Raw genomic sequence first — 72,089 nt, forward strand, 5'->3', positions numbered from 1 at the left:
TTTTAGGAAGAGGTAGTGTCATTAAGAAGTTGTCAGGATCAGTCCTTACCTCTTTGCTTCTGGAATCCTTCGGTGTGAAGAGGTAAGGCCTGTCCTTCCAGATAGCCACTGAGCAACCCGGTTAGTAGAATACAGGTAAGCACTGCGGCTGCCCCGAGAGTCAGGTCCCAGGGGAAAAAAAACCTTGACGGGGGAAAAAAAGCCCAAGTTGCAGAGTAGTGAGTACAAGTAGCATGATTCCAGGAAGAGCCTTCAATGATGTGGAAGGAGGCCAAGCAACTGATCGAGTACGAGGAATCTGCAGCATGAGTATGAGGAAGAATAAATGGAGTCCAGTGGCAGAGAAGGAAAATGGTCCCACAAGGCTTTGAAGAGCAGAGCGAGAGGACCAGCTACCAGGATCTGGGAGGAAGTAACAGGAAGCAAGCGGGAGAATCCACGGGAGCAGGGAAGCAAAAGAAAAGCAGCATGGAGTCTCGGAAACACAAGAAGCAAAGAGGCGGCCGAGCCGCAAATAGGAACCGAGCGAAACCAGAATGGAAACGCGGGGTGCTGAGTATCCAGGTCAGAAGGAAACACAAGGAAGGCAAAAGCACAGAAGAAATAGAGCGCAACACAGTGAACAGCAATTCCGGCAATTGTAACACACAGCTCTTACCGTGTGTTGCTATTTTATTTTCGGATAATGGGCAGTCAAGGTAGGCACGCGTGATGCCATCTTGGATCGGGGCAACAATCTGAAACACGTGATAAGGAAACCTTATCACACAGGCCGCATGACATCATGCCCCCTTCTGTACCTAGTTCCTCCCAGTTTCCATGGGTTCTGCTGATGAAACTGGTGAACCAACCGAGAGGCGTGCACATTTCTTGAAGGTTCCCAAGACCGTTCAGAACTAGGGTAATCTTTCTAGTCAATCAGATACTGCAATGTTCCGTGGTAGTACCTGGAGTTGCAGATCGTGTTCACTTCATATTCCACGGTTTTGTCTTCATACGGAGGTATTATGTCCTTCTGGTGTATCCCCTGGAACTTCTTAAGAAACGAAATGTGGAATACAGGGTGTATCCGACTCCAAGTAGGGGGCAACCTTAGCTTATAGGCCACGGGATTGAGGCATCTCAGAATCTTGAAGGGACTGAAATATCTTGGAGAGAACTTCCCAGGTTTAAGTCTTCTGGGGAGATGTTTGGGAGACAGCCATACCAGGTCCCCTACTTGGCAACTGACTATGTCTCTTCTTTTGCGGTCGGCAGACTTCTTCATGCAGCTCTGGGCATCATGTAGTGCTTGAAGGGTTACTCATTGAACCGTATGGAGGTGGTCCAAATGCTGTTCCACGGAGGGGACGTAGGGGACCCCTGGAGCGATTCTAGGAAACCAAGTAGGATGGTATCCATAGAAGCAAAAGAAAGGCGACCTGCCTAGAGCTGAGTGAACCACCTTGTCATAGGAGAATTCTGAAAGGGGCAACAACGAACACCAGTTATGATGGAGAGGTTGATGAAACACCTCAAATACTGCTACGGGGTTTGGTTCAGGCACTCAGTTTGGCCGTTGATCTTGGGATGATACCCTGATGACATAGCCCTGGCAATACCTAGTTTTTTACACATGGCAGCTCAAAATTTTGAGGTATACTGAACACAGCGGTTGGAAATGATCACCTCTGGGAGACAGTGTAAACAAAAAATTTCTTTTAGAAAAACAGCACTCATGTCTTCCGCCGTTGGAATAATTTGTAAACCAGAAAAATGTGCCAACTTGGTGTACATATCCAGAAAAATGTGCAAACTTGGTGTACATATCTACAGTAAGCAAGATCACGGTGCAACCCTGGGATTCCGGGAGTTCCACAATAAAGGCTCTCGATATCTTCTGCCAGGGACGATCAGGTCAAGAAGGAGAACAAAGCTGTCCTATAGGCAACTGGCGGGGAGTCTTGTTCTGGGCACAGGTCACACAGGTTTTGACGTATTCCTTAACGTCTTTGAACAGAGCAGGCCACCAAAAATAACGTTGTATAAGTTCTAAGGTGGCCTTGTGACATTGATGACCGGCTACCAATGAATTGTGAACTAATTCCAAGATTTTGAGACGACAGGCAGAAGATGGCACAAAAATAGCAGATTGGTGGTAGAATAAGCAGTCTCAGAGGTTACGCATTTTCCTGAGATTAGCCACTGGGGGCTCCCCAGTGGTCTCTCTTTTTAATTGCTGTAACAAGGTCTCAATTGAGCATACAAAGATGGTGGTGGTAGAGAACATCTTACCTCGAGGTACCATCTCTGTGTTGTTGTAGCCATTCCGGGATAGGAGATCTGATATTACATTTCTGGTTCCAGGGATGTAAGTCATCACCAGGGGGTAATGTGAGAAGAAATGCACCCAGCGCACCTGCCTGCTGTTCTGGCATTCATAGTTCTGTAATGTCATCAGGTTCCGATGATCAGTCCATACTTCGGTGGGTGACCGAGCACCAAGGAGGAGGTGTCTCCATTCAGAACAAGCTCATTTAATAGCGAGTAGCTCTTTCTCCAATACTGAGTAGTTGCGTTCTGCTCCTGAGAGGGTCTTGGAAAAAAGGCAAGCAGGTTTTCTTTGTGGTCCTCAAATTCCTGCTTGAGAACAGCTCCGACAGCCGAGTTGGAAGCATCGGATTCGAGTATGAAAGGGCGCTGGTAATCAGGCTGTTTCAACAAGGGCGCTGACGTAAACAATTGCTTAAGTTCTTTGAAGCCCTTTTGGGCTGCAGGAGACCAAATTAATGTGACATTCCTCTTGAGAAGAGAAGTCAAGGGGAGCACAATGCTTGAGAAGTTCTGAATACATTTCCTGTAGAAGTTTGCCATGCCAAGGAATCTCTGGAGCTGCTTGATTGAATGAGGGGGAAGCAACTGCAAGATTGCCGTTACTTTCCGTTTATCCATGGAAACGCCATCCCTGGAAAGGATATACACCAAGTAAGGTACATAAGGTACATCAAATTGGCATTTCTCAAGCTTCACCTTCAGTCGCTGGGCCTGTAATCTCTCCAGGACCTCACAGACATGGTTTTCGTGTTCTTCCAGGGTCTTGGAAAGCACAAGGATATCATCTAAATAAACCACGACTGAATGCATCAGCAAATCGGCCAGGATGTGGTCCATGTATCTTTGGAAGACCGCTGGAGCATAGGCCAGGCCAAATGGCATCACCTAATACTGGAAATGGCCAAAAGGTTTTCGAAAGGCGTTCGAAAGGCGGTTTTCCATTCATCCCGCTCCTAATCCAGATTAAATTATAGGTGCAGCGAAGGTCCAGTTTGGTGAATATCTTGGCATCACAGACAGCCTCCAGGATGTCTGGGATGTGTGGTAGGGGGTACTTATCTTTCTTTGTGATCTTATTCAAGCCACGGTAGTCAACACACGGTCTTAGTTCAGTTGACTCCCTTTTAGGAACAAAAAACAAAGACCCCCCCCCGGGGATCTGGAGGGTGTAATGAGTAATTTCTGTAAATGCTCATCGAGATACTGCTGCAAGGCTTCTTTTTCCACCGGTGAGAGAAGAAACAACAAGCTAAAGGGTACACTGATGACAGGGATGAGATCTATGGCACAATCGTCTTCCTTGTGTGGTGGCAAGACCTTTTGTTCCTCTTGACTGATTAACTCTTGGTACTGTTTGTACTTGGCAGGTAACACCGTGGAAATGGAGGACACAGACGTGGGCAAAGTACTTGACTCATATTTAGGGTTCCTTTGGACTGAGGACACACAGGACCGCATACAATGTTCCAACCCGACAAAGAGGGATTTAGATGCCCAATTAATGTACAGATTGTGTTTTGACAACCATGGTATGCCCAGGATCACAGGGTAATGGGCAGTCCGGATCAAATCAAAACGGAACACTTTCTTATGTTTTTGTATGGCCATGGGGAGGGGAACAGTGTGGTGCAGAATAGGTTCGCTGGACAAGGGGAAGCCATCCACTCCTTCGATAGGTATAGCAGAGTCTTTGTTCTCCTCTGGGATCTTCATTCAATTAGCCCAATCCTGGTCCATAAAAAGGCCTCCGGCCCCCAAGTCCACCATGGCCAATGTGGAAATGTCACCTTGCCCAGGTAAGGACAAGCTGATTCTCAGGATCAAAAGTTCCCTTTCAGGTGTCTGTTCGGTAGCAGGCCTCCCGGGACTTGGTAAGGACTCCCGGATGTAGGTCCCAACTACAAGCAGGAGCTGTCATTTCCCGACCTGTGAGGAGGAGCCAATGGGCATACTCTGACCAAATGTTCATCTACTAAGGCCGGTGGGTCTGATAAAAATGCTCCATCGTTTCAGCCTACTACGGTGGGCTGTTGTCTATGTTGTCTAACTAAACTGGCAGATTGAAAACTGCATTGGGGTGTGTTTTTATGTCTTCACTTCCTTCCTCTTTTTTATTGGGCTTCAGCACTCTGTGCTTCTCTGTCAATCTCTTTGGCATCTCCAGGCTCGTGTGCTAAGTTAATTTCCTTTTTCTGGTCTCTGTGCTTTAATTTTTAGTATTTGCGAACATGGTCAGTGTGAGACATTAACCATCTCGAATACCCTAATTATGGGGAGGATACAGGGACTATGCGTTGGTGGTTCCAACCCCCTGAGCTAACTAGTCTGCATTTAATCTGGCTGGGAGAAAACAACATTTATGTGAAAAATCTAGAAGGTAAACCATGAGGCATTTATATTAAGAATGGGGGCTGGGTAACACACTGTTACACCATGGTGCAAACGCTTGGATCTGAATTACGATGATTTGCCATCTGCCTAGAGAACCAGGCTCTAACAGGATAACATATATGTCTGTAATTATGGAAATAATAACGTCTCAACTAAGAAGGAACTTCGTCCCTGATGCAGCCCTGTTAATATCACATGAAGACACTAGCCTGATCACGACTTTGGCGGTAACGCCGGTGGTATTACCGCCAGCGGTATTAGCCCTACCGCTGAACTCCCCGGCGCTAATAGCGCCGGATCACGAGTTTGGGGGTAATGTAATTCCCCATTCCCCATTGAGCCCATTCGGGAATGCCCCATTCCCCATTGGGCTCAATGGGGAAAATTTGCGCTCTTACCGCCGGCAGATTTCCCGTTGGCGGTAATAGCGTGAATTTTTGGCGGATTTCCCCCCAGCCAAGAGCTGGGGCGAAATCCGCCGAAGTCCTGATTTGGCGGACCGTTAAATCCGGCGGTAATAGCGCGACCGCCGGATTTAAGGGTTACCGCCAAAGTCGTGATGAGGCCCTAGATCTTAAGTCTACACATTGTGGGTGAGAGAACACAGCTTTTGATTGTCCAATATGATGTGATTATACATTTTTTGGCTGTCACTCTGGGGCGCAGCACATGTGCATTCAGACTCCTTCACCGCGGGGCCATTTATGGGTCAGGTCAAGAGAGTGGGGGTTGATTGATGGTTGATTTTTGATTCCTTTCTTTGCTCTTTTTTTAAGTTTATTTTATTTTATATTATTGATCTTTTCTGACTTAAACTGAAGCCTGTTTGCTGAATTCTTCTATTTGGGGAGAGAGGTGGGGGTGAGATGATGTCCATTGGGAATGAATTACATTTTCCTTCCAGGAATTTCAGGAAGCGCACTTTGGCCCACCTGACTAATTATGGGTAGACTAACCCTAAATTTAGAGATGCCCAGAGTATTCATGGGCATATTCAGGACAGAGCAGTCTGTCAGATGTATAACAGTCAAGAAAAATGTAAAAGTAAATGTGAAGGAAATTATAGAGGATTGTAAACCTCTTTGTTTTCTCTCTCTCTCCTTGTTTCTCTTTGCGTTTCGTCATTGGTAAAAGTGGTCTTTTGAGACACACATTTGGCCTCTAGAAATTTGGCACCTTGTAAAGCGAAAGAAGCTACCATAGGAACATTGGATTACAGTTAAATCTACACCAACTTGAATTGTCTTCTGTACCAAAGAATTTTTTGTTTGTATTATATATGTCCTGATGAGGTGCACCAGATGGCAACTATATAGGCCATTCTGGATGCCCGAAACTCGAGTCGACAACACCTTAGAGCCCACTCTCCCCAGAGTTGGCTCTAACTTGGGTTTACATAGACAAAAAGTGATAATTGTTTTTGTGTTCAAGAGTAACCACTTTAGAACATTTATCTTGTCTTTTATTCTTAAAAATATTGTTAATTATGCCCTTTGAGCGATTTAAGGTATTAACCCAAATGGATGGGATGTTCTGATTGACAGAACAGAATTACCAGGATTGCGTTTTTTGCACAAGTACCAGTGCTGTCTGGTATGTATGGGGATGAAAGAGTATGCGAGGAATGATGTGTGAGATGAAAGTTTTCTGTTGGTGTGATATTATGTGTTCTTTGAGAAATTATTTTTAATATATGTATTATTAATGTATTTGATGTGTCTTTTTGTAAATGTTTTTCATGATTATGGTATGTTCAATTGAATAAAATTAATGAAATTTGACATACTGTCTCTTGTCCATAATATACACCCTTTAAATAGGGTTATTACGTTGGAAGGAATTATGTGGCGTCTTTTCACGCATGAATTATGTAAATCAACAATAGGAGGGTAAGCACTTATCTACGGATGATTGCATTTTTGTACGGCAAATGTTCATCAGGGGCACAATACATGCATACGTTCTTTTCTCTCCTCCTTTGTCTTTTTTCATTGGTTAGGGGTCCTCGCGCTGACCCTTTTTGCATGGGCTCTTCTTTGACCTTAGGTGTCGGGGGAGGCGTTACTGAAAGAACAGGAGGAGGCAAGCTCCTGGCCCGCCGTCTCTCCAACTTGCATTCCTGAAAACGATAATCAATCTGGAGAACAAGTTTCACAAGTTCCTCAAACGAAGCAGGGCATGGTATCCGAGCAAGCTTGTCCTTTAATTCATCGGAGAGACCTCTTCCGGCCAGGTCGTTTGCTGAGCAAGTTGTTTAAAGCGGGTAACATAAGTCAAGACATCCAATGTGCCCTGACGGAAGTCTAGTAAGGAATCCTGTTTGGTGTAATTAAGTTCTGGGCGATCAAGTACGGCCGAAAAGGCTTCAATAAAACCTTTAAAGTCGTACAGGAGTGGGTTACCGGAAACCACAAGAGGCGTAGCCCAGGATAAGGCACTTCCAATCAAAAGGGTGATCACAAAACCCACACCAGAACGGTCAGTAGGGAAGGCTGCCTGTCTAAAGGTAAAAGCCACAGTGCAGGCATCCATAAACACCCTGAATTTCTTGAGTTCCCCATTTTACTTCTCTATGGCCGTTCCATGACACTGGGATTGATCCACTGCAGGGTTGCCTTGTGTTAGGGCCTGACGTAAAACAGCATTATCCGTCTTTAGGTTCTAAACCTCCATGGAAAGGCCCTGGATGGCGGCCATGAGCTCCTGTACCTGCTCCATGGTCTTCTTCTCTTTTTTTTTCTTTGGGCTTTGCAAGTTGTCAGGATCAGTCCTTACCTCTTTGCTTCTGGATCCTTCGGTGTGAAGAGGTAAGGCCTATCCTTCCAGGTAGCCACTATGCAACCCGGTGAGTAGAATACAGGTAAGCACTGCGGCTGCCCCGAGAGCCAGGTCCCAGGGGAAAAAAAAACCTTGACGGGGGGAAAAAAAACATGTTGCACATGAATCCAAGTAGCAGTATTCCAGGAAGTGCCTTCAAGGATGTGGAAGAAGGCCGAGCAACTGAGCGAGTACAAGGAATGTGCAGCGTGAGTATGAGGAAGAATACATGGAGTCCAGTGGCAGAGAAGGAAAATGGTTGCACAAGGCTCTGAAGAGCAGGAAAGCAAAAAAAAGCAGCAGGGAGTCCGGGAAACACAAGAAGCAAAGAGGCGGCTGAGTCCCGGGAGGATAGCTGAGCGGCAGCGTGCGCGTCTTGGAAGCAAGGACGACACGAAGCAACAACATGTTCGATCCCCGGGTCTGCGCTTAGAAACCTCTGGGTGTTTAAGCGCGTTATAAATACGTAACTAAGACCAAAAAAAAACCACAATTACGCAACTAAGAAAAACAAACAATTCCTGTAACAGCGCCTCGATGCCTGCGGGCTGTGTGAGCGCTTTATAAATGTAAAAATAAAATAAATAGGAACCAAGCAAAACCAGAATGGAAACGTGAGGTGCTGAGAATCCAGGTCAGAAGGAAACACAAGGAAGGCAAAAGTATGAAATAAACAGAGCGCAACACAGCATACAGCAATTCAGGCAATTGCAAAGCGTGGCTCTTATCGTCTGTTGCTATTTTATTTCCGGATGATGGGCAGTCACGGCATACACGCGCAACAATGTCAGTGCGTGTCTGAGGCGTCCGGGCGCCATCTTGGATCGGGGCAACAATCTGAAACACCATTATAAGGAAACCTTATCACACAGGTGCCAGGCCAGCTGATCAGCTGCATGACAGAAGAGCGAATTGAAGGTTGGAGCAAATCAATCAAGAAGATTGGAGGGAGCAGCTTGCATCAAGGAAAAGGGGAATGGTAATCAGGAGGAGAAGAGTTGTGAAGAGGCTGGAGGAAAACTGGTAGAATCTAGGAAGAGTGGGAGTGGGTGAAAGTCTTTGACAACAGTGGCAGATAGAGAAGAGCTAAAGGGGGTGATAGATCTTTACCTGAATATGTGGGAGCCCTAGAGAGAAACATGAATGAGGTTCTGCAAGGCGAGGTTGATTCCGGGCAGAACATAGAGCTGTTGCGAGACAGTGCAGTCTCACCAGTGGTCAAGGAGGGTACCATAGGTGGGCTCAGAGAGAGGGTGTCCTCGGGACCAAGGCACTAGAGCACGGAGCTACCGAGTAGTTTGTGAAAGCCCAGAGCCTGACCCTGTGAAGCAGATCCGAAGCTGACGAGATACAACCAACACCTAAACCCCATAGAAGGTTCTCCAGGCTTTTTCCCAGTCCAGGATGTATTGGACCTGGAGTCCCTGAACACTGTCCTCAATCAACCAGGGTTGAGGATACCAGATTGTTGTAGAAGATTGGTTGCTACAGGTGCCACTGTTAATGCTTTTGAAGACTCATTGGTTGGTAATATTGCAAGCCTGCAGTGGTTTGACCACTATCAGGGAATCTACAGTTAACAAGATCCTAATTTTCGTGACTCCATGTTTTGTACTTTGAGCTTGATGACCTCAGCGGGGATCAAACATATAATTGCACACATTCTGTGCCAATCTTTAGGATGCTGCCACGGACATACTTAGCCTCCAAAACCATACATATCTTCACGAAAGGACTGAGAGATGATCTTAAGTGTTATCAACCAATCTCACTTATGATATCTCTGAAAATAATTGATGATATCATCTTAAATTGGCTTTATAAGTGGGTGGAACAATTTCACACCCTCTCTGACAGCCAATTGGGTTTCGGATTCTCTCTTGAGACTTTGAAGAAATCTGTGGACCGTTCGCTAGAAATAGACAAGTTCATGAAGTTATGCTAGAGGGTACCCCTCCTAGCCCCAAATAACCTGTCTATGGCATTCGATAATGTCAATAGACAACATCTGTGGCCAAACCCTGTTGCTTAGACCTATAGTCTATTCCATATCACTTTGGGACTATACTCAAGTCTTTTAAGCATTGTTATGCAACATTATTCCAATACAAAAGTATATATTATGAAAAAAATGGAGAAGGGACTCCATTTTTTCACTTCTCCAAAAGCGTTAGGCAAAGCGGTCTTATGGCCCTGTTATTATCCATGTTAATTGATGAGAATTCAGTGGCTAAATCTCTGGCCAGCCGGCTCATGAGAGGTCGATCTGAACCAGTTCTGACATACACTATTAATTGGTCGAACTCTTGAAGATTTACTGCAACTGAGTTATACATATATATACATATATATATATATATATATATATATATATATATATATATATATATATATGTATATATATATATATATTACGTGGCCACGGTACTGGCCATGTAGTTATGGTTAAGTTGCTGTTTCCATAGGAAGAGCACTTTTTGGGTGGCTTATAACTTCGCTCTCCCTGGACGGATCCTCACCAAACTTTGCAAAAAAAGTATTTGGGTCACTCTGAATTTTTTTGCAAAGTTTGGTGATTTGTCCAGGGGGGGCAAAGTTATAGGGGGGGTCCCAAAACGTTTTTTTTCCCATAGACTGAATGGGAAAAATGTTTTGCTCGCGCCTACAGCCCAAACCGCTGGACGGATTTCCACCAAATTTGGACCAGGAGCAGCGGCTTGGTCCCGAAAGCGTGCTTTTGCAAATTTGGTGAAAATCCGTCCAGTAGTTTTTTTTAAAATGACCAAAAAGTAGGTCAAAAATAATTAGTGATATCTGTGTTCGGTTCGCGGACACACTTCCCTGTTCGCTCCGCGGACAGTGTCCTGATTGGCCAATCGTCTTGCGTGATGTTCGCGGACATGCAACGTGTTCGCTGATTGGACGGCGTGGAGCATGAAGCGCGTCAGATTTTTCGGTAGCGCCCGCCATCTTGGATTCGCGGACGTCCGTGGACAGCGCGGTGAAACTTTGTTCAAAATGTGTATTTTGTAGAGTGTGTTGGTGTGTAGGAGTGTTTGGGGAGGGTGGGAGTGTATGAGATAGGATGAAAGTTGTGTTTTTTATGTGTTAGACGTTCTTTTTGTGTTCGATTTGTTTGCGGACATCACAGGTGTTCTGAAATGTTCTAAATAAACTGACTAGGGGGTGTTCTAAGGACTCAATATGTGTCCGTTCTGTTCGCAAGCAAAGTGAAACTGTTCTAAGAACACTCGCGGTGTCCGGGGAGTGTTCGTAGGGGGTGTCCTGAGGACGCTGTCCGTATTGTTCTCTGTCAAGTTGAATGTGTTCTAAGAACACCCGCAGTGTCCTGAAATGTTCGCAAATAAACAAAATGGGGGTGTTCTGAAGACGCTTCTAAGAACACTCGCGGTGTCCGGGGAGTGTTCGTAGGGGGTGTCCTGAGGACACTGTCCGTATTGTTCTCTGTCAAGTTGAATGTGTCCTAAGAACACTCGCGGTGTCCTGAAATGTTCGCAAATAAACAAAATGGGGGTGTTCTGAAGACACGTCTAAGAACACTTGCGATGTCCGGGGAGTGTTCGTAGGGGGTGCCCTGAGGACGCTGTCCGTATTGTTCTCTGTCAAGTTGAATGTGTCCTAAGAACACTCGCGGTGTCCTGAAATGTTTGCAAATAAACAAGATGGTGGTGTTCTGAAGACGCTTCTAAGAATACTCCCGGTGTCCTGGAATGTTCGTAGGGGGTGTCCTGAGGACGCTGTCCGTATTGTTCTCTGTCAAGTTGAATGTGTTCTAAGAACACCCGTGGTGTCCTGAAATGTTTGCAAATAAACAAAATGGGGGTGTTCTGAAGACACTTCTAAGAACACTTGCGGTGTCCGGGGAGTGTTCGTAGGGGGTGTCCTGAGGACGCTGTCCATATTGTTCTCTGTCAAGTTTAATGTGTCCTAAGAACACTTGCGGTGTCCTGAAATGTTTGCAAATAAACAAGATGGTGCTGTTCTGAAGACGCTTCTAAGAACACTCGCGGTGTCCGGGGAGTGTTCGTAGGGGGTGTCCTGAGGACGCTGTCCGTATTGTTCTCTGTCAAGTTGAATGTGTTCTAAGAACGCAGTGTCCTGAAATGTTCGCAAATAAATAAAATGGGGGTGTTCTGAAGATGTTTTTGAGAACACTCCCGGTGTCCTGGAATGTTCGTAGGGGGTGTCCTTAGGATGCTGTCCGTATTGTTCGTTGTTAAGTTGAAAGTGTTCTAAGAACTATTGCGTTGTTCTGAAATGTTCGTAGGGGGTGTCCTGAAAACGGTATCCGTATTGTTCGCTGGCAAGTTCAAAGTGTTCTAAGAACACTCACATTGTTCGCGGACATTAAAAGTTTCCCATAGATCATAGTTGAAATGTTTGACTCTATGGATGTGATATGCTGCGGTGGTTGTTGCCAGGGCATAGAGTCTTGGGTGCATGGCCATTTGGCCATGCACCCAACACTCTATGCCCTGGCAACAACTACCGCAGCATATCACATTCATATTTGCTTATAACTTTGGGTGAAAAACAAATGTATAAGGAACAAAGGTATTAGATACTATGGATGTGATATGCTGCTATGGTTGTCCTTATTATTGTATACTTACTGTTTGGTCTAGTAATGGGAGTCCATGTTTTTCTTCTTCATTTCTGTGGTAAAAGAAAATAGCATGTTAGTATTAGTATTTTGTACTAACTTATTACATTGTATAAGCAATATACTTTTATTTTTTTCCGACCCTCATATTTAGTAGAGTACAAATCAGAGTACTGTGCAATTTGCTCAGTTTCTGTATTTGTTGCTAAAATCATTGGGTCTGTGGGAGAAAAAAAAATCCATGTTGGATTAAAAAAAAAAACCTTTTTCTGTTATGCTACAGTTTATTTGTTTGTTTGTTTTCAGTGTTCACTTGTTGTTTCTGGCTAATGCTTTATACTTTGCTTTGTTGTATTTTTTTTGGAGCAGTAACAGATTCTTTATTTGTTTTGATATTATAAAATTTTGGAGCAGTTAGATACCAATTGGCGTATTCTGTCTATTTTTTTATATATTTTAGTGGTTTTGATTTATCTATTTGGATATTGTTAAATGTTGGGACAGTTAGATACCAATTGGCGTATTCTGTGTATTTTTTGGCCTAATTTAGTGGTATTCATTTATCTGATTAGGTGTTGTAGAATCTTTGAGCAGTTAGATAGCTTTTGGAGTATTCTAACAGTTTATATTTTTTTAACACAAATTTACTTAAAGGTTTAAATACAGTTTATTTATCAAATTTTGGTTTTAAGAACATCAAATAAGCGTTTGTAAGATTTGCTGGTAATCTCTTCTTTAGAGTAATGGTACTATCATTACATTCAAACCATCCACATTTCTTTTTTATATATGCAGTGTAGTGCCCTGAATTGGTTGTGGCTCCTGCGTGGTAGATTATACCTATTGTTGTGAAGGTTTTCTTACCAAGTGATATTTGACCATGTGTGAATCCAGTCAGCTTGCAGTTGTTTTTGGTACCATCTGCATTGTAACGTAGAAGCATTAGTATTACGTATTTACTATGTGTTTGTATTACTAACGTGGAGCGATTATCTGAATTGCAGGTAGAGCATAATCTACCATGGTTTGCATTTTGTACAAGTTGCTGAAATGGAATGGATTCACAATTTGGTATTGATATATATATGAAGCGTTCATTGGGGATTTCTTCTTGTGTCACATTGTTGCAGAGAGTGCATGTATGTTTCCACATGTATGAAATCTCAAAGATTTCATTTATAGGTATGTTTTTGTTTTCCAGTACTTGTAGTAAGTACATTAGAAATTCTTGTGGATCTTCCTGTGAGTTTATAGTGAATTTCACCATTCCAGCACAGTAGTCCAATTGTCGTTTTATTCCAAAAACACTATATGTGTTGTCAGGATTATTTGCTGCATTTCTGTGAAGTACTAACATTTGTAAACACAATGGGTCTGTACTGTGTAAGTAAATGTTGTCAACAATTGGTGGTAATTGAAATAGAATATTCATTGCTACATTTGCATAGCAATTTACACCAACTATATTTGAGAATTTAAATGGTCCAGGTAGTTCTGTATCTAACTGCTTTTTTTGGAGTTTGTCTTCTTTCTTTAAAGAAGTACCTGGTTTACTTTCTCTAATTGATTCTTTTTTGTTTGTGGTACTTGATGAAGTATTAGTTTCTTTTACTCTCTTTGGAGGATTTGCAGTGACGTCCTGTTGCATTTCTCTTTGATTTAGTTTTCTTTTACAACGTTTTAGTTTTTGTGGAACAGAATATGTGTTTAGATGGGGAGTGTATAGTGAGCGAAGTCTATTATATTCTAAAATGCAAGGAATATCAGCGTTTATTTTACTTGCATCAAAGTTGATTAGAAACAGACCGTCAAGTGTACGTAAGCGTGATAGTGCTACGTAGCTCATGCCTTCTTTAAAGACTGTGTTACCAATATCTATCATTGCTTTGTCTAGGGTAAGACCTTGTGATTTATGAATCGTGACTGCGTATGCAAGAGTTAGAGAAAATTGTTCTCTGCGTACATACATATCTTTGAAGAGAAGGAATCTAGCTGTTGAGCGTCCTATCCGTTTTACTTCTGAAAGATTGTCAAAGAGTATATTGACAAACTGAATTTTGTTGTCACGTGGGTATGTTTGAAAGCCAACAACTGTACCCAGTGCTCCATTAACTAGTCCTTGGTCCACGTCAAGGTTACGTTTAAGCATTACTCTGCAATTTAAGGATAATTTTAACATCTTTAAGCCTGCTGTGTTTGAGATTGATTTTTCTAAATTATTTAGTCTTGTTGTGGCTTGGTCACATATGGGTAGTGTCATACCATGTACATCTAGTTTGTCTCTGGCGCTAATTTCCATTATTGGTTGCATTTCTTTACTTAACATTGTTTCATTGAATTTGAGACAGCTTGCAAGAGTTGGCATTAAGGCCATACAATTGACATTTGTGTGGGCTAATTGTTCCATAACATCTGTAGCACATGCATTATCGCCATAAAGTGCATTAATGTGCCGGGTTTTCAATGTTGCTTCTGCTTCTTTAGGAAGTATACCAACTCTCAAACTTTTTAAAATGTTGGCATAAGTTAGATCTGCAGATTGGCGCATGTTTTCTGTTAATTCTCTGTATTGGAAATGTTGCCAAAGGTTGACATTTCCAATGCTGCCAACAGTTTTACGGCAGAGTTTGTGCCCTAATGTTTTAAAAATAGGTTCACCTTTTACTGGTGTTAATTGAAGCAGATCTCCAAAAACAATAATGTGTTTTCCTGCAAAGAGCTCTTCATAGTCTGTTTTGAGTACTTCTTGTAATCTGAGGTGAATCAAAGCTAACATCAGGTTGGAGACCATGCTCACTTCATCTATTAGTAGCATTTTCATTTGTTTCAATACTCTGCGTAATTCCATTGCAGCTTCTGCAGAAAGCTTGTAATAGTCTAATTTGTTCTGGTGTTCTACTGGTAATAGTAGTAATCGGTGTAATGTAACACCACCTATGTTGTAGGCAGCTAAACCTTTGGGGGCAGCGACAACAGCTGACAGTTTGTTGTTTGTCAATTGTTGAAGGAACTTACTAATGATTTTGATTAGGAATATTTTGCCAGAACCAGCTTCACCACTGACGTACAGTAGTATAGGTTTATAATTATGGCAGGAGCATTCTTTATTTTCATGTTTTACACCATGTGCAATTTGTTTTGTTACTTCTTGAAAAATGCTACTTTGCTCATTGTTTAGTTTTGATTGTAGTATAGTTAAGTCTTCCTTATCTTCATACTGACACATGGTGTTTTCTACTTCTATCATAGCTAATTCTGCCTCATTTGTTATTAGTGGTTCTCCCAGTGGTTCTTGGCTTCCTGTTACAGAAGGTTGACTACTGTCAGGAGTATCCTTATCTAGTTGGGCTTGGAGTTCCTTCTTCATGTTGCTGTTCATTGTGCAACATTGTTTTGTACTGTGTAAAGTTTACATCAGTTATAGTGCTTTCATTTGCTTTGAAAGCATCCTCATATGAGTCATAGTTATCTAGTAATTGTTCTTCTTTTCTGCATTGTTTGAAGAGTTGTAGCAGGGACATGTAACATACTTCTTTATGTTGAGGAGTCTTCAATGACAATTTGATATGATTAATTCAATTTGGTTTAGTGAGTTTAACTAAGCTGCCTTCACAGTCTGTCACTCTATATTTACCTTTTTTTCATCAGGTTTCATATTATTTTTGTATGTGTTGTTTTGGGCTATTTGGTATAGACACATGTTTTCCAAAGTATTACTTCTGTTTGTCTTGGCTGTTGGGATCATGTTTGGCTATTGTTTCTATATCTTCATATGATTTTAGAACTCTTTTTCTAGATTTAGCTGGACCAAGACTTAGCCATACTATATTTTCAGATTTACCATACAATGAAGTACCAGTTAAACGATCAGCTGCTTCATAAGATCCACATTCTCTATGGGTGAGCATTTTTATGCCCAAGCTGTATCATTTCTGAGATACTGTTTTATCTGATGACAGGTCATTCCAGAGGTCTTGGAGCTCTGTCTTTTCTGCTTTAGTTAAGTATGCTGTGACATATCGTGCAACTGCAGTAGAATTGTCTGCAATGTACTGCACATCTATGTTTGCATTCCATAAGTGGGCAATGATTGCATTATAATCATTGATATATTTTTCTTCTTCTTTTCTTTTTATGTAATATGTATTTTTAGGTGACTTACTTTTAACACTATGTCTAACTGAAGACATGAGGTTGTTTACTTGACCTGTATTTGTAACTGGTCTAGGGAAACCAAATCGGCATTTGGTGTAGTATTTGCCTTTGTTTTTGTATTTGCGACGACAATATTTTCCACATTTGTGTCTTTGAAATTGTAAAATTTGTGCACGAAGATCACTATTTGTGGCTTCTGATGGAATTTCACAAGTGACATATTTTTCAATAAACTGTAAAACAGTGGCATTACTGTCTTGACCAAATTTAGGAGCATCTTTAATCCATAAAAGCATGTGGATATGTGGTGCTCCTCTGGCTTGGTATTCTTTTCTCCAAAAGAAGTGTTGCACTTCTCCAAGGGGAGGAACAGTTTTATTACAAATAAAATGTAGCATAGCAATGAAGCGATGGTGAAAATATCTTGAAACATTAACAGGATCCAAAGAACAAAGTTCTCCAGGTGTTAGAATATCTATGTTTGTTTTGTTTTTATATGATATGCGTAGGAAATCATGTAAATCTTCCCATGCATATTCTGCACAACTTAATGTAACAAACCAAGTGGGTGGGCCAAGGTTTCTGATCATACAACGTACATCTCCATGACGTCGAAACCAGTACTCTTTAGTACCACGCATATTTGCTAATAGATTTGTAATATTTGATTGTAAAACCTCATCCTTTTGTTGCACTTTCTCTAATAATTGTGTAGCTATCATATTTTGAAAGTGTGATCATGATTTTAATATGTGTGCAACTCCGTAACATAAAGTTGCTAGTTCACTTTCAAAGAGTAGGTGGAATATGTATTCCACATTTTGTCTAAATTTGGGATCTTCAGAATACATCCGTAATGAGCGGTATTCTGAAGCTGATATTTGAATAGGTCTATCATCATACCTTCCTCCTTTGCCAGTAGGAAAGAGTAGAGGAAAAGCACAAGCTTCTATACTTTTTTCCCATATACTGATTGGCGATCCTTTTGTTTGACGCATTTGGTAAGTTTCCAGTACATCTTGTACGGTGTCATTACAGTGCAAAGGATGAATTGTATAATGGTCTAAAGTATTTGATATTGTAGCAGGATCTAGTAGCTCAAATTGACCAGCTTCTTGTGTTTCTTGAATTATTTCAGTTGTATCTTTCAAGTTTTCTTCAATATTAATTTCTTTGTAATATTCATTATTCTCTTTAAGATATTGGAAGGCTTGTCTAACTTTATATAAATCTACCAGCTGTTGCCATATTTTTTTGTCTTTTGTAGGTACTCCATTTACTAATATAATTAAAGATTGCTGCATTTGGACGTTGCACTCCTAGAGTATGCACATTTTCTTTTAGATTTAATGGTAAATAAACTACTTTTCCACAAATGCCTTTTACCAATTCAGAGGGAGGTAATTTTGCTGTTTTTGGTTGAAGGCGTATTATTGCTTGAAATGGGTGTACTGTTTGAATTATGATGCTCTCATATAAATTAAGTTGTTGTAGAGGTTTTGGTACTGGGTATAATTCCAAATTATTTGTGATAGAACGTGAAGGAGTTTGGTTGTTGTCAAGTTTTGTAGTGCAATAACTGCAAAGTATTAAGGGCTCAGTTATTTCATATTTGTTTTCTGCTACAAGGTAGAGAGCTAATTCAAACCATTTAGAATCTTCATTGTCTTCTTGTCTTCTATTTTGTATGATAGGTCCACAGTTTTTGTGTTACTTTTATAAACAATTCTACGGCAACATACACATACATGGTTTGGTACTTCAGCTGATGTACTTTTAAATTTTAGTATTTCTTTTTTGTATGTGTTTAGCAAAAGGTTGCCATGTGTAGAATTGTTGCTTAATTGGTTTAAAGCTATTTCATTCTGTAAATGGCTTTCACTTCCAAAATATTTTTTCTGGATATAGTGAATTTCTTCAAGTAGGTCTTTTGCTGTACCATGTAGAAGGATGTTATTTAACTTTGCTAGTGCTAAAGCAGGACTTTTAGCATAGTACAGTTTATAGACTAGATTTCTTATAGTTGAATGATGTGTTGATATCCTTTTGATATCATGGAAAGTGGTTTTACAACTAGGTCCTGTAATGCAGGCCAATGAATGTCCTTGTAGTCCTGTGTACTTGCGCACTGGACAGGTATCTATATTTTGCAGTAATTTAATTTTGATTTTGTCTTTGCTTTTTACATATTTATTGAGGAATTGGCGTAAATATTTGAAACATTGTTTGGGAATGTTACACATTGACGTGCATGGCCATTTGTACACTAGACGTTCTGATTCAGTTGAATGGAAGGGTAATTCTAAGTTTTCAGGGCATATTTTTGTAAGAAGTACTTCTTGTTCCATTATGGTATTATTCACTTTTTCATAACCTCGACCACTGCTATGTATGGCAATTGTTTTAGTTTGCTTTTGTTTGTACGCTTCTTCATTAAAATATGGTTCTGTGCTTGTAGTGTGATTCCATTCACCTCCGCTGATACTTAAGAAGTTCTTTCTGTTGATATTTCGCTTATTGAGAAGTCTTTTTTGTAATTTAGTTATTAGTTTTGTTAGTGGTTTCATTTTGTTTAACAGTAAAATAAATACATTTCTTTTAAGAATTGCACTGTCCATCAATGCTTCTAAGATTAATTTCCTACGATAGGTTTTAAGCTTTGAACCTGATTTCTCTCCTGTTTTTATAAGATTTTGAAGGACTTTGTGACGGTATATTTTGGCTAAAATACTTTTCTTGGTATGCTTACTTTGCACTATATTAAAATTTGAAGAAGTAGTTTTGATTTTCTGTTAATTGTTTTTTGGTTTGTTTTACATTTTGATAGAGGAAGCAAAGTTGTTGTACTTGAAACTTCTTGTGTTTCACTAAATGATTGTATTAGCTGTTTTGTTTCAACTTTTTTTTACAAATTCTGCTAGAGATGGATGCTTATGTTGGACACCTTTATTTTCATTTGCTCTACTTTTGCGTTGCTTTCTACGGACTTCACTTTTGGTAGGCATTCTTTAGGGTCTGCTGAAACAAATAGAGAAGATATGGGTTGGGGTGTTCTGGAATGTATGTGTGCTGTGTGCATGAGTGTTTGAGTAAGATGATAAAGATGTATGTAATGGTGTGTGATTGCGCATTGGGAACTAAAACTAGTAGGGATAGGTATTCTTGAATTTATGTGTTACTAAACTGGGGTTCAGATGACAAAAAAAGTAAGCTAGTGGTGTGGAAAAGTACAAATAGTAAATCTAATGTATACAATTAAAACAGTTGTTTGTTCTATAATATGAAAATTGTAGTGGTTCAGTTGGGTAATTTGTGTGTCCAAAAATAGAAATTTGTGGGCCATTCTGGCTGTAAATCGCTGTTTAAGACATGGACATTTTTGGACAAAATGGTACAAAATCTCTATTTTTAGAAACCGAAATAGCTTGCATTAATGTTATAGTATATTTGATTAATAATACAAATATTATGGTGATATTTTACTTACTTTTTTTTTTAAATGAACAGGTAACTTCTTAGTTTTTCTTTCTTCTTCGAATTCGGCTGCTTCTTTTCAGGAAACTGGTCTTCACTGCAATTGTAAAAGCTTCAAATTAGTAACTTTGTTTGTATATAGCACTGTTTTTAATTTAGATATTGATTTTTTAAATTGAAATCCTCAGTGCCTTCTGTAAAACCATTAAACTAATTTATTTACATAAGATACATTGCATCAGTTCAGTACATATGATATGTTCTTAATGAACAAATTGTATTGAATGACTAACTGTAGCAAAAAAAAAATATCTTTACTATGTCTTGTGAAATTTATAATATATTAGTGAATACCACTATTTCTGTAAGTAAACTGTTCTAGGTAATAGCGCCTCAATGTCATGTCTAATTTAAAGTAATTAAGTAAATAAATAAATAAAAACAAAAAATATGAAATTGTATAAGTATTTTTATAAAGGTTTAAACATAGATTGTGTTTGCATGCAATTTTGTTTGAATATATGTAGTCTATATATTTCATTTGAAAAATGTTAGTTTAACATGATTTGAGTGTGTGTGTATAAAAAAAGTAAAAAGTATAAAGGTTTATAAGTGATAGTTGATTTTAGGAAATTGAAAAAAGTACAGTAAATTCATTTTACAGATTTTACAAGGTAAAAGTCTGTTTGAAAATGTGTTCATCTACTATACAGAAAATATGCATACCTGAAGTTTGTGTTCATGCATATGGATATGCATGGAGCTGCAAGAAGAAATCTTCAAGACTTGTACAGTATTTCTGGTAGATGCTGCTTGCCAATGATATGACACTTGTACTCAGAGAGATTCAGAGTACATTTGCAGTGCTGATCTATGATGATGCAGTTAGATGTAGAGGTCTTGAATGTGATTGGTGCATGGTCATGTGATTTTTGAGGTACATCCAATGAGGGAATGGCAGAGAGAGTGTAGTGGAAATGGTAGAAGGGCTGTTCATGTTACGATATGTCCGCGGACATGGCGGTAGTTCGCGGACATCGGGAGTTACATCCGGGGATATTTGGGTTCAGAAGTCATGCAAATGAGAATAAGCACTGAAAGGGATTGGTCAGGAAAGTTTGGTGGGTGTGTTGTGCCAGGAGAGATTTTCTCAGATACTCTTTTTGCTGAGAGAACAAAAGATAGCTATGGCTGTGTGTTTCAGAAAACAGATAGTTTGGATTTTAGGAGATTCGTGGATACATTGGTTGGAAGGTGCATGCCGAAAGCTGTGGAGTAGCTGTAGATCTTGGATTCCCACATGTGGAAGTACACTGGCATGGAGTACGTGGAATGAAGTGGTTGGACTTGCTACCTCTCTGTGCTACTTTGGAGACAGAGCAACATCCAGACATAATTGTAATTCATTGTGGAGGGAACAGTTTAGGACATGTGACTGGAATTTTTTTGCAATTTGCTATGAAAGAAGGACTTAGGAAGGTTATGGACATGTTTCCTAATTCTCAAGTGATATTTTCACGGATTGCGCAGAGATAAATGTGGCTTCGTTCTTCTTCATTTGGTCCACAAATGGAAAAAGCAAGGCGCAATGTTAATAAGGCTGTTTATGGCTTTCTAAGAGATTTTGGCATGTCTTCTTTTCACAATGAAAATATTATGTTTTGTAGTACATTTTTCGCAGAGATGGAGTCCATCTTACTTATGCTGGCAATCAGATTATTCTGAGAAATGTACAAAATGCATTGCGACCTTTTTTGGAATTACAAGAACGATTTTGAAGTAGATGTTAAGCATTTACAATTTTTGACTTACAAACACCACCCAAAGGCTCTTTTCAGAGCCACCACTTCTTTCCAGAGAAAATTACAATGTTTGTGATGGAGTAGCAACCCAATTTTTTTAATGTTCGCGAACTGTCCGCGGACTTCTAAAAAATACAAAGAGCCCGGCTTCATTTATTTTCACTTCTATTTTTTAACTGGGAAAGGCGGCTCTGAAAAGAGTTATTTTTTTTGATTTTTGTAATTTTGTATTTTTTCTGGTTTTTCAGACACGACACACTAGGAGAGGAGGGTAAAGGGGGGGACACCAACCACAAGGATAAGAAAGGGCGAGCTGAGAGAGGAAGATGTAGAGTGGGTTTTATTTGGGTAGTGAGCAGGTCTTCTTGTGCTCTGAGACGATAGTCTCAAAAGCACTCCGAAGTCGCTCCCCCCTGCAGACTACTGTGTCACAGTACATACATACAACTGTGACCCTTGAAAGGTAAGGGTCATCAGCATTCTGTATGGCCTTTGAGGCAGCTTGAGAAAGACGCTGTCCCACAGAGGTGGTCCTTGTGGTGATAGGATCAGAAACAGAGGATGAAGTAGAGGAAATCAACCTGCTACGTTCTTCGCAAGGTACAACCCTGCGAATAGTCCCAGAGTGAAATGACCTTGGTGTCGCTTCATAGTAGTGGTCCCAAAGCTGTACTTACTGTGCTTCCCGCGACTGAGTATCATTTTGCACTCATTGCAGGTAACACGGTTCGCACAAGCCTTAGGACCATTCCCATGAATGGTAAATAACCGCCACACCCAAGACTCACGCCTAGTGCGGGTAGTAGGGATTTCCTCTACCTCATTCTCATCATCCTCTTCTTCCTCCTCCGCATCCTCACTCCTGTTCCCCTCTTCAGGCCCTTGGGGACGTGGTGGTGGTGGTGGTGGAGGGGGTGGGGGTGGTGCTGAAGCAGGTGCAGCACCAAGTGGCAGTTCAGCAGCCAAGGATGCCATCTCGATGATGGTGTAGTCTGCAGGTGGCAGCAAAAATCACTGTGTTCTGAAGAATAGCCAGAAACACAATGGGAATAAGCTCTTGGGCGTGGTCTTTTATAGGGGTGCTTGTGCGCGGTCCGCGGACATGCGCACTGTCCGCGGACAGATCGAACACAAAAAAAGGATCGGAAAGTTTCAAAAGGTATATAGAAACTCAAGATTGCTATGTGGGACTTGTGCCATGGTGAGATTTTATTGAAAAATATTATGGATTAACTGAAAATGTACTTTTAAATTGTTCGGGGACACGAACAGTGTCCGCATTTCAGGACACACGATGAGCGTGGGCACGGTCATATGATCCGTTTGCGCACTAGTCCGCGAAGGAAGCGCCTGTCCGCAGGACACCAAGTGCACAGAGATTGGTTAGCGCATGCGCATTGATGTCCTACGGACACTGTTCGGGTTCTGAAGTAATTAAAAGTGTGTCACACGTGAAACAAACATTTCAGGACACCGCGTGTGTTCTTAGAACAGTTTAAACTTGGTAGCGAACAGTAAGGACAGATATATTGTTCTTCAGGACACGTGTAATTTAGTTTATGTACGAACATTTCAGGACACCAATTGTGTTCTTAGAACAGTTTCAATTGGGTAGCGAACACTACGAACAGGTATAGTGTTCTTCAGGACACCTCCATTTTCGTTTACGTATGAACATTTCAGGACACCAATAGTGTTCTTAGAACAGTTTGACCTTGCTAGCGAACAGTACCGGACAGGTATAGTGTTCTTTAGGACACTTTAATTTTTGTTTGTTTATGAACAATTCAGGACACCGCGTGTGTTCTTAGTACAGTTTCATGTTGCTAGCGAACACTACGAACAGTTGTACTGTTGTTCAGGACACATCATTTTCGTTTATTTACGAACATTTCAGGACACCAATTGTGTTCTTAGGACAGTTTTAAGTTGATAGCGAACATTACGGACAGATATAGTGTTCTTTAGAACACTTTAATTTTTGTTTCTTTACGAACATTTCAGGACACCACGTGTGTTCTTAGAACAGTTTCAACTTACTAGCGAACAGTACGAACAGGTGTGGTGTTCTTCAGGACACCTCCATTTTCGTTTATGTACGAACATTTCAGAACACTCGCACTGTCCGCGGACACTTTTATTGTTTTTTTTTAAAAAAAACGGAAACTATTCACAATACAATATAAAAATTAAACTTTATTTAACATATATTAATAATTTATGACAGAGAAGGTGAGGCAGAAACAGAAACAAAAACAGGAGAATTTGGGGTTTCAACATGATTGGTATTAGGTGAAGAAGGGATGGAAATCTCATCAAAACGTTTTGGATTATGGAGAGGGTTTGGAGATAATTGACTGGGATATGGTGAGGAGGGACAAGTACATGTGGGGCAATGGTACGAGGTTTTTGGTTTGAAATGATTTTCTACAAAAGTTTTTAAATTATTAAAATTAGCCAACAATACATCCAATTTTCTTCTATATTGTGAAGACTGTTATCCATAACAGGGTTTTCTGAAGTTTTTTCTATTCTGGTATGCTCTGTACAAAAAAATAATATATATGTTAAATGTATATAAAAAAATAATAAATAAATGGTTTATATTATAAAGTGTTTACCATTAGTTTCACTATCTCGTGACATTTCTTCATGTGGGAAATTGTCCTCTAGCCATTCCAGAGTACTAGACATTTCTGTGAGAAAAAAAAAAAAAGATAATATAGTTTTTAATCTAATACAGAAAGTTTATAAATATATGAGTAAAATGAAGTACACTTACTATTTCTGGTAAAATAAGTCCTATGTATTCAGTGGGTCTGGTCTTGTTCTCAGTTCTGTTGTGTCTGTGAGGTAATCATGTTGGAAGCCAATTTATCTTCTTGTGGTATATTCCATTTCAGAACATATTGTATTTAAATGAATGGTTAGTGTGTTACATATATGGGTTACATTTCTTATGTATTACTATATATAATGTGTTTGTGTGCTGCTTTTTGAATTTGTTAAATGTTCCTATATTATGATATAACAATCAAACATACCCCCCCACCCCCCCCCCCCCACAGTTTTTAGGTAGTGGTACTGTTCTCCGAACATGTCCGCGAACATTAAATAAGTTCGCGGACATCAAGTTCATAAGAAGAGATCTAGTCAGTTCCATATGACATGTATATAAAGTCAAAGTCATTATTGTTAAGTTGTGCTACTAAAAAACTATGAAATTCAGTGAAAAAACTTTGTTAAAGGGACGTTATGGTTAAGTTGCGCTACTAAAAACCTATGAAATACAGTGAAAAAACGTTGTTAAAGGGACGTTAAGGTTCCAAGTAAAACCGAAAAACCCTTGAAATTCGCCAGTTATGGTAAGCTAAGCAACCATAACTCGCGCCACCACCGTGCACTGCTAAGACTAACACCCAGGACATCAAAGATGACATCACAAATGTCATTGATGAGAGAGAGAGAGAGAGAGAGAGAGAGAGAGAGAGAGAGAGAGTTTATGCAATTCAAGCACACAACCTTTGATACAGCCAAGTCACATGTTATGAAGGATACATAATCACAGTAGAAAGGGGACCTCTAAATGTAAAGTGTTTGGTCGTGATGCCAACAATTGCCAATATATTTGTTTATTCGGAAACCTCATTGACAGCCAAGATTGCCCTTCATTAGCTGCCCAAAAAGCTCTAATTAACACCCCCCAGCAAAGTGAGGACATTAAGGAGTGCTTCAGGCACCTAAAGTCCAAGAGTTGCACCATCCTCCGTCCCAGGTGCTAAGGATTTTAGCTCCAGAGGCGGCCTATATACCTTCTCCGCCCCACCCCCCAAAAGGCTGCAGGGTCAGGCAACGTTGTCCCCGATACACAGCTTAGCCCTGGAAGCATGGCAATGCCAGGGGACGTCACATGGAAAATGCTCTAGGTGTGTGACAGTATGTGGGGCCAGGGCACATAGTCAGCAACCCACAAGTGAATCACCAGCACGTCCACCTCCGCGTCTATGGAATGAGGTGGGTGGGAAAGTGGAGCAGGACATGGAGCTGTGGCCAGCGAGACAGTGAGCATTCACTGACACCAAGGACCTGCTGATCAATGCAGCTGGTCAGAACTGAGGATTTCCAAGGAATATCCACTAATAGTGCCCAGAATTTCACAGGAGTCATCAATGCTGATTGGCTCAACCAGTCAGACAGTTATATAAAGGGTACTATTTATCATTAGCTGAATTCTATTATAGATTGGCACTTGGTTAAATGAGAAAGCTCAAAGCCAGTGCAAGCACTAGGCAAACTAGGTGGGTGTCTAGGGTGCTGGCCCGCATGTGCTCACAGGTTTAAGTGTCACTAACTGGGGCAGCGGAAACAGGGTTATTCCCTATTGACAGCTGTTTTTGGTCTGAGAACCACAAGGTCTGGCTCAAAGTAAAAACACAAAGACCTAACAGGAAGAAGTCTTGATAAAATAAGTGGTCTGAACCAGGTCACTCACTCCAGTCAGGTCAGAGTTATAGCAAAACATTCCTGGTACCGGTTGAGACAAAGTAGGGACAAGTTAAGCAGACGCCTCACGGTTTGGAGCAAGAGGTAGTTGGGGAGGGTATAGGGGGCTCATGCAAGTTCAACAACAAGAAGCTGAATGGCATTTTCCATACAATATCAGAATAACACAAAGTAAGTTGTGCAAACAGTACATTTTGTTTGTTAGTATATACAGTTTGATAGACCCAACTGTTTTTAGCAATGCTGGCCCCTGTAAAGATACCGGAGGGGGGTGTCTGTACTTCTGCTCTCTTATATGGTAGAGGAGAGGCACAGAGGACCCCAGCCAAGATTCTCTATGCAGTAGCTATGGTCGAGCAATCAAGGCCTAGCTTCTCAGAAGGTGATGCAGACTGGTTCTTAAGTACAGTGTAGTCCCCAAGCCTCCAAAAGGAATGTCAACACACTGTATTACAGAAAACACAGTCTTTATATAATTAATATTCAAAGGTATGTACACTATCACAATAACGCACTTTGTACTTAGAAATCAACAATGGTAAATATATACAATTCTAAAGTGTTACCACCAATATTATCAGATCTCATTAAAGTGAATCAACTATACTGTTAGAATGTCACACAGATCAATAACGAGGAAACCAGCAATAGAGAGAGGAGGGAAAGCAAGATGGTTGAAACAATAGGCAGAATACTGGCCCCCTACCCCTGGACACAGTTCCGTGTGGAGATCCCCCCACCTGGGCAACCTGTAAAATAAAGATATAGCACAAGCCCAGTCCATATATTGATCAACAGTCTTATTCTCTCCTATAATGTTTTTACCCCCCCAATGTATCTGGTGGAGTAGAGTTCTTCGAAGAAGCGTCGACGGATCCTTCTTGAGTGATCCCCTTTCAAGCAGGAGTCACGGATCGTCGAGAGGCGTCGCAGAAGGTGAACTTGGTGTCGACAACGTCAATGAGAAGTTCAAGGGTGCCGAGACCACAGTGTCGATCCAGGCAGTGCTCATCGGCGACGTCCTGCGAGGATGAGGTGTGTGGGGCACCTCAGCGATTGATTGTTCAGGACCGCAAAGAGTTTCTGAAGAACTGTGGCCCAGCAAGGGAGTCTAGTCATCAAAGTCTTTGTGGCCTTCATGTGGCGGGAAACCCACCGGCGGATTCTCCACACCGCGTCAGCGGCCTTGACTTTCTCCGGCAGGACAAAGCGGTTGTCAGTGCGGACAAAGGAGTCAATTGATTCAAATGTTCTTAGGCAAAGGAGCGGGCGGCTCCAGTCGTCGGCGGCACAGCGTCAAGTGGTCCCCGCGTCTGGGCAACACAACTTCGATGGACCTCCAGCGGTTAGACAAACCTGCGAACCCTGGTCGACGGCAATGGACTTCGACAGCGGCGATGTCTGGATGCTTCACTGTCATGGGCACTAGCGTAGCTAGCACTTCCAAGTCACCTTCACATTCAATTCATGGCAAGAGGGGAAAACAGACAGGACCACTGTGGGTGAGAGCATGGCGAGCAAGGATAGGGTTAATATCCATTTCATCCATTGGTACTCCCTACTCCTATAGAATAACATGAGACTTCCTGTTTCCACTAGTATGGATCTTTTTTATGCCAACCCGGAACTAAGGTGAACACTCTAGTCTTCGGGCGTGGCTCTCTATAAAAGCCACGCCCAATGAGCAACCCATGCTTTGTGTGCTTTCTGTAGCTTCGAGCACACGCTTACCTGGTTCCTGAGACATCTGCAGCTTTCTTCAGCCCTTGTGATCGGCAGATCAGTCTTCTTCACAGCGATCACCTCTCCTGAAAAGAGAAGAACAGAGACCTAAGCTGACAAGCGGTTTTCTACTCACCTTTTTTCAGCACCCCTCCGGAGTTTTCACGACTCCTTCACCTTCTCTGCAAGCTATTCCGGATTTTCCGTCCCCGAGTGACTCCGGCAACCTGCAAAGAGAAAAAAAAGAGGAAGCAGGTTAGGACTTAAAGACACTTTGTAGGCAAAGACCTTCATAGACAATACGAACCTGAACTCTTTCACACGCGCTAACCCAGTGAAGCAACTGGGATTCCAAGGACATATAGCACTTACCTAATTCCAAAAAGGACGCTGCTGTTCCCGCAGTACGAAGGTTCCAGTGAGGTAACTAGCCTTGGGACACTCTTTGGGAGCTCCAGAAATCCACTGTCCAAAATAAACGGTGGAGTTTACATCGCCGAACCAGCGCAGCAACCAGCAAAACCAGCATCAAGTCAACGCAACAGCCTGCTGGTGCCGCACCATAGCGCCCCTGCAGAGGAAGGACAGAGAGCCCGCCATCCCAAACTAAGAGGTGAGCCCCCAGACACTATAATGCAGCACACAGAGGGGAGAGGGGGTTCCCTGGGTTTGGGTAGCACCACTCACTAACCCGTCATTCTCCTTCCAGGTTAAACTCCCAGTATTCCAGGTGAGAAGAGGGCAGGGCCGAGGTAGGCAAACTCCATCGCTCCTGCAGAGATTCAGGTGAGCGTGACAGAACACGAGGCATACCCTAAAACACCTCTGTCTGAGCGATGGAGGCCTCGGAGGTAGATCAGTTGTCACAGATATTGGGTGAACTGCGGGCTGAGGTGCATGCAGCCCGTTCTGAGACAAGCGCCTTGAGGCGTGAACTGATAGTGAATAGGGACAAGACAGATGAGATTGCTCGCCAATTACTACAGACTCAAGCGGGATTAGCTTCATTGCCAGGGGGAGCCACGGCTACGCCAATGTCACCACCTCAACCCATAGCAGCACCAGTACAAGTAGTCCTTCCAGGCAACATACCACTGGCGCCCTCGGAGAAGTTCTTAGGAGAGCCCAAAAGGTTCGGGACTTTTATGAACCAGTGTCGTCTACATTTCCTGTGCAAACCAGGGTTGTTGCCCACTGACCAATCAAAAGTGGCCTTTGTGTTGTCATACTTGTGGGGACATGCCGCAGACTCGTCTGTACCGTTAGTCAATAGGGACAAACCTTTGCTCTGGAATTTTTCCGGTTTCCAGCGTGAGTTGGAAAAGCTCTTTGCTCGTAGCACACAAGGACAGGCCTTGGATGACAAATTGGTATCTCTTCGGCAAGGAAATCAGGATCTTTTGGCTTATGTACCAACTTTTTATCGACTGGTAGTCAAAACAAACTGGCCCGAAGAAAAACGTACAACTCTATTTTACCAAGGTCTACGAGGGGAGCTCAAAGACATCCTGGCACAAGTAGTCAACCCACCAGATGGGTGCGCCGAATACATTGACCTAGCAATTCAGCTTGATCACCGTTTACAAACCCGGAAGGCCGACCGCTCACGCTCTGAGAGTAGGGCGTTCTACATGCGGCCCAAAGAGACGCCGGTTCGCTAGCCCGTGGAAGAACATCCTGAACCCATGCAGTTGGGAGGAGTTGGAGGTCCACTCACTAAGGAAGAACGAGAGAGAAGGCGGCAGGAGCTGTTATGCTTGTACTGTGCACAATCCGGCCATTTTCTTCGTAATTGCCTGCCAAAGCCCTCTCGAAAGACTGTTGGAGCTGTGGACGGGGCAAAGGAAGCAACCGAGGCGGAAAACTCCAACGCCCGACAAACATAGAGGTCGGTTTGTCGAGCGCAACTAAGAATCCCTCGACCTCCCACTTTACCATCCCAGTGACCATCATGAACCAACGCCAGCCCTCCAGGTTACACGCACTCGAAGCATTCGTGGATAGCGGAGCCATTGGGAATTATTTGGACCTGGAGACGGCAGACAAAATTGGTTTACCAGTCTGTGCAAAGGAAGTCATAGACAATGTAACCGCTGTCGACGGAACTCAGCTACTATCAGGCCCGGTTAACCGTTTTACTGCAAAGGTCATTATGCTCTGTCAAGACAGACATAAGGAAGAAATCTTATTTGATCTGATTTCGGCCCCACAATTCCAGATGATCCTTGGCATACCTTGGCTCGAGAAACACAACCCGCTCATAGATTGGCATAGTAGGTTTGTTAACCTTTCCCAGGGACTGCAGACACTGCTATGAGACAGGTCAGGCACCAGAACATCCGATAGCTGCATCTCAGAAGGCGTTCCCGGTATTGGGAATACTAGGGGCCTTACCCAAAGAATAACAGGATTTTCAAGACGTATTTCCCAAAGAACAAGCCAATACACTGCCCCCTCATCGTTCTTATGACTGCCAGATAGACCTGGTACTGGGGGCAAAGGTCCCATGCAGCCGCATATACGCCCTGACGGAAGGGGAAAACGCCCATCTAAAGACCTACTTGGACCAGTATCTTGCAAATGGTTTTATCTGCCCATCCAAATCTCCCGCGGCTTCTCCCCTCTTCTTCGTCCCAAAGAAGGAGGGGGACCTAAGAACGAGCATCGATTATCACGCGTTAAACCAGGTCACGGTAAAGAACCGGTACCCGTTACCGCTAAAACCTGTATTGCTTGACCAAGTACGACAAGCGCAAGTGTTTACGAAGCTGGATCTTCGAGGGGCCTATCACCTGGTGTGCGTAAAAGAGGGTGATGAATGGAAGACCACGTTCCACACCAGGTACAGCCTCTACAAGTATCAGGTAATGCTGCTCGGGCTATGTAATGCGCTGGCGGCATTCCATCTGCCATGAATGATGTCCTACGAGAACTGTTAGACGTATGTGCCGTAGTGTACATAGATGACATCCTCATTTACTCGGCTTCCATACAAGAACATGTAGCACATGTGCGGGCAGTTCTCCACAAGTTGTGCGAAAACCACCTATATGACAAGTTTGAAAAATGCTCCTTCCATGTCACCGAAGTCGAGTTTCCAGGATTCGTGTTGTCACCACAAGGGATCCGAATGGACAATAGAAAAGTAGAGGCGAGCCTCACTTGGCCATCACCCTCGTCTCTAAAGGGAGTGCAGAGCTTTCTTGGTTTTGCAAACTTCTACCAACGTTTTATACCAGGATTTTCGCACTTGGTGCATCCTATTATTACCCTTCTACGCAAGAACCGAATATTTGAATGGACTCCCGTGGCTGAAGAGGCATTCCGTGCTCTAAAGAGCAGGTTTACGTCAGCCCCCGTATTACAACATCCACAACCAGACCTCCCTTACATCGTTGAAACAGACGCTTCAAGTGTAGCCATGGGAGCGGTCTTATCCCAACGGAATCCCGACACAGGTCATCTTCCCGCCCCCCCCCGTGGCTTTCTGGTGGAAGAAGTTTTCTCCAGCCAAACTGAATTACGCAGTCACTAACTGCTTGCGATTAAGGAGGCCCTCAAGGAATGGAGGCATTATTTACTTGGAGCCAAGCATACCATCACCATAATAACTGATCATTGAAATCTCCAGTACTTGTGCTTGGCTAAAGCACAATCATCCCGACAGCTTTGCTGGGCTCTGTTCCTATCAGAATATGATTTTGTGATCACTTACCGGCCCGGAGTAAAAAATTGGAAGGCAGATGCTTTATCACGCATCGGCAAAGGGGAACAAGCTTACAGCATTCCTGATCCGGTGGACATCATCCCCGGTGACAAAATCCTGGGTCTGTGTGGAGTTGATTCTTCATGGTAGGCATTCAAGCAGAAGATAAAGGATAGTCTGTCCATCAGAGAATTACGAACATGGGAAAACAAAGGAATTAACTTTTCCATCAAGGACGGCCTACCGTATTACCGAGATCGTCTTTACCTTCCAACGCGTACCTTGAAGGAAGAAATACTCACTAACTACCATAATTCACTAATTGAAGGGCACCCAGGAGTGGCAAAGACTACTGAAAAGATTGAAGGATCCTACTGGTGGCCAACTTGGCGACAAGACACCCACGACTTTGTCAACTCATGTGGAACATGTGCTCAAAACAAGGCCTCAAAACAAAGGCCCGCCGGCTTATTACAACCACTGGCGATACCACCCACCCCCTGGCACACCGTCTCTATGGACTTTGTCACAGACCTACCTCCCAGTTCAGGATTTAACACCATCCTTGTGGTGGTAGATTTGTTCACCAAGATGGCCCATTTCATCACTTTAAAAGGCATTCCATCTGCTCAGGAACTGGCTCGGGTATTTCTCAATAACATAGTGAAGTTACATGGGTTTCTTTCCATATTAGTCTCCGACAGGGGAAGCCAATTTGTGTCACGATTCTGGAAGCATTGTTACTCGTTGGCCGGACTAGAAATCCAGTTGTCCACCAGTCACCATCCACGAACAGACAGGCAAACAGAGCGCACAAATCAAACTCTGGAACAATACCTCCGTTGTTTATTACATCAGACAGAATACTCTTGGGAGGAAATCCTGTGGATAGCTGAATACGCATACAATAATTCAGTACACGCCTCCACACGCATGATGCCATTTTACACTCTTTATGGCCGCAACCCAAGAACTTCGGCATATGACCTGCCAAAAGCCATCGAGATGCCAGCCATTAAGACCTTACACGAAAACATCTCACAAGCAACCAAAGATACAGTTGAACATCTCGAGGCAGCCAAGGCTACACAAAAAGGTATGCTGATCGGTACCGACGAGAGGCCCCAAATTACCAAGCAGGAGATTCGGTATGGCTTGCACCTAAATATATAGCATTAAAAGGACCCAGAAAATTCCAACCCAAGTTCGCAGGCCCGTTCACAATTGAAAGTGTAGTTACTCATGTTGCCATGAAGTTGACTCTACCACCATAAATGCGCATACACCCGGTTTTTCATGTTTCCTTGTTGAAACCTGTACACCCTGGGACTAGAACACTAACTCCACCATCCCCCATAAAAATCAAAGGGGAGGAACTAGAGTACGAGGTAAAGCAAATACTGGATTCCAAAATAGTACGAAACACCCTGTATTACTTAGTGGATTGGAAGGGATATGGGCCCCAAGATAGGTCATGGGAGCCAAGCGAGAACATTCATGCCCCTCGGTTACAACTCAAATACCATCGGAACAATCCCACCAAGCCTGGTCCAGGAAGCACACCTTTGAGAGGGGCCTTGAGGGGGAGGACTGTCATGGGCACTACCGTAGCTAGCACTTCCAAGTCACCTTCATATTCAATTCATGGCAAGAGGGGAAAACAGACAGGAGCACTGTGGGTGAGAGCATGGCGAGCAAGGATAGGGTTAATATCCATTTCATCCATTGGTACTCCCTACTCCCATAGAATAACATGAGACTTCCTGTTTCCACTAGAATGGATCCTTTTTATGCCAACCCGGAACTAAGTTGAACACTCTAGTCTTCGGGCGTGGCGCTCTATAAAAGCCACGCCCAATGAGCAACCCATGCTTTGTGTGCTTTCTGTAGCTTCGAGCACATGCTTACCTGGTTCCTGAGACTTCTGCAGCTTTCTTCAGCCCTTGTTATCGGCAGGTCAGTCTTCTTCACAGAGAGCACCTCTCCTGAAAAGAGAAGAACAGAGACCTAAGCTGACAAGTGGTTTTCTACTCACCTTTTTTCAGCGCCACTCCAGAGTTTTCACGACTCCTTTTCCACTTGCGGACCGACAAGTCACTCCTGCTCACCTTCTCTGCAAGCTATTCCAGATTTTCCATCCCCGAGTGACTCCGGCAACCTGCAAAGAGAGAAAAACAAAGGAAAAGCAGGTTAGGACTTAAAGACACTTTGTTGGCAAAGACCTTCATAGACAATACGAACCTGAACTCTTTCACACGTGCTAACCCAGTGAAGCAACTGGGATTCCAAGGACATATAGCACTTACCTAATTCCAAAAAGGACTCCTATTGTGCATATATGCTATTCCCGCAGTACGAAGGTTCCAGTGAGGCAACTGGCCTTGGGACACTATTTGGGAGCTCCAGAAATCCACTGTCCAACATAAACGGTGGAGTTTACATCGCCGAACCAGCGCAGCAACCAGCAAAACCATCACCAAGTCAACACAACAGCCTGCTGGTCCCGCACCGTAGCGCCCCTGCAGAGGCAGGACAGAGAGCCCGCCATCCCAAACTAAGAGGTGAGCCCCCAGACACTAAATTGCAGCACACAGAGGGGAGAGGGGGTTCCCTGGGTTTGGGTATCATCATTCACTAACCCGTCATTCTCCTTCCAGCTTAAACTCCCAGTATTCATGGTGAGAAGAGGGCAGGACCGAGGTCGGCAAACTATCGCTCCTGCAGAGATTCAGGTGAGCGTGACTTTCACTTCGTTTTCCTCGGCGGTCCCGTCTCGGGTCGGCAGCCTTTCGAGGGTCTGACTTCCAGGGAGCTTCGGCAAAGGTTAGCGGTGCTCGATGGTCCCTTGGAGCACGGAAGAGGGCGCCTTACCAGGTCCTATCTCGGATCAGTCTTCAACGAATTCGGCAGCTTTCAGATCAGGTCGAAGCAAATGCAACAGCAAGTCTTCTTCCAGCTGGGTGTCGAGGATCAGCAGTTCCAGTTACTCTTCAAGTGTAGACACAGCTTCTGAACAATTTCCAGTGGTGAGAGGTCCCCGGATATACTATCCTGTCTCTCATCCACACTTCTGGGTCACACTCAGCAGCCAATCATACACAAGGGCATTCATGCAGTCAGTCAGCCAATCAGGCATAGAGTGCATTCAGGCCATCCTCCTCCCTCTCAGACACTCACAACAAGGAATGTGGATTGGGACAAGTACCCAGCCATTCAACCCTACACACTGCATTCAGGCCAGTTTCGGGCAGGGCTGTCTCAGTCTTTGTCTCTCATACCAGAAACCAGACAGCCACAATAAGAAGTGCATATTGGTTACACACTCCATTCACCCAGGTCCCACCCAAAGGGTGTACCCACAACATACAGTCACTGGGAAGGGTCCAGCCAGTATGGACTGGAATTCACAACAACACCATATATGGAACTTCCACCCAACAGCTAGTCTGGGAAAGGGACAGAGTCAGGGCTTCCCAGGACTTTGGGTAAACAAGGTAACAGGCAATAGAAAGCAAGAGGCCACAGGGGCCATCTTGTTTTCTATTAGGAATCAACTGATTCCAATGGCAGGGCCTGGGTATCCCAAAATGGAGGATACTCAGACCACCTGTCAAATTCAGCATGGAGCTGCCACCAGCCCATACCCTGCTCTGTGGGCCACCCACAGGTGCACAAAAACATACATTAGAGGCACAGGGTTGTACCCCCACCGATGGGTGCCATATGGGTATCCCATGGGTTTGTACACCAAACCAAAAGAGAGAGAGCTGCACCGCCAGGAGTCCCACATGAACTCCTGCGCGGAAAACACGACAGAACACACAATAAAAAGGCAGTAAAGGACAAGGATACGGAGGCCCTGTCCCTCCGATGTGTTTCCAGTATCACAGCCCCCATCATCAGGAGTACTGACCCCCATGATTATTTTTGTTTAGCGGCATTTGCTCTCAAGCTCAAGTATTTTCTTTCATGCAACTTCAAAACTACTGATGGAATAAATACTTTATTTTAGGCACACACTCTACCTGCAAGTTGCCATACTTTGCATGTGGGTGAATTCATAGCCGCAAACATTATCTAACATTCCTTGGAAAGTTAGCAAACAAAAACTTCCCAATTGGTTTGGAAGTTTAATGCTAATTATACAACCAATGTTGACCACAATGGTCTGCGTTTGCCTGTGTACGCCAGTCTTGTTTATATAAAACGCGTTATAAAACTCAACTAAGCATGTTGGTTGAAAATATGTGCCTGCTGGGGGTAAATGCATAGCCCTCAAACTGTCAAAGATTTATGTATGAATGCCTGATGTTAAATTAAACGTACAGTGAAAGGTATTACATTTAGTTAACATTTTGGAAGGTCATTGCAGAATACTGGTGATTTGATGACTACAAAATTCTAACCCTCCAAACTGGGGTCACATAAAATCAAGACTAAAGCAACAAGCAACAAATAGACTACTGGGGAAGGCAATGAAAATAGGGGATCGTGATAGTGCATTGCTTCTGGTGCACTAGAGCTCTAAGGTGGTGTGTGTGTGTGCGTGTATGTGTGTATGTGTGTGTGTGTGCATATATTTATATATTTATTTATAAACCTGTCACCCATAGGAAAAGCGAAGATTCTATGATTAGTAACCTTTGAGCCATAAGACGGATCAGCACTGTGTTTGATATCCCTATATTGTGGCCTGGGGGCCCCAGGACAGGAAAGGTTTGTGCAAATCCATGTTATGGTTCAAATGACATAAAGGGACAAAAAAGGGCTTGTTTCTCACTTTTCCATTCGTTTTTGATGATGTAAATGTTCAAAAAGATGGATGTTTTGTGCCAAATAAGAAACAAGTTGGGCACGAAGCGCTTGAAGGAAATCCTTTCTTGTTTTGCCGCTAATCCATTCATTGTTTTTCTTTCATTAGCAGTTCTCCACAAGTTGTGCGAAAACCACCTATATGACAAGTTTGAAAAATGCTCCTTCCATGTCACCGAAGTCGAGTTTCCAGGATTCGTGTTGTCACCACAAGGGAACCAAATGGACAATAGAAAAGTAGAGGCGAGCCTCACTTGGCCATCACCCTCGTCTCTAAAGGGAGTGCAGAGCTTTCTTGGTTTTGCAAACTTCTACCAACGTTTTATACCAGGATTTTCGCACTTGGTGCATCCTATTATTACCCTTCTACGCAAGAACCGAATATTTGAATGGACTCCCGTGGCTGAAGAGGCATTCCGTGCTCTAAAGAGCAGGTTTACGTCAGCCCCCGTATTACAACATCCACAACCAGACCTCCCTTACATCGTTGAAACAGACGCTTCAAGTGTAGCCATGGGAGCGGTCTTATCCCAACGGAATCCCGACACAGGTCATCCCCCCCCCCCCCCGTGGCTTTCTGGTCGAAGAAGTTTTCTCCAGCCAAACTGAATTACGCAGTCACTAACTGCTTGCGATTAAGGAGGCCCTCAAGGAATGGAGGCATTATTTACTCGGAGCCAAGCATACCATCACCATAATAACTGATCATTGAAATCTCCAGTACTTGTGCTCGGCTAAAGCACAATCATCCCGACAGCTTTGCTGGGCTCTGTTCCTATGTTAATGTTAATGTTAATGTTAAAGGTCATTTGCACCGCGCACTATCACCACCGGAGTGGTCCCCTGGCGCTCTGGCGGCTCTGAAAGAGGGAGGGAGGGGTGGGTTAGTGGGTGGAGGCTGGAAAAGTGCAAGATTGCAGTGATGTGCTGTTGGCAGCCTCAGCACGGTGGTTCCGTCGGCTGGGCCTGGGGTGTATGCGGCCGGTAGTCGTCGTGTGCTGATGTGCGAGTCTATGTGTGTTTTTGTTTTGTTGTTGCAGTGTAGTGAAGTTCGTGCGGTTTGCTGTGCTGGAGGTTTGTGGTTGTGTTTGGTTTGGAGTTTGAGAGGTGTATGCAGAGAAGGAAGTTGTTAGTGGTATTGGTTAGTTGGCATCTCTTGGCTTGGCATATGATTTTGTGATCACTTACCGGCCCGGAGTAAAAAATTGGAAGGCAGATGCTTTATCACGCATCGGCAAAGGGGAACAAGCTTACAGCATTCCTGATCCGGTGGACATCATCCCCGGTGACAAAATCCTGGATCTGTGTGGAGTTGATTCTTCATGGGAGGCATTCAAGCAGAAGGTAAAGGATAGTCTGTCCATCAGAGAATTACGAACATGGGAAAACAAAGGAGTTAACTTTTCCATCAAGGACGGCCTACCGTATTACCGAGATCGTCTTTACCTTCCAACGCGTACCTTGCAGGAAGAAATACTCACTAACTACCATAATTCACTAATTGAAGGGCACCCAGGAGTGGCAAAAACTACTGAAAAGATTGAAGGATCCTACTGGTGGCCAACTTGGCGACAAGACACCCACGACTTTGTCAACTCATGTGGAACATGTGCTCAAAACAAGGCCTCAAAACAAAGGCCCGCCAGCTTATTACAACCACTGGCGATACCACCCACCCCCTGGCACACCGTCTCTATGGACTTTGTCACAGACCTACCTCCCAGTTCAGGATTTAACACCATCCTTGTGGTGGTAGATTTGTTCACCAAGATGGCCCATTTCATCACTTTAAAAGGCATTCCATCTGCTCAGGAACTGGCTCGGGTATTTCTCAATAACATAGTGAAGTTACATGGGTTTCTGTCCATATTAGTCTCCGACAGGGGAAGCCAATTTGTGTCACGATTCTGGAAGCATTGTTACTCGTTGGCCGGACTAGAAATCCAGTTGTCCACCAGTCACCATCCACGAACAGACAGGCAAACAGAGCGCACAAATCAAACTCTGGAACAATACCTCCGTTGTTTATTACATCAGACAGAATACTCTTGGGAGGAAATCCTGTGGATAGCTGAATACGCATACAATAATTCAGTACACGCCTCCACACGCATGACGCCATTTTACACTCTTTATGGCCGCAACCCAAGAACTTCGGCATATGACCTGCCAAAAGCCATCGAGATGCCAGCCATTAAGACCTTACACAAAAACATCTCACAAGCAACCAAAGATACAGTTGAACATCTCGAGGCAGCCAAGGCTACACAAAAAGGTATGCTGATCGGTACCGACGAGAGGCCCCAAATTACCAAGCAGGAGATTCGGTATGGCTTGCACCTAAATATATAGCATTAAAAGGACCCAGAAAATTCCAACCCAAGTTCGCAGGCCCATTCACAATTGAAAGTGTAGTTACTCATGTTGCCATGAAGTTGACTCTACCACCATAAATGCGCATACACCCGGTTTTTCATGTTTCCTTGTTGAAACCTGTACACCCTGGGACTAGAACACTAACTCCACCATCCCCCATAGAAATCAAAGGGGAGGAACTAGAGTACGAGGTAAAGCAAATACTGGATTCCAAAATAGTACGAAACACCCTGTATTACTTAGTGGATTGGAAGGGATATGGGCCCCAAGATAGGTCATGGGAGCCAAGCGAGAACATTCATGCCCCTCGGTTACAACTCAAATACCATCGGAACAATCCCACCAAGCCTGGTCCAGGAAGCACACCTTTGAGAGGGGCCTTGAGGGGGAGGACTGTCATGGGCACTACCGTAGCTAGCACTTCCAAGTCACCTTCATATTCAATTCATGGCAAGAGGGGAAAACAGACAGGAGCACTGTGGGTGAGAGCATGGCGAGCAAGGATAGGGTTAATATCCATTTCATCCATTGGTACTCCCTACTCCCATAGAATAACATGAGACTTCCTGTTTCCACTAGAATGGATCCTTTTTATGCCAACCCGGAACTAAGTTGAACACTCTAGTCTTCGGGCGTGGCGCTCTATAAAAGCCACGCCCATTGAGCAACCCATTCTTTGTGTGCTTTCTGTAGCTTCGAGCACATGCTTACCTGGTTCCTGAGACTTCTGCAGCTTTCTTCAGCCCTTGTTATCGGCAGGTCAGTCTTCTTCACAGAGAGCACCTCTCCTGAAAAGAGAAGAACAGAGACCTAAGCTGACAAGTGGTTTTCTACTCACCTTTTTTCAGCGCCACTCCAGAGTTTTTACGACTCCTTTTCCACTTGCGGACCAACAAGTCACTCCTGCTCACCTTCTCTGCAAGCTATTCCAGATTTTCCATCCCCGAGTGACTCCGGCAACCTGCAAAGAGAGAAAAACAAAGGAAAAGCAGGTTAGGACTTAAAGACACTTTGTTGGCAAAGACCTTCATAGACAATACGAACCTGAACTCTTTCACACGCGCTAACCCAGTGAAGCAACTGGGATTCCAAGGACATATAGCACTTACCTAATTCCAAAAAGGACTCCTTTTGTGCTTATATGCTATTCCCGCAGTACGAAGGTTCCAGTGAGGTAACTGGCCTTGGGACACTATTTGGGAGCTCCAGAAATCCACTGTCCAACATAAACGGTGGAGTTTACATCGCCGAACCAGCGCAGCAACCAGCAAAACCATCACCAAGTCAACACAACAGCCTGCTGGTCCCGCACCGTAGCACCCCTGCAGAGGCAGGACAGAGAGCCCGCCATCCCAAACTAAGAGGTGAGCCCCCAGACACTAAATTGCAGCACACTGAGGGGAGAGGGGGTTCCCTGGGTTTGGGTATCATCATTCACTAACCCGTCATTCTCCTTCCAGCTTAAACTCCCAGTATTCCTGGTGAGAAGAGGGCAGGACCGAGGTCGGCAAACTATCGCTCCTGCAGAGATTCAGGTGAGCGTGACTTTCACTTCGTTTTCCTCGGCGGTCCCGTCTCGGGTCGGCAGCCTTTCGAGGGTCTGACTTCCAGGGAGCTTCGGCGAAGGTTAGCGGTGCTCGATGGTCCCTTGGAGCACGGAAGAGGGCGCCTTACCAGGTCCTACCTCGGATCAGTCTTAAACGAATTCGGGCAGCTTTCAGATCAGGTCGAAGCAAATGCAACAGCAAGTCTTCTTCCAGCTGGGTGTCGAGGATCAGCAGTTCCAGTTACTCTTCAAGTGTAGACACAGCTTCTGAACAATTTCCAGTGGTGAGAGGTCCCCGGATATACTATCCTGTCTCTCGTCCACACTTCTGGGTCACACTCAGCAGCCAATCATACACAAGGGCATTCATGCAGTCAGTCAGCCAATCAGGCATACAGTGCATTCAGGCCATCCTCCTCCCTTTCAGACACTCACAACAAGGAATGTGGATTGGGACAAGTACCCAGCCATTCAACCCTACACACTGCATTCAGGCCAGTTTCGGGCAGGGCTGTCTCAGTCTTTGTCTCTCATACCAGAAACCAGACAGCCACAATAAGAAGTGCATATTGGTTACACACTCCATTCACCCAGGTCCCACCCAAAGGGTGTACCCACAACATACAGTCACTGGGAAGGGTCCAGCCAGTATGGACTGGAATTCACAACAACACCATATATGGAACTTCCACCCAACAGCTAGTCTGGGGAAGGGACAGAGTCAGGGCTTCCCAGGACTTTGGGTAAACAAGGTAACAGGCAATAGAAAGCAAGAGGCCACAGGGGCCATCTTGTTTTCTATTAGGAATCAACTGATTCCAATGGCAGGGCCTGGTATCCCAAAATGGAGGATACTCAGACCACCTGTCAAATTCAGCATGGAGCTGCCACCAGCCCATACCCTGCTCTGTGGGCCACCCACAGGTGCACAAAAACATACATTAGAGGCACAGGGTTGTACCCCCACCGATGGGTGCCATATGGGTATCCCATGGGTTTGTACACCAAACCAAAAGAGAGAGAGCTGCACCGCCAGTCCCACATGAACTCCTGCGCGGAAAACATGACAGAACACACAATAAAAAGGCAGTAAAGGACAAGGATACGGAGGCCCTGTCCCTCCGATGCGTTTCCAGTATCACAGCCCCCATCATCAGGAGTACTGACCCCCATGATTATTTTTGTTTAGCGGCATTTGCTCTCAAGCTCAAGTATTTTCTTTCATGCAACTTCAAAACTACTGATGGAATAAATACTTTATTTTAGGCACACACTCTACCTGCAAGTTGCCATACTTTGCATGTGGGTGAATTCATAGCCGCAAACATTATCTAACATTCCTTGGAAAGTTAGCAAACAAAAACTTCCCAATTGGTTTGGAAGTTTAATGCTAATTATACAACCAATGTTGACCACAATGGTCTGCGTTTGCCTGTGTACGCCAGTCTTGTTTATATAAAACGCGTTATAAAACTCAACTAAGCATGTTGGTTGAAAATATGTGCCTGCTGGGGGTAAATGCATAGCCCTCAAACTGTCAAAGATTTATGTATGAATGCCTGATGTTAAATTAAACGTACAGTGAAAGGTATTACATTTAGTTAACATTTTGGAAGGTCATTGCAGAATACTGGTGATTTGATGACTACAAAATTCTAACCCTCCAAACTGGGGTCACATAAAATCAGGACTAAAGCAACAAGCAACAAATAGACTACTGGGGAAGGCAATGAAAATAGGGGATCGTGATAGTGCATTGCTTCTGGTGCACTAGAGCTCTAAGGTGGTGTGTGTGTGTGCGTGTGTGTGTATGTGTGTATGTGTGTGTGTGTGCATATATTTATATATTTATTTATAAACCTGTCACCCATAGGAAAAGCGAAGATTCTATGATTAGTAACCTTTGAGCCATAAGACGGATCAGCACTGTGTTTGATATCCCTATATTGTGGCCTGGGGGCCCCAGGACAGGAAAGGTTTGTGCAAATCCATGTTATGGTTCAAATGACATAAACGGACAAAAAAGGGCTTGTTTCTCACTTTTCCATTCGTTTTTGATGATGTAAATGTTCAAAAAGATGGATGTTTTGTGCCAAATAAGAAACAAGTTGGGCACGAAGCGCTTGAAGGAAATCCTTTCTTGTTTTGCCGCTAATCCATTCATTGTTTTTCTTTAATTAGCTGCAGAGCGGGGTGCCCCGGTAGCCAAAAAGATTTTCAGTTCTAAAGTCAGTCATTATGCAAATCGTGAATCAAGTACAGAATCGGCAATGTAAAGTGCCTTCAAATGATATGAAGGGTGTAAATTAGGGAGTTTTGAGGGCAAGGAGTATATGGGCAGGGTGAGGAAGGATGATTGGTGAAGGTCTGGGGCTTAGGCATAGCGTTGTTTTTGGGTTTTTTTTCCTGAGCGTATTGCCGAAATCGAGATGCGGTGCAAACTGTGAAAAAAGGATTACGTTCTCAAAAACTAAGATACATTGGGATTTTGTAATCCGTGTTGTTGCTATTTAGGCAGAGAGAAGTATTTCAAGCTAATTTAGGGTTTTTATTTTTGCAAATATTTTTCTTTTTAAAAAGCTTTCTAAATTCACTTAAAATGTGTAGGGGGGCTGTATTAAGGTGATTTAACATCCCATGTTTGTGTATTGAGATCAAGAACTCTTATTAAATTTTGTTTTGTGAATATAAAGTGCATCACTGAGAAGTGTTCATGGCCGAGCCATGGTTACATTGCGTTTTGTTTTGATTGGGTGATCTGAAGGATTGTTTCTTGATTCAGTATTCTGTTTGGCGGGTTCTCGAAGTCAGACGTTGTACAGAAGTTTGAAAAGTTGCTTTCAGGATTGTTTAATGTTTGATTTTTTTGAAGGGTGGATGTGAGGGGAATGAAGAGGTCGAGTGGTGCTGTTCATTTTGGGAAAGAGGCAGTGAGCACAGAGATATATTTGCACTCTTTTGCATGATTTCTTGATTCGTTAGATGTGACTATCAAAGAGTACGCAATGTAAAAGGGTGTTTCTCGATCCAGTGTTCTATACAGAGCAGTTCCTGAATTCAGGATGTGTACAGAAGTTTGAAAAGTTGCCTTTAGGATTGTTTACTGTTTAATTTGTTTGAAAGGTGGATGTGAAGAGTATAAAGGAGGTAGAGTAGTGTTGTTAATTTTGGGAGAGGGCAGTGGGCACAGAGATAAATTGTCACTATTTCGCATGATTTCTCAATTCGTAAGACGTGACTAATTAAGAGTATACCATGCGAAAAAGATTAAGTGGATTTTCAGAGAGTTAAAAATGTACAAGTGGAGACTGCGCATGCGCGAGCCGCGCATGAGGAGCTAAAGGCATCAGCTCCCGGCGGCCGCGACAACATATCCTTAAAAAAAAGCCTGTAATCGCTTGAAAACGCCCGACCTCGGGCAACACAGAGGCAGCGCACCTATCCAGGCGGCGAACCCTGCAATCCGGGGTAGAATCGGACCCGGGAACATGAGAAACGCCCTGGAGTCCGTCGGCGTGATTCCTGCCTCCATTGCCGGACGGACGTGAGCGGCTGCTCCGCCCCTCCCCCCTCGAGCGGCCGCGGCCTTGGCCCCCCGGGGAGCGAACCACCACCGGATCACGATCGGCGAGGGCACGCCTGCGGACTACCGCTGGAATCCGAGGTGGCGACCAGAAGCGGCACCGAATTGCACGACAGCGGCTGGCATCCCGCGCCTACGGCCATCGCAACTTGATCCCCTGGCGGCTGGGAGCTGGCAGCACGGAGCGGCCCCTCGGAGGCACCAGAACAGGCTCCCCCCACCCCCGAGCGTCGAGACACCTGAGGCCGGAAGCAGTGGGGAAGGAGAGAAGCCTGGGGACACCACAAGGTACGCGCAGCCCCCCCCGCCAACCCCGCAAACAACTGGACAGTGTCCCGCGCCTCTCCAGTGTCCCCCGGCGGCGCGGCAGACACGCCCGCGGAGGAGCTGGCATACGGGGGCTGAGCGCGCTCCCCGTTGCCGGAGGGGGAAAAACACTTGCTGGACTGGGCCACACAAATTCCCCCCCCCCCATCAGCGAGGCGGAGGCACCTGGGGTGGAGTGACGGCGCAGGCAACGCAAGGCCGCGCTCCCCCCAGCAGCAACAGCAGGATACGGCAACCTCTCCCCCCCTAATCCGGCGAATTGCGGGACAGGGACCCGCATGAGGGAGGCGGCACACTCCAAGACAACAACAGTGAGGAGCAGCGGGGACTGAAGGCACACCCCACTCCCCAATAAGCATCTACCCCCCAAAAGCCTAGCGGACTGACCATCCTCGGGGCGTGACTGCGGAGGGAGCAAAGGCCCATACCGCCCCATTGGCATAAACCACTGGTCGTACACCCCACAAAGGGGGAATAACTCCTGGAGGGATCACGCACGGTGAACTACAGACAACCCCCCCAGTAAACTCCGGACCCTCCATCGAGCACGCCAGAACAGGGGGCTGGCTCTCAGCAACCTACATAGCATCACCGGGGCTCAGGATCAAGGACAGAGGGGCAACAGATAGACGCCCGACAAGCCCACCCCAACTTGGCCTCCACGACAATCCCTGAGGGACATCCACGCGATCCACCCGGGCCTAAATTCACACACAAACTACTGCCCTGGACATGGGCAAAGACAAGGCCAAGCGGCAGACCCTGCAGAAAAAAATGACCTCTACACTGTGGAGGCCCCCTCGCGACAGGGAAGAAACTCAGGACCCCCAACTCTCCCTGAATGATGTAATGAAGGCAATTGGGGACTCGAGAACATCGCTGGAACTCAAAATAGGCGGGGTCTCCACGGAAGTATCTCTCCTACACCAAGATCTCCGTAACTTATCGTCCAGGGTCGGAGAAGCGGAACAAAGAGTGTCGGACACAGAAGATAACGTCCGCCAGTTGGAGCAACAACTTGCCATAATTGCCCAAAAAGTCAACCAACTTGAATACCGAGCCGAAGACAGTGAGGGCAGGGCACGTCGCAATAACCTCAGGATCCTCGGGATCCCGGAAAAAGAGGAAGGCCCCAGTGTCGAACTTTTCCTAGAAGACTGGCTGACCCACATCTTCGCCCCCAGGAAACTGTCGAAATTCTTCTCTATCGAAAGAGCACACAGGGTACCCACCGGGCAACCTGCCCCAGGAGCCCCGCCCAGAACAATAATTGCACGTCTCCTCAACTATCGGGACCGAGACGCTATCCTGCAGATGGCACGGGCCTCCGGTCCAATCACATACAATGGCTACAAAGTGGGGTTCTACCCGGACTATACTAAAGAGGTCCAAAAGGCCCGCCAATCGTTTGATTCTGTCAAGAAGAAACTCCACTCCTTATCAATCAAGTTCGCTCTCTTCTTCCCAGCGATGCTCAAGTTCCACCATGAGGGCACAACCCACCTATTTCACAACCCCAAAGAAGCATGGGACTGGCTTGAAACGCAAATCCTCAATGGGCCTGCGGCCGGACGCCCGCCCTCTGGACCGTCTGTTCGCAAACCCGGACCTGGGCAGAACTCGCCACCCCACACTCAGACAGTCTCGGAAACCGAATCGCCACAGCGCTCCCCCAAAAATACCACAGGGAACGGATGAGGTCTGGGCACCATAGAACTGAACTCGCCACGGGATACCACGGCAACTACATTATTGCGGCCACCACCGTCTAGGCACCGCAGTCCCAAGCTCAGTCCGGGTGATCCCGCAGTGGTTACCACCCGAGTTCGGATCTTCCCGAGGAAGTTGCAGTTCACCAAGTTATAAGTTTAATGTTTGGGCGACAGGTGCTCCCAGTTGGGGGGGAAGTACAGGGTGGGGGGAGTTTTGGGGACCCAAGGAAACGTATTCACGAGACAAAAAGGCTGGAAGCAGACAAATGTAGGCAGGGTAAACATGCACTCTCCTTGGTCGGGACCGTGGACGCGATGGTCTGCCGGTCATCAGGCATTTCAGTACGGAAAGGCCCCTGGAGGTCTCCCCTAAGAAGATACCGACACACGCCCCCAAAAAAGTGCAAATGCCACTCATCCTGCCAGACGCCCCACCAGAAGGACTCACGCAGATAAGATGCACCCCAACAAGGTAACCATACTGTCCTGGAACGTCAACGGCCTCGGCTCCAGCATAAAGCGCAGACTGGTACTCCAGTACCTGAACCGACATTCGCCGGACATTGCCCTCTTAAACGAAACACACTTGATAGGCACAAACACCAACTTCTTCAAAAGATCCAACTACTCGCACACTTACCATGCCGGATTCACGAAAGGTGCCAGGGGCACAATGATACTCATTCACAAGCGTATCCCTCTCCAGGTTAGGAAGGCCAGGATAGTCCCCCGGGGCCGCTATGTGGTGTTGCTAGCGGACATCTGGGGTGAGAAATGGGGCCTGGCAGCAATTTATGCCCCCCCCCACGCTGACGAAAGAACTGCTCTCCGAACTACAGTGTTTGCTCCTGGCAGAAGAAGCCGATGCGTGGGTGATTGGAGGGGACTTTAATGAAGTTATGGACATCGCAGCCGATAGAACCCATAGGAGATCTGGAACACGCCCCACCTCCACACCGCTCGCTGCATTCGCCGAGGCCATGGGACTAACGGACACATGGCGCTCACTTCATGGAGACGAGACAGGCTTTTCCTTCTATTCGGGTGTCCATAAATCGTTCTCCAGGATTGATTATGCTTTCGTCCCCCGCAACATAGACCACAGGCTTCTTGACGCTGAATTCCTCGCAAGGGGAATTTCAGACCACTCTCCGCTCCTTCTAACCATCAAAAACTCCTGCCGCCGCCCAGATCGTAATTGGCGCCTAAACACATATCATCTGCGTCTCCCGGAAATTGCTGAGGAGCTGGAAAAAAAGACTGTGGAATACTTTGAACTCAACGAGGGCTCCGTGGACTGCCCGATCTCGATCTGGGAGGCGTACAAGACAGTCCTTCGGGGGGAGGCTATCTCAGCGGTCTCCGCCTACCAACAACGTCAAGTCCGGGAGGTCAGAGAAGCAGAAGCACGTGTCTTGGAGTGTGAACGACAAATCCTAATTCAAAGCACCCAAGAAGCAAAGGAGGCGATGCTCACGGCACAAGACGCCCTTAGTAATCTATCACTAGATAACGCACGGACTGCGCACCAATTAGTCCGGAGCCAAATATATGAACGGGGCGACAAAGCTAACAAGACTCTGGCCTGGTTGGAGAGACGCGAACAAAGCAGGGGACACGTAAGGGCGATCAGATCTCAGGATGGAACACTGTTGACAGAGGATTCTGACATAGTGGAGGCATTCGCCGCCTACTACAAACATCTCTATTCCCCACCCACCGAGAACCCGTCAATTGAACCCTCACGATACCTCGACCGAATCGAGATCCCGATGCTCCCCCAGCACCAATCGGATCTCCTGAATGCGGACATCACTGATACCGAGGTGCAAGAGGCGCTGCCACAGCTCCAACCCGGGAAAACCCCGGGCCCCAATGGGTTCCCGACAGAGACATGGAAATACCTTGGTGGCATGCTAACTACCCACATGCACCGCATGTTCCTACGCAGCAGAGAACTAGGAGCACTCCCCCCAGACCTCAGGAAGGCATGCATAGTAGTTATACACAAGCCTGGGAAGCCTCCGGACGAATGCGCCTCCTACCGCCCAATATCCCTGATTAACGGCGAAGCAAAGGTCCTCGCCAGAACACTTGCTAACAGACTACTGCAGGTTATTGAGACCGTCGTCCACCCAGACCAATGCGGCTTCATGCCCAATAAATGAACCCGAATGAACTTACGCAGAGTCCAGTTGGCACTGTCCAGGGCAAAGGAAATACCAGCCCCACTCGCCCTCCTGGCGGTGGACTTTGAGAAGGCGTTTGACTCTGTGGGATGGGATGCCCTGTGGGAGATCATGGCTAGGATGAACCTGGGGCAGACATTTATATCATGGGTTAAACTTCTATATGCATCCCCGGAGGCCACGGTGAGGGTCAATGGTAGATCCTCAAAATCGTTCCCATTGGGTCGGGGTACGAGACAGGGATGCCCGCTATCTCCACTCCTCTTCCTCCTGGCCATCGAACCGCTAGCAATTGAACTTAGAGCTAGCACCAACTGGACCGGTTTTGCTTGGCCAGGAGGGGGAGAAGATCGCCTCTCGCTCTATGCGGATGACCTGCTCATATACCTCAGTGACCCGAGCATCTCGTGCCCGGCTGTCTCCCTCATCCTCAGAGAATATCAGTGCTTTGCGGGCCTAAAGGTCAATGATGCCAAAACCATATTCTTCCCGATTCAGGGCGGCGAGCCTGCGATCCCGGAGACCTGTCCATACCACGTCTCTATTAGGGAACTTAAATACCTCGGTATACAGCTTGATCCGACACTCGAAAGGTTCCTCCAACTTAACCTTCAACCAGTAATTGAGCGGTTTAATAGAGACACCCCCCACTGGCAATCACTCCCTCTGTCGCTAATGGGCCGCGCCGCACTATTCAAAATGATGACCCTCCCCAGACTGTTATATGTCCTCCAGAATGCCCCATTCCCCATCCCTCGAGAAACCTTCGCACTCATTGACAAGAACCTGCGCACACTGCTATGGGGTGGGAAACAATCCAGGATCGCCCTTGATACGCTCCAGAGATCAGTATGGGAGGGAGGCATCGGGTTACCCTGCATACGCACTTATTACCTGGCTACACAGATAGGGGTGGTGAATGATTGGATGCATGCAGACCACACACTACCGCACACCCGCATTGAACTGGAGACCATGGCCCCATTAACACCGCTGCAAATCCTCTATGCCACCCACGATCAACTCCCAGCGCTGCCCAAAATGACCCACCACATCCGGCGCGCCTGGCGGGACGCGCACAAGCTAATCGGCTGGAAAGGACAGCCAACATTGACACAACCCATATGGCACAACGCGCTCCTCCCGGAAATAGTGAAAATGGGCTCCTTTGATCACTGGCAAGCGAAGGGAATACACACACTAGCACATGTGATACAAGGGGGGCACATCCTGGGCTTTGAAACTATGCGAGAACAATTCGACCTTGCACCCATGGACCGGTTTCGGCATGCGCAACTGACCCACGCCATCCGCACCCAATTCCCTGACATGACGATCATACCCCCCTGCTCTCCCATTGAGACCAATGTTCTCCCGCAGCGCATCTCCTCCAAGGTCACCTCCACCCTCTATCAGGCCCTTAACTCATTCGGGGCGGCACAGCTTGACGGGCTCAAAGCAAAGTGGGAAAGGGACGTAGGACCCCTGGAACCTGAAGATTGGGTGGAAGCACTAATGTTCCCCAGGGAAATTGGCATAGAATCCAAGCTCAGACTAATACAGTTGAGGATCCTCCATCGCTCATACCACTCACGCGCCGTAATGGCCAGATGGGGTGGAATAGAAGACGGGACTTGCATTGGATGTAAAACGAACTCGCCACCTTCTACCATATGATATGGGACTGCCGGGTGATACAGGTCTTCTGGGTGGACTGTATTAACACAATCTCAGCCGCTCTGGCGACACCAATCCCTAGGGATCCCAAGATGATACTCTTGGGCATCGGGGGGGAAGTAGATCTATCTAAATATGAGAAACTGTTTCTGGCAATTGCGTTTGGGGGCAAGCAAAAGACTTATCGCAGCCAATTGGAGATCGGCCGACCCACTGAGTCTAAACCGCTGGAGTAACGAACTGGACAGGTGCGCAGCCACAGAGCGCCGGATTTATAACGCACGGGGCTGCCCCCGTAAATTTGAAAAAATATGGGGAAAATGGCTAGATCTCCACTGAGACCAGCGGGTGGGGGTACATTGGTAGTACTGTTGACACTGTTTGCCGGCCTCGACCTATTGACGTCCCGCGGCCCTTGACCCGGGGGGCTCATGATAGTTGTTATTATTGCCATGCTGTCTTCATCCTATGCATACCGATGATTCATGTCTCATCCATGTTTGTTCCTTTAAGTTGTGTTGTTTAAACTCAATAAACAGAGTTATAAAAAAAAAAAAAAAAATGTACAAGTATTGGTTCGAGAACTGTGATTCTCGATTCAGATTGCATATTTGTATATTAGTAGTTAATGGTGTTGTGTTATGTTTATATTTATATGGAAAAGAGTGCAGGGGTCCTGGGAATTGGTGTAGCATAAGCTAAAGGTAAGTTTTGCTTTTAATATTGTTTACGGTCCTGGAAGGGGGCGCTAGGGAATCATGATGCTAGGAACGTGGGCTGTTCTCTCTGGTGTTAGCCTGCGTTATAAGCAGCCTGAGTGCTGCTGGCCAGAACCCCATTCCACTGTGCATCCTTACCTTCCCCACTCCTTCTTCGCCTCTTAGTATCTGTGTAGTTCCCTATGCAGGTGCTAAGGCTATTTATTACAAAAAAATGAAAGAAAAAATATGATCTTGTGTTGCGGACCTGTGACGTGCCATACCTTTAGAAGCTAGTTTCCCTGTTGATCTTGTCACGGTCATCAACAGAGAAAATGGATTTAAAGAACCAGGCTGTGGTGCTGAGGTTTGCCACAAGGCAAGTGTGTTTTTCTTTTAATTAAACATCTATAGCACCTGTATGGTGGTGTGTAAAATAAAAAATATATAAACAACCCTGCAGTGTGGTGCTGTGCCATGCCATACCTGTGCCATACCATACGAAGTCAATTTCTCTATTGATGACATCATAGTCACACACAAATATATGTATATGATCTTGTGATGTGGAACTGTGCCGTGCGATACTTTCAGAAGTTTGTTTTCTTGTTGATGATGTCATGGTCATTAACAGTGAAAATGGATTTCAAGAACTAGCCTCTAGCACTGAGGTGTGCCACAAGGCAATTGTGTGGTTCTGGCGAGGGTCAATGGTCTCTCTATGACCCTGCAACATTGTAGATTGATACCAGTAGAGGTAGTCATAGGAGGGACCCATAGACATGGCTATCCAATTGTAGAACTAACCTGTACATCTTCTATATCTGGCAAGGGTCAATGGTCTCTCTGTGACCCTGCAACATTGTAGATTGATACCAGTAGAGGTAGTCATAGGAGGGACCCATAGACATGGCTATCCAATTGTAGAACTAACCTGTACATCTTCTATATATAGCCTACCCAAACTGGCCAATGTAAAGTGTGATAGGTTTCTGGGATGGATCCTGAATTTGTGGCGTCACACCGGAATAAAACCAGGTGACACATGCTTAGAAGACGAGAGCTCCGGATAATACTTGTTTTTCCGGTGTGATCCCTGTCATTTTGTTTGCTAATAAAAGACAGTGGGCCTCATTACGAGGTATGCCGGTAGCCATGCCACTATTGGCGGCATGGCTGCCGGCAAAACCTCATCCGTGTCTGTGTCCTCAGAATGAGGATTTACCGGACCATTCCGAGTTCGGATAGCCCGGTAATTCCTCACTCGAAGACACGGACACGGTTCATCCCCATTCCCATTTCAGCCCCCATAGGGCTGAATGGGAGAGGGAGTAAACAACGGGCCATTACGAGATGGCCCGTTGTTTGTTCCCTCTTCCCCTCGCGGGACCCGGTATGCACGCCTGGTTTTCCCAGGTGTGCTTAACGTGTCCCGCGAGAGGACCTCGTAATGTGGCAGAACGGGTTGAATGGCGCTGCAGCCTTTTACGGCGCCATTTAACCCGTTCCGCCAGGGTCATAATGAGGCCCAGTAACTTTACCCCATAGCTGAGTCTGCTGTTCTTGTGGTGGGGAGTCTTTGATGGGCCCAAGTGTTCTCTGCTGATAATTGGGGTGACTGCTAGAGAGCCCCGGCCACACCTATACAACGCTGCGCAACAAGGGTTGTAAAAATAAGGTGACTTTGCCTGAAATGTCTGCTGAATTTCAGGGGTTTTGTTGTGTTAAATTTTCACCTTAGCGTCCCTGCAACTAATGTTTTTTCCCTGGATTTGAAAGGTTTTGTTACAATGTATTCCTCACCTTAATGTCCATGCAACTAAAGTTTTCCCTGAAAAAAATAAAATAAATTTAAAAAAGATATATATATATATATATATATATAAAATACATAGAATAAACACTGTTGAATGGATGTTATGGTTAAGTTGCACCAATAAAAACCTATGAAATTCAGTGAAAAAACTTTGTTAAAGGGACGTTATGGTTACAAGTAAAACCGAAAAACCCCAGAAATGTGCCAGTTATGCAACCATAACTCTCTCCACCACCGTGCACTGCTAAGACTAACACCCAGGACATCAACAATGACATCACAAATGTTATTGATGACAATCCATGTGAAATAAATTTTGATGAAAAGTCCCTACAAGGGGTTGTGTTTATATGGTTGGTAACAAGATGTCAGGGGTGATCGGGAGACCTATCATGAACTACTTAATCTATTAAAGAATGTGTTCAACTAAATCATTGTATTGTTACAGAAACCTAATCATGTATAAACATAGGCAATGACTGCAGCATGCACCATTGAAGTACAATATTTATAATCTTGTAATTTTGGATAGTACAATAATGAATGTTACCTTTTAAACATTTAATAACTAGCTAACAATTCAAGACTTACAACACTTGCGCTAGTACAAACTATACATATGAAGAACCACAATGCATACAAATCAGAGGCACATACAGGGAAACTAAAGTAAGGAAGAAAGAAACAGCATCATCAGAAAATGTTAATAACACTGAAGTTTATCTTCATGTATACAAATTAATTATGTATTTGAGGCCTGCTCATTTCCACATGTATGTGCATCATGAGTTGAGACCAAACCCTAAGGAAAGTACTTTAAGAACATATGACAAGGTTAACGTCTAGATATACAGCACCTTTTGAATTTTAATATTCTGACTGTCAGTGAACAGAACCACCTGGCCTATATATGTCAGTGAACAAAAACAAGTGGCCCAGGTATGTGATGTCATCACTGATGTCATCAATGACATTTGTGATGTCATCTTTGATGCCCTGGGTGCTAGTCTTAGCAGTGCACGGTGGTGGTGCGAGTTATGGTTGCTTAGCTTACCATAACTGGCGAATTTCTGGAGGGTTTCGGTTTTACTTGTAACCATAGCGTCCCTTTAACAAAGTTTTTCCATTGAGTATACATATATGTATACAAAGATGTGCTTACCACCCTATTTTCCTCACCGTACCCTTACACTCCAACACAAGAAGGACTGGCAGCAAGATATTGCTGAGAACGAATGCAGAAATCAGGCACGTTTGCTCAGTGCCCTTTACCCCTGCCTGCTTCTTGTAAGAGCTGATGATTGGTGCACCTGAAAGCAGAAAGCTACATATGGGTGAAAGTTGGCATATTGAATGGGCCAAGCGCCCATACTGGAACTGTTCTTTGCAAATGAAACTTGCACTTAAACTGTCCATGCTTTGCCAGTTGTGCCTCTGAGGGGAGCATACCCTGGCTCTAACCATGCTGTACATATACCCATTTTTAAGCTGGTGTGCCATGGCCAGAAATTGCTGCACTGCCAACCATGTATAAGGGAAGCTGGCACCTGCCATGCAAATGCTATACTTGTACCCACTTGCTATTGAAACCTGTATTAGCTTTGCCCCTTTTGATCCTGTACTTGCTTGTGAGGTAAACCTGCACTGGCCCTGTACATACTGTACCTGTTTGTGAGGGAAGCTTGACCAGGCTGACGCATTTGTGAGGGAAGCATGCTCTTGCCTTGCTGTACCTTTTTAAGCGGGAATCTTGCACTAGGCCTGTCCCTGTAATTGGTTCATAGGGAAGGAGCAAAGCTTCCACTGGACGTGTGCATGATGTACCCGATGTATTCTGGGAAAGACTTGGACTTTTCCTGGCCATACTGTACCTGTTTGGGGAAAGGTAGTATGCCCCTGCTTTACTTGCGCACACTGGCCAGGTGTATGATGTACTGGATGGATTTTGATGGCGGTGTGGACTAGTCCTGTCAGCACTGTATCTGACCGAGGAAAGCTGGCACAGGACCGTCTATGCTGCACCTGTTAGATTTGCAAGGGAAACCTCTGCTGGTCCTGACCCTTGTAGTAACTTTATGTGCTGTATTTGTGAGGAAAGATCATACTATGCAGCAACCCGGTCTATGCAGTGACTTTTATGGGTGACAGTGCGGGAAGCTGGCACTGCTGCTACCAATGCTGCACCACTTCAATGTGTGATAGCAGCACTGCTGTCCTGCATACACCCTTATAATGCTACTTCCTGTGTAGTACCTGACCTTTATGCGGGGGTCACTTGGCCAGCTACTACCCATTTAGTACTTTTCCTGCATGTCAGGGAAGTTTGAACTTCTGCTTCAGTTTCTGTTTTCTGCCTGTGACTACCATGTCAACTGTTTCTGCCAGTGCTGTTCCCGTTTAGTAACTAAGGAAGTGCAGCCATGGCCCACATAGGCGAAAAACAATTCATAATGTTACACAATAAACTGAGTGCTTTTAGGGGGCCTTTTTAAAGAAATGTTAGCTAGTAAAATTGGTTAAAATACCCAGATGTACAGTGCACTAAAGCCTCAATTTAGGAAACCTAGTGAAAGCCTAGCTTCTACTACGTCTCCGCTCCACCTCCTGGTGGCCAGGCCTGGAGGCAATGCCACCGCTCCATCTTTACATGCACTGCTAACGGCGGCCTCTTGTCAGCCTAGTGGCACTGCTAGGTGGGGCTTTCAGTTGCATACCGCCTGCGCAGGGTCGGAGAGGGCAGTCCCACCCCGCTGGACCAAAGAGGGCAGTCCCACCTCCTATCCCCCTCCCAGATGCCAAAGGATATCCCCCTTCTTGGCTGGGAATCAATGGCCCAAATAAAGAGCACTTCATTGCCTGATCCATGGAGGAAGGGTATGAGGGAGGGATGCCACCCTCCCCGGGATAGTGTTGAGAACAGCAATGCCACTGCCAACCACCAACACGCTCTGCCTTTCACTGACTTGCCACTCCGTTTAGTGAAGTTGGAATGGATGTGGGTGGAGGAAGGGCAAAGATTCTGCAAGCATAGCCACTGACTCACATCCAGAAATCGAACAGTGCTGGTGGAGAACAAGCGGGGTCGGTAGATGTAAGCAGAAGCCCTCTTTCTGCAACATTTAAATATCCCTTCCGATTGGGTGTTCATTGGCGGGGTGGCCATCCTGTGAGCACTGGGCGAGTTAGCAGGAGACGGTGCGCAATGAATAAACCCACTCCGTTGGTGGTGGTGGTGGTGGTTACTGGCCACTCCTCGAAAGTGACGCTGGCCTTTATTGCACCTCGTCCCGTCACCTCCACCGTCACATTACATCGCGTGGCTGGGTTACGTTATAGCATCCCTCACCCACCATAAACCAACATCAACCTTCAAACATAGCGCTCTATAAATCAGCGCGTTGGTGTAAAGCGCTCTATAAATGAATAAATAAATCAATCAATCAACTCACTATGCTTCTCATGCAGTTTATATATACATCTTATTGAAGAATCCTGTCCATTTTGCCTTTAAAACCATCACGAGAAATGATCTAGAAAAGGTCCTTAGAACTATGCACCCCACTACTTGCCTGTAAGACATTATTCCCGCAAGAATCATCTTGGAACGTCCGGAAATCTTCAGTCCTTTTCTTTTAAGTTTTGCTAACGCCACATTTATTAAGAATTACGTGCCAGCACTAGAGAAGAAGGTCACGGTTACTCCCCTGCTAAAGAAGCCAGGGCAAGACTACAAAGATTGTTAGAACCTAAGACCTATAACTAACGCACCTTTCTTATTGGAAATAGCCGATAAATTAGCTACAATCCAGTTACAAGAACATGTGAAAAGTCAAGAAATTCTTCACCCCAAACAATCAGGCTTTAGATCCTTCCATGGTACAGAGACTGCCCTCATGAACTTACAGTCGGAAATGCTTGACATTATTGATAGAAGTAAGGCGGGGCTGCTGATGCTGTTAGATTTATCAGCAGCCTTCGACCTTTTAGATCAGGAAAAACTATTGGCGAAACTGGCGGATTATGGAGGCTGCTCTAGGGAGTTATTGACTGGATAAGGTAATTTCTCTCGGAGAGGAAGTCAAGAATAGTCTGGGGCGAGGCATGCTCTCAGCCCGAGTTCATTAAATGCGTTGTCCCGCAGGGAGCATGCCTCTCCCCGATTCTATTTAATATATTCTGTCGCACCTTATGGGATGTATTGGATGTGCAGGGTGTGCGATTTTCCAACTACGCAGATGACACCCAGCTAATCCTGTAATTGAGCGGTGTTTATGAAAAAGATTAAGAACACATAGAAAAAGCATATGAGGCCATACAAGAACGGATGATTACTAATGGTCTCTGTCTAAACGCAAATAAGACGGAATTCCTCGTTTTTGGTTCAACGCAGACGCCTGCCAAACTCTTAAACATATATGAGGGTTTTTCCATAGAAAATCACTATATTCAAGTGGTGTCCAAAGTGAAGACGCTGGGAGTGATCTTGGAATCATTACTGGGGTCGGAAACATATGTTAGCAGCATAGTCCAGAAAACCCAATACCATCTTAGGCTGCTTCGATTAGTGAAGCCTTATATAGCTATAGCTAACTGCATAATATTGGTGAGAGCCGTTATTATTCCAAGATTGGACTACTGCAACGCTCTTCTGGCCGAAGCAAGCAAGGGATGTCTTAAAAAATGACAGATACGCCAGAATGAGGCGGTGCAGATCATTAAGGGGACGAGGACACAGGACCTAGTATCCATACATAGAAAAGAGTTACACTGGCTTCCAGTTGAAGCCAGAATAAGCTCCAAAATAAACACTATCATACATAAGTGTTTATATGGAAAAGCACTGCAATACACGAAAGAAAGACTGGCCTTGGAAAATATGACCAAAGCTACTCGATCTAAGGACTCGATGCGCCTGACTCAACCAAGATGCAAACGAGCACGAGGCAATAAACAGGCTTTTGCCTCACAGGCAGGCGTAATGTGGAACAAAATCCCTGTGGAATTGTGCCGGGGCAGATAATCTCGCTGTCTTTAGGAAAAGCCTTAAGACACTACTGTTTGCATAGATTGTTCTGTGTTGTCATTCGGTTTCTTTGTTTTTGTCTGCGCCCTGATGCCTGCGGGGTCCGGTACAATATAAATCAATAAACATGTTCCATTACAAAATCTTTCAACCGCTCTGTGGTCTCCTCTGCGCTCTTCTCAGGTAACGTCTCTCCACTCGGATCCACTGTTCCTACAGCCCCTTGTGGCGGGTCATCTGCACTCTCACCACCATCTGTCTCGCATTGGTCACTGGGGCATCTTTCTGCCCATGGTGTGCAAATCGTTTTAACCAACTTGCCTTCTGTGTCACTTCCTCCCCTCTCCTCTGGGCGGTGACCATCGACACTTGTCCGGTGACAGTCCATGACGCTGGCTACAACAGCAGTTTCGTCTTCTGGTTCACCTTCCTGTTTCGAAGGAGGACCTCATTGACCACCTGCACTGCAGACAGTCCTAGTTTTCTTCTCCTGGACTCCTTGTCACTGTGGTATTTCTGTTGCACCGACACTGCCGGCACATTCACTAAACGCATTTCTCTGGGCTCGTGCTCAGGCACGGTCGACCTGACCTTCCTGTTCAGCAGAACTTCTGCAGGCACCACTTATGTTGCTTTCTGCGGGGTGGTACTGTAAACCACTTATGTTGCTTTCTGCGGGGTGGTACTGTAACGTTGTCAATGCGCTTTCCATATTTAATGCCTTCTTCCCCAACGATGCAGAATACATTGAGTGTCCTCATAAATTGCTCCACATCCCCATTTGCCCTTGGCCGATATGGGGTGATGCAGCGATGCTCTTTGTCATGGAATGTCACAAATTCTTTAAAACATTGCACCTTGAAACGGCAGCCCATTGTCCGTACGGACAGAGATATGCAGCCCATGAGCAACAAACATCCTCCATTACTGGAATCACCCCTTCCGCAGCCACGCAGTCGACGAACCTCAACAAAGGGTGCCAGGAGAATTCGAGTATGACCAAGAAATGTCTGTTATGGTGAATCGTGCCAAAATCTAGGCTCAGTGCATTGCTTGCCATACACGCTCTTCCAAGAGACTCAATCAGGGGTGTCTTGAGATTGCCTCCTGTCACTTGGCACTACTTGCATGTTGCTATCATGGTATCTAAATTGTCTTCCAGGTCGGGGAACCACACTTTCTCCCGCAAACGAGAATTCATTGTATTGGTTCCTTTGTGAACCAGGTATGCCCTGGCCAGGACCGGTGGTATCAAACTGGATGGTATCACAATTCTGGTGCCCCTCAGCAGCACCCCTTTGCGCCAATAGACATTTCAGACCTCACTCTCCACAGACCATTCATGAAGGACAGTGGGCCTCATTACAAGCCTGGCCGGTAGCAGTGTAGCGGCACCCTTTCCAGACCTATGAGACTCCACAGGAATGGGGACTTGTACTTTTTGCTGCCTGACATCCCAGGCCACTGGGACTTGCAATGTCCCAGTGGCACTGGGATGTCAGGTGGTGGAAATGGAGCTGCGAGTTCAGCGGCAACCCACCGGTAGCACCGGTGGTTACCGCCAAACTAATAATGAGTCCAAGTGTCCTGTGTACAATGGTGAACATCATTGAGTCGCATTTACATTTGTCTCGTTTGCAATTGCTCCACCACCATTTACATTCCTTTGTATTGCACCGTGGCATCAGCATTGTCAGAGAGGGACATGGAGTTAGGGAACACAGTCCCAGTGAGCATCCTGAACATTTCCTCTGCCTCTCTCAACATCTCCGAAGAACTTGAACTACCCGGCAACGGATGCTGTAAAAGTCTACTAGATTGGTCGCTCCTACTTCAAACTTCAGCGTCATCCCATGATTTTGTAACTGCAACATCCATCGTTCCAGTCGCAGGAGGGGCCTCAGCACTGAGCCCTGTAAAATGGGTAACAATGGTGTTTGGTCCATGGCCACCGTTACAAGGCACCCAAAAACATATGTGGAAATGGTGGCAGCACAATAACACAACCAACGCCTCCTGCTCGATCTGAGAGTACCTCCGTTTAGTGAGCATGAGCACCTTGCTGACAAAAGCTATCAGAGATCTTGCCCCGCCCAAATCAATCTGTGTCAAACCTGCACCTAACCCCACAGGGCTGGTTTCCACCAATATCTCCAACTCTTGGGGTCGAAAAACACCATGGTGGTGCCCTCTGCCAGGACAGCCTTTTTTTCCTCAAATGCTGTATGGGCCTGGTCATTCAGCACCACTCTATATCCTTTTGAATCAAGTTTCCCAACGGTTTCGTGATCCTCGCCAAGTAAGTTGGGCATGAACCTTCTGCAGAAGTTGATCATGCCCAGGAAGCTGCATACTTCTGCTGGGGATATCGGTGGGGCAAACATCTTGACCTCGGCAACCTTCAGCAGGGTCAGCCGAGATGCCTGGATACTGGAAGATGAACCTAAAGAAGTTGACCTTCTTCTGCAGGAACTGACATTTCCCTTTGTGTAGGGTTAGCCCCTTCTGACATAGCCTCTCAAACACCACCATCACACGGTCTTGATGCACCTTCTCTGTCCTGGAATAAATGAGCATGTTATCACTCACATTTGCCACTCATTTCAGGCCTGCCAGTTCACCTCTCACTGTATTCTGAAATACCTTGTCTGCCGAAGACACCCCAAAACTCAGCCTTTTGTACTTGAACAGACCATTGTGGAATGAGAATGTGGTGATTGCTCTCGAGTCCTCATACAGCGGTATCTGGTGGTTCCCCACTCGATCAATCGTGGAGAATACCTGGGCACCTTGTGGGTCGGCTATGATGTCATCTAGAGTGGGGGGTTGGGTAGTGTTCCCTTTTCATTCCCCTGTTCGGCATGTACATATCCACACATATCCGTTCAGCATCCGGCTGCTTTGGCTTTGTCACCATTACAATGGGGGAGACCCATGGTGTCGGCCTGTTGACATGTTCAATTATGTCCTCTTGTTGAAGCATCAGGCGCTCCTCTTCTACTTTTCTCTGCAGGTGAAAAGGGATTTGTCTTTGTCGCAGTGTTACCAACTGGATAGTGTCATTCACATGTAGTCGAACTTCATGTCCCTTCAGGCATCCCACTCCCACAAGTAGGCTCTAGAATTCAGCTTTCAAACTTTTAATATCCATCTTGTACACTTTAAATGCAAAAGTGCACAAGCTCAAGGTCCTCAGCCATGTGTCAGCTTAGTAATGTGTCCATCGCCTCGGAAGTGATAGACCTGGGTCCTTTAAGATGAGGCAGATATACTTAGAGATGGATGGGGATGCAGAACTTACTCATACATCAATAATCAAACTGACTCAGGAAGTTGGCAAAACTTAGTACTGTTTTATTTATTTATTTAGCATTTGTAACACGCGCCAAACCCATAGGTATCTGGCCGCTGATTTATTTATTGCAATTTATTTGCAATTATCTAAAACAGGAAGTTACAACAGACATCAACGGACGTCGCTCGCGCTCTCTGTGCATTTCATAAAAAAAACAACTTTTATAGTCAGAACTCGTCATCAGTGATGTCACACTACATGGCAAACTACAAAAGCCTACTTGGGGATGGGATAGGCTTACCGGGAACATCTAGGTATATGTTCCATATTTACGGGGGTTGTGATTGGGTCTAACATCAGGTGGCAACTAAGCCCTCCTCTAGTGCAAGTCATCTTCATTGTCACAAAATACACAACGATCCATTGGTTACACAAACTATAGGGCTCTCTGTTACATGGACCTCTATAATTGGTTGGCACGCTTGTACCCTTCTGGAATATTCCACACACTAGCAGCACGCTGGCTGGTGCCACAGGTGCCTGTGGGCTGGTCTTGACCATAGCTTCCCACCCAATTAGCCTGACATCTACCATCATTCTTGCTGCCTGCCATTCAATTAAGGCTTTGAACTTGGCCTTGCAGAAGCTCTCTGTGCCTGAGAATTAAAGGGAGTGTGTCATGGTTTTATCTTCTGGTTTTGGTGTAGCTCGACGTGAACCAACCAATAAAGACATGTTAAAAAAAAAGTCTATTTTCATCTTACCATTTGACTGTAGACCACGTGTTTGAGTTCTTTGCGGCATATAATACTATTAAATGATGAACTCTTGACGCCTTCAGTGTTTTTTCATTCCACCTCAAAAAGAAGTTTGTTTCTTTGTCACGTTCATGTAGCTACTTGACAGACAACCAGGCTCACAGTGGCCTCGACTCCAGCCTTTCTTAAATTCTGCTTCCCCATTTAACTGTTTTCCAACTGCGCCACACTGAAAACCCTTTCCATTCACGGGGTTCAAGCCTTGCTAAAGTGCATTGTGGAACATCCAAGTTCTATACATTCCTATGTATATACATTGGCGCATCGCTGCAATCTATTCACTACGTAGCCAGCCTCAGGATCACTTTGTCTACTTGGGTTACTACATCTGTACAATTCTAAAATTACTTTGCATTTTCTTCAGCATTTCTTTGCATGAGCATCTTCATTTCGAGTCCGAAATGTTGATCATCTTTGACACCTCCTCTTTAGATCTTATAGAATGTCTATGTTCTTTTGTCGTTTGTCTTTTCTGGGTGCATCAGTTCTGCTCGCATGACATCACCAGTCCTCTTTCTCCATTCATTTTCACAACTTTTCCATGACTCTGTCCAGAAGACCATCATATCTTCATGAATGCATATAGGGTTTTCTTAATGGATACCTTGTTTCAAGAATTCTTTGCGGTACAGGCATCCTCACTGGTACTGCACGGGTCGCAATTTCCAGTTCCCAACATATAGGCAACATGGGGCGGAGCTACTGGTAGGGACTTTCGACACTTCCTCTACACTCCCCCCTCTGGGTGATTCATTGACCACTCTCTCATCACTCTTCACATCAAGACATCCTCGTATGAAGAAATGCTTCTTTGGAGACCATGGGGGTCATTCCGAGTCCGGCGTTAAGGGAAAAACGAGGCCGCTAAAGGAATAACGACTTCCTTTACCGTTACGGTCCATTCTGACCCGCCACACCGTTATTTACGCCACCGTAAACTACGATTGCGTAAATAGCGGACCAGTGTCGTGCGCCCGACACACCATCGCGTAAATAACGGGAAGGCGTAAACCATCTCCGATTCCAATCATCGCGAACACGGAAATAACGACCTCCACAAGGGCGCAAAGTACCTTACCGCCATGGCGTTAATACCGGCATCGCGGGGAAGGTGTTAACAACCCTGATCAGTGTTTGGAAGAGGAACAGGTGCACCCAATCAGCACAGGTGGAGGCAATAGAGTCTGGCACAGCACAAAAGGAGCACACCCACACACCACACCCCCACCCACACCAAGATGATACCAATTGTAGCAGCATTCCTGGAGCTGGAGGCCCTGCTTGCAAGGCAGCAACTACGACAACAGCAACAACATCAACCATCACAGAGGATACACAGGAGGAGAAGGAGGGTGAGACAGGGCCAGCATGCCCTACCGGTGCAGCCACTATTACCACGCCGGCAGCCCCCAATTCCCTGCATCAGAGCCACTCCCTTCAACCTCACACCAGAGCAGATCCACACCCTGTACCGGCTTGACTGGGACACCATAACCACCATAGTGGCCCTGATACATACCGATATAGTGAGCCTCATAGAAATCAGCACTGCCATCCCCCCTCTACTAAAGGTAGTGTCCGTGCTCCACTTCCTTGCCACAGGCACCTACCAGCATACAGTGGGGCACATGCATGGCATTTCACAGCCAATATTTTCCCGGATACTCAACCAAGTGCTGGATGCCATCCTCAAGCACAGAAGGGACTACATATGCCTCCCCCGGACTCCACAGGAGATATATGATACCGAAGCTGCCTTACATCCACTTGCAGGCATGCCAAATTGCATAGGTGCCCTCGACTGCACCCACGTAGAATTGGTGGTTCCCCATGCCATGGAGGTGCCGTATCGCAACCGCAAGCAATACCACTCCATCAACGTCCAGATGGTGTGCAATGCCAGTAAAGCCATCACACAATGCAATGCTCGGTACCCCGGATCAACTCATGACTCCTTGGTCCTGCGGAACTCAACACTACCACGCTACATGGGCCGACATGCCGGACAACGTACCTGGCTGCTTGGTGAGTAACCATGATGGGCCATGGCAGTGCATTGGGTCTCTGAGTGGGTTGTCAGCATACCCCATTGCGAAAAGCGGTGGGGGAGATGCATACCCCACCCGGGAGGGAAAGGGGGGGGAATGCATACTCCACCCGGGAGGGAAAGGGGGGGGATGCATACACCACCCGGGAGGGAAAGGGGGGGGATGCATACTCCACAGGGGAGGGAAAGGGGGGGGGATGCATACTCCACCCGGGAGGGAATGACAACACTATTGTACGTTGTGCACCACACAGAACACTGTGCCCCATGACAAGTGGCACGCCACATTACCACCTAACCACACAGTAGTGAATACGAGCCAACACCTAATGGTACCTGACAAACAGTTACCCTAGCCTAAGACCACGACACATGCACCACACATCGGTGGACCTAACACACCGTAAGGGCATCGTGCACCATGCAGTGCAATAGCACCATGTCGCTGACTCCTGCATCTCAACACAAAGGACAGTCATCCATGGGAGTGCATAGAGGTTAGTCTGACAGGGATCCTACTGCGTGTGACTGGTTCGGCACCTCCATAGGATAGCTGCCAATCACCATGATAGGGATCAGTGCTGAATGAAGGCTATGCTACCAACTACTACCAACACACCCTTACAGCAGGTCTCATGCAAGTCATCAATCAATGCAGTCCAACACTGCTGCATGCATAAACGATGCACATGCAACAAGACATGAGTGCGCACCATGACCCATCAGGGAGAAGCTACCCCCTCCATCATTCCATTGGCCAGCACACATGGCCGGACCAGTAATGGGTTGATTGTATCCAGGGACATGTGTGCATGGCCAGTCATCACCCGCTGCAATGTAAGACTGGCACAGTTCTCCACCATGAATGTACCAACACTTACCTTCATTCCACTCTCATGCAGGTGATGCTGGCTACCCTTTGAAACCGTGGCTCATGACCCTGGTCCGCAACCCCCAAAACAGGCACGAGGAGGACTATAATAGATCTCATACCCGTACACGGGTGGTCATAGAGCAGGCCTTCGGCCTTCTGAAGGCACGATTCCGTTGCCTCAGCTGGTCAGGTGGGGCCCTCATCTACAGCCACGAGAAGGTGTCCAAGATCACCATGGCATGTGTAATGCTGCACAACATGTGCATCCGTCGGAACGTGCCACTGCCCCCTGACGTGGGACTGCTACCACCAGATGAGGAGGAGGAGGTGGAGGAAGGAATGGCAGAACAGCAACATGGTGCCGATGCACGGGAGGGACGTACCGTGCGACAAGCATTGATCAAGCAATATTTCTGAATCAGAAGTCAGCTAAGGGGGTGAGGATGACAGGGCATTGGGCACTGGGTGTGGGGATACATGTACTACATGCACTGTGAGACATTAAAAGACACATGCACAATAATGAATGTCCACTCTGTATTGTAGGATAGACCAAACTGTGTATTGTATCATGATGTCCAAACGTGTACAACAGATCCTTCACCCTCACCCCCTCCCCCTCCCCCTCCCCCCCAACTCCCACACACACCCTCAACCCCCTCCCCCTCCCCCCCCAACTCCCACACACACCCTCAACCCCCTCCCCCTCCCCCCCAACTCCCACACACACCCTCAACCCCCTCCCCCCAACTCCCACACACACCCTCAACCCCCCCTCCCCCCACAATGTTCCCATCAGTGCAGCATTGGCCACATGTGTGTGGCTGCACGGTCAATGGGCACTGCCAGAGCCTGGGGCATCTCTTCCATTCCGGCGCATCGTGCGCAGTGACCTACGGACCGGGCTGGTCTGCGTGGAGGAGCTCTGGGAGGGTGGCTCCTCCTGCTGGGGCTGTGGTCTGGGGGGTGCTGCCTCCAGGGCATCAGCAATCCTGCCAAGCATCTCACAGATGCGGTTTGTGCTGTTACTGATGACCTCGCCCAGGGCCTGAAGGTCATTATGTAGCACCAACCCTGATTCCCGGTTGTCCCGGAGGAACTCCTCTATCATGCCCGTGAGGTGCTGGCAGCGCACTGTTTCTGCAGCCGATGTGGGCGATGTGGTTGGCAGGCTCCGTGTTGTCGTGCCTGCAGGACTTACAGGACTTCCTGCAGGGGAAGTGGGCACATGACAGACAGGTGTATCCGCTTCGCCTGTGAGCCCTGGGCCGTCACTCAACCCAGGGTCGCTATGGGCAACCTGGCTGTACGAGGGAGTGTCTGGGCTCTGTACATAGCCATTGGGCTCCTCCACGATGTCGATGGTGTGTGGTGATGTGCTGCCTGGCACATCGAGGATGCACATGGCAGCATTCTCCCCTGACGCACTCGATTCCTCATGGTGCAACGTGGGGCATGTGTCCCGCAGAACTGCAGGCATGTCCAGGGCCGCGGATGTGGGTTGTGTACCCTCCATGGGGGTTGCTGGGGCAGGTGGTGTGGCATGTGCCTTGTTCCTTGCTGCAGGTGTGTGCTGTCCCCTGCCTGTGCCACGGGAGGTACTTGCCCGGGGGCCTTCCTGGTCCTCACTTTCATGACCGGTGCCTGTGGGGGGCAATAGAGAGACAGCATGAGCAATGATCTGGGTGTCAGAATTACTTCCAGACAATGGTATTACGATGGGATAGCAGCGTTTTGGTGACATTTGGGTGCTGAGTGGGACTGTGAGCTTTGCTTGGATGGTAAAAGCATACTGTCGGCAGGGTCACTCATGTTGGCGGTGTACTGTGGTGACTGACATTGACCGGCTTTTTGTGTGGCATGCCCAATATGGGTGTCAGCCTTGCACCTGACGTCATCCTGGGTCCCAGTTGTTACGGCATCATTGGGGGGGGGGGGGTTTGCCCAAACATGATGTGACTGCTTGACCTGCCCTTGGCGATGACTTGCATTAGGGATGCATGTACTGTTTACACTCATGGCACTCACCTGCGTCAGCTGATGAAGGATCACCGCAATCCATATCGCCAACGCCTTCGATGGCTTCTGTGCCCATCATCTCTGCACATGTTTCCTCCCAGGGCATCATTTTTATGGGTGAGCCTGGGCCTCCTCCTGTCTCTAGGGCCAGATTGCGGTTTGCTGAGAGGATGGCCCGCACCCTCAGACGGAGGTCATCCCAGCGTTTGCGGCAATGCGTCGTGCTGCGGGGGGTGTTACCGACAGCGCTCACCCTCTGCAAGACCAGCTCCCATATCTCCTTCTTCCTGAGGATGGTGGGCCTGCGCATGTCGTTGCTGAAAACAGTCTCTGCATGTTCATGCAGAGTATCAACAAGTACCTGGAGTTCATCCTGGGAGAATTTCTCCTTCCTGATGCGCGCAGCACCCTTTTTTAAGGCTTTTGGCATGATGCTTGTCTCAGGAATCTAATTTGCCTGTCACAATATGCCCACAAGTCCTGTATGGGGAGGATTGCAATGGATTGTGATTTTAAAGATGGCCGCCATGATGCTTCCCGTTCCTGTGCGATGACGTAATTTCCGTTTGCGGTATTTAACGGTGCCCGTAATTTACGGTCATCGTTAATTACGGGCACCGCTATTTACGCACTGGTTTGAGGGCGATGGTGTTAGTTACGTCTCGGTTGTTGTCGGTAAGGGGTTTGACGCGCCCTTTACCGGTATGGCGCTAGGGGGTTTACCGGCATGGCGGAAAGCTTGTGCCCGCGAGGTCGGAATATGGGGCTATTTACGCCCTGCTACCAACGCGGACACGGTATTTCCGCCATGCCGGTAAAGTCAGTGATTTACCGCGAACCTCGGAATGAGGCCCAATATCTTTATGCCTCCTTTCAGGTATCCCGCTGATTTCACATGCTCATCAATACTTCAGGTCAAAAGACTGCATTGCCCATTGGGACTACAGTAAATCCATTTTCCCACATATGTCTTGTGGTTCTTCGGATACAGGAACTTCGTTCCCTCAGGTGCATGAATGCTGGCCTTTACGTAGTCTCTGAATTCTTCATCTGTCAGCTCTTTAGTTTTGAATCCTGATTCAACATCAATCACGATCTTCATTCCTACTGCTTTCTTCACAGTTTTCTTGCATTGTGTGATAATTATCCTGATCACACAAAATCCAAACATGATCATCACCAACAGGGCTCCAAGGAAAATGTTTGCCAACCATTGTGGAACCCATGAGAAAATTGACGAGAACCACCTGTCATCAGCAATATCTTCCACTTTGTCTTCCATCTTGACATGTAGGTTTGTCAGCATTGTTATGGCCTCTGTCAAGGTGCCATTCCCGTTGTCATGAGAAGGTATGAATGTGCAACATGATTCTCCAAATTTGGCACAAACACCTCCATCCATAACTGTATATCCAGGACATATCTATTCTGTAGAGTAATCGTATTGCTCTAGGTTCCTCCTTGATAGCATTAAATCGCTTTATGGTGGTGTTAATTGTCTGCAGAAGCTCCCATCTGGTTATTTGTAACCACTTGGTATTCACCATCATCTGGATCCCAGGCATAAAGATAATAGTAAGCATTGATGAAGTCTTGCTGAACAATCTGTGTCCATAGGGAATGCCATCAAAGGCTTCTATCGATTTGGCTGAGAAATAGTTTTCCCTCTTCATTCAATTCAGGAGTTCAGCAGATCTCTTTTTCCTCAGGTGAGCATCTGCTTTTGGGAACTCGCCAATGTTCATATCACTCTTTGGAATCACTAATGCTGGAACATGAACGATCATGATGGAACATAGTCCTCCCCAGTCTCTGGGCAGCTTCATGTATGCTCGGGATCCACAGGCCCAATAGTGATCCATTATCACTACTATCCCGTCTTTCATTCCTGGTACTTCAAAGATTTGTCTGTACTGTTGATTCTCTCTGTCTTTTCTTGTGCCATTATTTCTGAAACATAGTTCTGTACTGGCCAAAGGAACTAACTGCAATGGGCCTCCTTTGTCTTCAACCCACGTCAGAAACTTTACAATTCTCGGCCAGAGAGGTTTGCATCCATTTTCCACTTGTTCAATAACTGGCTTGTGATGACCAGTTACTGACACACCTCTGCACATGACTATGCCTTCTTCCCAGCCATCTGGAGACAGTACTGTTCCCCAGATTCACATCTGGACTCTTTCCTTGCAGCTTTGAACTTCCTCATCAGTCTTTGCTTGGCAGTTGAACTTCCTGTTCATCTCCCATCTGATTCCAGCTCCCTTCATGCCAGGTTTTTCATCTCTTGTCACATGATTTCTGGTGTGTGCTCTTTCTCTTGTCTTTAGGTCTTGAACATAGTCCTCTTCATCCAGGGCTTACCATTCCATCACCCATACCAAGTATGCCGTTCAACCCTGGAACTGACCTCTTGTATGACAGAGTGCAAGGTGAGTGAGGCAATGAGCTGTTTGAACGTCTATTTCAATAGCTATGAATATCTTAGACTTTCTCATTGCATAAGGCAGGAGTGCACATACATAGCAATCCTCCTTAGAAGTTCTCTTTCCCACTTTTTTCATGTGCTGATACCACATCATGTTCCCCAAATGTGCTGTACTGTCTAGATAATCATTTAATTCATAATCATCCTCCCTTGAACTTCTCTTAGGTCTCTTTCTTGCCAGATGAGCTCATATACGCAACTCATGAAAAACATCAGTACACATTCTTCCTACTGGGGGAATCATTGGGACACTTGTCAGAGAAATCAGTGCCTGCACAAGGGCTACTGGAGTAGGAACAATCACATAAGGCATTGGCCGTCTTTCAGTGTCTAGTTCTGCAAAAGTAACTGGAGTGGGAAGGATTAACAGAACTCCTTCTCTTCTGTAACCATTAAAGTAAACAGTGTGGATCAATAGAAACAGAAAAACTATCATGGAGGCTGAACAGGCATAGATTATGCACCAATGCATTAGGCTCCACCATCAATGTCTCTCCACACGACTCGGCTCACTTTCTCAAACTCTATAGACCACATTATTGCCTGGAAGCATGTACTTTTAAGGAAGGAAAAACTTGTTTTATTCAGGCAATCTCTTTAGATGCTCCGGTTGTTGTCGAATGTTCTCTATGATCACCATAAGTAATCGGCTCATTGCTGGCCGATTTATAGGATCTTGCATTAACACATACATTTTAGTGTTTCACCAAACAAGATAAGGATGTACTTGATGCAAATAGTAAGATCATGACAAGTAGTTTGTGGACATTGTCGTTAGATAGGACCATCTGTGCGTCCTGAAAGATGGTCAGGTAATAGTCTAATCTGCTCTATAATTGCTACCAATAACCATCGGGCCATTTTTAGGTTCTTGGACAAATGTATGCACGTCAGTGCTACACCCAACAAGAGCAGGGTAAGCTCAGAGTAAAACTATGAAGACAGCAAGAAGTAGTCTGTTTATGTCAATATCTAATAGCACCATGGGCACCTCCAAAGAGAAACGAATTGGGAAACTGCTCCCTCTCCCAGTCGTTGAACAAAAAGTCTAAATCGGGCATTTTTATTTACTTCAGCACTCCAATGTCCAATGTCAACAAACTTCTGTGGCTCAAGAATAGTAATTTTCTCACTCCTTGTTATTTTTTTTTTTTTAAACACTTTTTATTGGCATTTGGGTACATTTGCATTTCAAAATTGCATTTAGTGAAGGTGCTTGTTAGCCATATAGAGTGAGAAAATAACAGGTAACAAAAAAAAAAAAAAAAATTGCACAGTCTCTTTGTGTGGGTGTCCTTGTTCAGCTCGTATTCCAGAGGAAAGGAGTGTGAAGGCAGAGTTCCAGGGCTTACGAATGATCGAGGTTCAGGTTCTGGGTGGTTCCATACTTGTTTAACGTTAGGGTGGGCAGATACCTCAGGGGGGCTTGTAGTCTGCGGAGAAGGATATGTCGCGGAGGAGGGCCTTCCACGCTTCAAGGGTGTTGTTTACGTCGGCTGTTCCAGTGTTAGCTCCATCTTGCCAGGCTCTGGTCTCGGCTGTGGTCCAATGCTCTAGTTCTCTGAGCCAGTGTTCGTATCTCGGGCCTGGTTTTGACTTCCAAGCCATAGCTATGGTTCTTTTGGCTAGGATGCAGGAAATGTCCATTAGCTTGACCACGTGTTTGATCGTGCTCAGTCTGGGGTACGCTCCAAGCAGGCATTCCTTGGGGTCCCAGTTGTATCTGGTAATGCCAGCTTCCATGCAAGTTTGCTTTATTTTGGACCAGAATTGCAACACCTTGTTACAGGACCAGAACATGTGCAGTAGGTCTGCTGCGTTGGTGCCGCACCAAGGGCAGTTTGATGATGTCTTTTTGTTAAAGCTGGCGACTCTCTTCGGGGTCATGTATGTTCTGTAGAGAACATTGAGTTGGATTTGTCGGAATCTGGTGTTCCTGGAGACCTCCTTGGGGTAAAGTAATACTCTCTCCCATTCAGTGTCCGTGAGCGTGACCTGGAGGTCAAGTTCCCATCTTTCTTTTAGTGCTGCATTTTTAGGGTTGGGTCTGTCTATTAGTCGGGTTATTGGTTTCCAGCCGTCTGAAAGTTCATGCATCTCGTTGAGCAGGGGGTTAGGGTTGGGTTCTTCCGGCCAATTCTGGCCATTTTGTTTTTGCAACTTGTCTGAGACGATGATACCACAGGAATTGGCCTCTGCTTAGTTCCTCTGACTCCAGGATCGCTTCGAATTCTCTGAATTTGGCGTCTTCGTACATATCGCCCCAAGTGTAAATCCCAGCGCGCTCCCAGTTTCTTGCCACCCTGAGGTCTGTTATGGTTTGGCATGTGTCCACGAGGATGGGGGTGTCAGGAGAATACGGGTGAGTCATTTGAAGGATGGAGCAGGTTCTAGTCCAAATTTGTCTACCCAGCTGCACAATCATAGGGACTTCTCGTGTTTGTTTCAGTGGGTTCCAGAGTGATTCCTTGGGAAACAGATTGGAAGGTACTAGCCTTAGTAGTCCTGATTCCGCATTTGGGTCGTCGTGGAGCCACTTTGTGACATGGCTGAGTTGAGCTGCTAAGTAATACATGTGTAGATCCGGGAGCTGCACCCCCCCTCCTTGTGTCGCAACGTGAGGATCTTTAGGGGTAGCTTGAGTCTAGCTGGGCCCCATAGGAAGTCTCTGATTAGCAAATCCAGCTTTCTGAAGAAGGGTAGAGGGATGTAGTAGCAGACATTTGTAAAGTGGTAGAGGAATCTCGGTAGGATAATCATGTTCACAATTGCTGCTCTGCCCATCATGGCAAGTGGCAACTTTGACCAGAACTTCATGGAGTTGCGGAGTGCTTTTGCTGCTCTTTCAGTGTTGTGGTCGTGGGTAAGTTCTGGGGTATGTGTTATGTTGATTCCCAGGTAGCGGAACATTCCTGGTTGCCATTTTATCCCCACCTCCGGCAAATCTTCCTTACTTGTCTTGTTGAGTTTGGCTAGCGAGAATGCACAAGATTTTGATCTGCTAAATTTAATTCTGGAATATCGGGCATAATTGTCCAGGACATCGAGCAGTACCTGCGCGTTCATTTGTGGGTTCTTCAGGTATAAGAGTACGTCGTCCGCGTATAAGGAAATTATGAAGTGCCTGTTGCCTAGCTTTATGCCTGCATCAAAGAACTGTTTCCTGCAGTAGATGGCAATCGGCTCCAGTCCCAAGACGTACAACATGGGTGATAGCGGACAGCCCTGCCTGGTGCCTCTTTGTATCGCCCATGCTTCAGATATTGTTCGTCCGGTCTTCACTCT

This window comes from Ambystoma mexicanum, chromosome 10 (genome assembly GCF_040938575.1).
Source record: "Ambystoma mexicanum isolate Mex_15411 chromosome 10, UKY_AmexF1_1, whole genome shotgun sequence".
Taxonomy (NCBI): Eukaryota; Metazoa; Chordata; class Amphibia; order Caudata; family Ambystomatidae; genus Ambystoma; species Ambystoma mexicanum.